Genomic DNA, 72,089 nt, shown 5'->3' on the forward strand with positions numbered 1-72,089 from the left:
GTGTTTCTTTATTGATTGTTATGTGTGGATCAGGTGGCACGCCACCACGGGTATATTATGTGGATCAGGTGGCACGCTGCCATGGGTATGTGGTGTGGATCAGGTTGCACGCTGCAACGATGTAATATTTGGATCGGATTGCATGCCGCAACAGTGTCATATTTGGATAGGGTTGCACGCTGCAACAATGAGATGTTAAGTACGATTCCTTATACTTATTTTGTGTACCTTGTTTCCTATCTCTGAGATAGGGCCATAACATCGGTTTGGCCGTTTTATTCGTTACGCGGGCTGGGTGGTTCTTTGCTAGAGTTCGTTCTTCCTTATAGGTCACATTTGAGTTATAGCTAGTTGGCGCTTTGATGGCGCTGTATGAGATTTTAGACGGTGTTTGAGGTGGCTTATTGCCAAAGCAGCTTGTACTGGGTGAGACGAGGTTATTGGACCCGAGATCAGTGCGATCGGATTTATGTAGGGTATGTTATAGAGAAAATATTGTTATTCAGTTCAGAATAAGGTAATGGCTCTTGTCAGGTGAAGGAACTCCATGATTTATTGATTTGGTTAGGTGGTTATGAGTTTCTACATATCTCTTTCGTCTTGGCAGTATTGCAAGAGTTGGAACAGGGCTTATATGTGTTATGAGGTGTATTGCGGGCATCAGATTCGTGAAATTGCAGCTATTATGGTCGGAGGATGTTATTATGGGCAAAAGACTTATGTGGTGCATGGTGTGATTTCAGCATAGGTGCATGATCATGTTTTGGTACAGCGTATAGGGATTAATGCGGTGTTCGTATGTTAGAATAGGGCCTCATGGAGAATTCTGTATGTTGGAACCTGGTTCTAAGGCTTGTTGGCTAAGAAAAAGGAAGGATCTTCAGTCTGGCCCGAGCTAATGTGCTCACGTGGGTTGTGGTGGCATGGATAGGTGTTCGAGGTGCTAAACAGTAATTTTGGACAACTCTAGAACGGTTCTTGGCACGTTTGAGGACAAACATATGTTTAATTATGGGAGAATGTAATGACCCGACCGATCGTTTTGAGCTCTAGTGCGTCGTTCGGCAGTTTGAGGTCGTGAGTAACTCCACTTTGTGTTTTATGACTTGTACGTGTGATCGGAATTGAATTTCAAGAAGTTCATAATTGATTCAGATAGAAATTTTAAATTCGAAAGCTTTAAGTTGGAAGAGTTGACTAAGGTTTGCCTTTTGAGTAAACGACCCCAGAATCGGGATTTGAAGGTTTCAATAGGTTTGTATGATGATTTTGGACTTGGGTGTGTGTTCGAGTTGAGTATCGGGTGGTCCGGGATCATTTTGGCACTCATTATGGAAAGTTAGCATTTTGATAGTTTAAGAATTCCTTAAGTTTGGTTTGAAGTGGACTTTGGTGTTATCGATGTCCGTTTGGGGTTCCGAGCCTTGGAGTAGGTTCATATCGTGATTTGTGACTTATGTGTAAAGTTTGGCATCATTCCGGGATATTTAAGTATAATTCGGACGCGTTTGGAGAAGTTTAAAGTTTGAAAGTTCAAAGAAAGATTTCAATCGGCGATTCATAATTTTGATGTTGTGTGGCATGATTTGAGGCTTCGACTAAGTTCGTATCATGTTTTAGGATGTGTTGGTATGGTTGGATGGGGTCCCGGGGGCCTTGAGTGCGAATCAGATTGGAATTTGGTTGAGTTTTGGACTTAAGGAATTGCTGAAGCTTAAGGCTTGTGGTGTGATCGAAACTGCGAGGTTTATGGCCTAAGGAGCGAGACCGCAAAAGCAGCTAAGGAATTACAGAAGCGGTTCTGGGTGAGTTTGGCAGTGGTCGCAAGTGCGAGGAGAATTTCCGCATCTGCGATCCCGCGGATGCGATGAGGCCCCGCAGATGCAGAATTGGAGAGGCGTGGTTGGCTTCGCAGAAGCGGATGGGATCACGCAGGAGCGGACCGCAGAAGCGAGGGGAGGGGCGCAGAAGCACCCTCGCACATGCGAGCCTTGGGCCGCAGGCGCGGCTGTTCGGGGCCTAAGTGACTTCCACAGGAGCGGACATTTTTACGCAGAAGCGGAGCCACAGGTGCGACGACGCCTGGGTAGAATATATGTTGCTCAATCGGGATTTTTGCTCATTTCACTCATTCCTCTCTTGCTTGGGCAATTGTGGGGCGATTTGGAGGAGCCAACTTCATCATCTACCTTGAGGTAAGGAACTTCTACACATTGTGAGCTAAGTACACGAGTTATACATGGATATTAGTAGGAATTGTGGGGGTTTGGTGGAAAACATAGAAATCGTATTTTTGAATTTTGACCACGAAATTGAATTTGGTGTTTGGAATAAATCATATATTTGAGATTGTAGTAGTATAGGTAAAGTGTATCTTCAAGAATTTTTGAAATTCGGGCACATGGGCCCGATGGTTGACTTTGTTGACTTTTCGAGAGGAGTTGAGAATTGTTATAAACTAATTCATTATGAGTGTTGGAGTATATTTTTATTGGCTTGCATATTATTTGACTAGTTTCGGATCGTTTGGCTTTGAATTGAAGAATTAGAAAGGCATTGGAGCCGGTTATTGGAACTTCGGAGCGAGGTAAGTCTCATGTCTAACCTTGTGAGGAGCAAACTACCCTCTAGGTGATGTAATTGTTGTGTGATACTAGTTGTGGGTGCTACATACGCATGAGGTGACGAGAGTCCGTACGTAGCTAAAGCATGTTTATGTCCGGGATAGACTTAGGACTTTATTATGTAATATTTGAATTGTTTGGACTCATTTTGCTAGCTTAATTAATTGAAATTATAACTGAACTTTATATATATATATATATATATATATATATATATATATATATATATATATATATATATATATATATATATATTAGACCGAGCTTTATCACCTAGAGTTGTTGCCAAGATATTTGATAAACGAAAAAGGGTGTATTCACTACTATGCACATGTATCTGTGTTGTAATCATGTGACTCGTAATTCGATAAGTTTCTTTCTTTCTTTTAGAGCGGGCCGAACGTCTCGACAATATAATAGATGCATCTATGGGTCGTGCCGCTCGACCCTCGGCAGTGCACATATTATTCTGGATTGGGTCGTATGACCTTAGCATAATCGTGGGTTATATCACTAACAATCTGAATATTCACGAGATTGGCCTTCCACTAATGTCTGGCATTTTATATGGTATTCCTTATTTATTTGTTATTGGCAATTGATATTTTTTGAGCGGTTGAGATAGAATATGATATTGAGAAATTTATATCGTTAAAAGAAATTTTGAAAGATTATGTTGGTTACCGTTTTATTCCACTATTACCGTTGTGCTTCATATCTGTTTAGGATTTAGCATACTGCTTTATTGGACCTCTAGCAAGTTGTTGATGCCAGCCACTCGTTACTACTTCTCCGGAGGTTAGGCTAGATACTTACTGGGTATGCATTGATTTACATACTCATGCTACACTTCTGCACTAAATGTGCAGGATCTGACAGGTTCATCTGGTGGATATCTGGGCACGTAGGCGCAGCTGCTGAGGAGACTTTATGGTGAGCTGCTTTCCAGGCTACGTATCGCAGCCCACAGAGTCTCCGTCGTATTATTTACTTTATCTTGTCTTATTTACATTTCAGACATATGTTGTATTATTGTTGTACTCATTAGTAAATGCTCATGCACTTGTGGCACCAGGTTTTGGGGATATTCTAGTTGATGCTTACGAATTTGCATATTGTTATCACCTTTTATTTTATGCAATACTAATTATATATGTTCCCGTGAATTTTAGAGGTGTAAATTTTCTTACTTAATAAAAGTTTATAATTCCGAAAGTAATAAAATTAACAATTTACGTGATAGTTTACCGTTGGCTTGCCTAACTGCGACATTGGGCGCCATCACGACCTATAGTGAATTTTGGATCGTGACATTAATCACGAGTTCAAGTCCTATATTTTCATTCTCCTATTAGCCCTTCCCCTACCCCACTATATCATAATGAAGGGAAAAAAAAACAATCCCGAAAACCAGTAAGATTTTTATTTTCCTTTGAAAAGAATTGAAAAAAACAATACTATTTAATGCTGATATTTTTAATTAGTATAAACAATATTAGAATATATGTGCGATAAGTTACATTATATTTGAAGGAAAATATACAAGTTCAAATTGGTGAACAGTAAACCAATTGACTAACTTGATTGTTGAACGTAAAATGATTAGACATCGTTTGAACATGTGAAGTTAAAAAATTTAGTTACTTAGGTACAATGTATGATGAAATTAATTCTGATGTTATTTGATACAAGCATGTGATATGATCGTGCCTCACCTATCTAGTACTGTTTTATAAACGATGTTGTTGGTGTATTACCATTCCGATGTTTGTCATAACCAGAACTTTTATTGTGGCCATTAATATCGCTTTTGAAAGTGAAACACAATTGTCCATGTGAGAGAACATGTTACGAAAAAATACAAGCCAACAATGCTTTCAGATGAATTTGATGAAAGAATAGCTATATTTATGAGTGGTGAAAGTTCAATTATAGGTATAAATAAACGTTAAGATGAACCATTAACTATTTACATTCAGGTTGTGAAATAAAAATATATTATCTCCAGACAATAAAGAGAAAAACAATATAATTATTCAGGTTTGAATTTAATTTGCATATTTTAAAATTTGACAATGAGTTTCATACTACAATTAATGCATGTCAAGAAATAATCTCTCGAAGCATCATATGATGGAGATAATAAAATTCGCAATTTATTATTGATTCCAAGTAGTTTTTTCAACTTTAAGAGCTACTCAGATGCATAGTTTGGAGAAATAAAATAAAAACTTAAATTTATTATGCTAAATTGAAGCCAAGCTCAATACTAACAACAGTGAAAAGAAAGAATTATCAGAAAATAATAATGGAATCAAATATGTGCAACATTGTTGCAAAATTTGCAAATCATAAATAATGTTAAACAACTCAACTTTCAAATTCTAAGGTGGAAAATACTTTTATGGATTTGATGTACAATTTCATGATAGCAAATTTCGAAAGTTCTATATGAAAAGAAGCAACTTATTACCACAACAATCGCAAAGAGCAATATAAAAAGAAATAAACTTATCTAGTTTGACACCTACAAATTGATTATGTGTTGCAGATGGTATGAGATATATCAAATAAAATGACCAATGTTCTTATATTGAAAAAAAGTTTTTCCCATTGATAATAGATTGCCAGAAAGAAGAGAAAGGGGCAAGAAATGTTACACATCATTGTAAACTTTTATAATTTGAAGCAAAGAAAGTCAAAAGACAGACATAAACAAATGTTTTACTGTTGAAAAATGTTTCAGAAAAAAAAAAGGCAAACAGATACGTATTGAGTTAAATTTGTATAGTTGATGGATGATAAGAGTCCAGGCAATACTATTATGTAGTGTAGTTAAAAGTTAATACGTTTGGCAAGGGTGATGTGGCCTCTCCCAAGCCAGCATTCTTATTTATCTTTTTTTCTCAGATTTCCACAGTTTTTCCCTCGTTTTCCCCTTCTTCTATTTAATTTTTAAGTATTTAGTTCTTTGGTAGAAAATTTAAGTTACAAAATTAATTCACACCTTTTAGAGTAAAGGCATCTTTTCTCTAAATCATATCAGTTACACCGTACGCAGATATGTTTCTCCAAAAAAATTTCAGTTGCAACTTCATAGGCCACTTCATTTGAAAGGACTCTTCAAACTTAAATTTTGAACACCACTATATAAACAAAGCATTCACAATCTCATTTTTTTTTCACGGCCCAAATTCGACTGGGCGGGGTTTAAGTTTTCATGGATATCTTTGTAAAACTTTAGGTCTGCAACTACAATATTTTTGCTACAGCAACTCTTGTGCGAATGTAGTTTTCTTTTGTTTGTCCTTTTCCTTTTTTTTTTCATTGGATCACTTTGCATTTATTCACTGCCAAAACGACCACTTTTATACTAGAAAATCTATTTTTTTTGGAGATTTTGCATAAAATTAGGAAGAGATAAAATAAGAAAATATAGTATAGGCAAAAAGAGGGGAGTAATCCATATATGGAGTAATAGGAGAAAAAGGAAAAGGAATAGAAAAATGGCTAGAAGAAGAAAGGAAATCAAAGATTCTATATCCATGTTCTGCCAAAAGTTAGGGTTTAATTAGAAACGGATTCATTAGTTTGTTCCATACCTAGAGTCAGCAAAAATGGGAGTTTTCAGCTACTTTATTTATCCTTTATTCTTTTACTACTTCTTTCTTTATTAATTTTTTTTAATATAAAAATAGTACAAAATTTACAAAAAAGAAATAACTATATACAGATACATTTTATGGAAAGTGAAGTACTTTTGATTAATTTGGCCAAGAAACAAAACTTTTTTCCCTTTGATGTGTTCTGTTTAAAAAAAGGAAAAGACTAAAAGAGTCATTCCTTTAACTCTCTTTATTAGTATGTTAAATGTGCTATGTCAAAAAAATTTAAAAGTCATTTCCATAACTCTGCTAAATAACTTTTTGTCATTAGTTGGTCTATGGTTAAAAGTGCTACAGATTTTAATATAAGAACTGGAATTGACTTACATACAACTACATTGATCTTAGTAAAAGGTCCCAGAAATCGCACGAATTATATAGCCAAAGGGAATAGGCTGCGCCTAAAATCATCCCAGATACGAGTTTCTTGCGATGCATAGAAGTAATGAACAAAAAGTCATGAAGCAAACATATATTCTGTTTTGTTGAGCCATCTACAGGTTTGTTTCTTGTAATAGAAAATATTTTGGTGTTTCATTGCTACTTGTAATTCCTCAAATGTAAGTAGTGAATTTGTATTTTATTTTCTTCATAGGATTGGATAGTAATTATTGAAAAAAAAAAAAAAAAAAAAAAAAAAAAAAAACCAACTCCATCTTTGGCTGACATGATACTAATAATCTATGGTGTCATTTGAGAGTCGATGGATGATACATAATGAAAATGGATTCGATGGATGTGTACATTGCTTTCTTTTTATTATTTCTTTCTTTACTTTTTATTTCATGTTTCTTTTATTTGAAAGGAAGAAATTTCAAAAAAGCAGAAGTTTTACTATCTAATAGAAAAAATCAGCTAAAAATGCAATTCATCTGAACTCAAATTCAAAGTAAATACTAGTAAGTTTTAATTTCATCAAATATGTAGAATTATTTTTCATATTCGTGTATATATATATTATATAAGAAATTTTATCTTTTATACATATCTACTAAATTTTGTTAAAGATCATTTTTAAATTCAATGATAATTTTATAACCGTGCTTCGCACGGAAAATTTCACATATATTAATATTAGACTAATTGAGGTAGGGGCTAGTCCTGTTTATAGAAGCGCTAAGTTTTAGGAAAAAAAGTTAAACTACTGTAGAATTCTTTTCCTTCTATGACACTTTTGTTTACTAAACATAACATTGACATTTTAATACTTTCTTATATGAAGTATGTCACACCTCCTTTTTTCCGAAGGGAATAGGAGAGTTTTTCCAATTAAAGTGACATTAATCGAAATGAGATTATTTATTTATTTCAGAGTCGCCACTTGGAATAATTTATGGTGTCCCAAGTCACCGGTTTATTTTAAAATCCCAAATCGAGGAAATTTGACTATATTTATGGTCCGCAAACACAGAAGACCGGGTAAAGAATTCTGTTAATCCGAAAGAAGGTGTGAGGCACTCCCGAGTTCCGTAATTTTAGCACGGTCGCTCAACTATTAATAATTAGCCTAATTATTTGATTTAATACACGTTTTAAAACCTAGTGTGCATTTTAGCTTTCTGGTCGCTTTTAATAGAATTTTAATTACTTTTGGGATTTATGAAATTTTGTTTGAACAAGTCGACATGCCGCGCACTCATTTGTTCTTGCACACATAGCGAATCGCGTCACGTGAACTGTACCCGCGATCTACAACATATTTACTTTTATTATTGTTTGAAGTTATGGTCGGGTCATATGAAACGCGCACCCGAATTGGAGATTAGGTATCACGACTATGTCACGGGAACCATACCCATAGCCGTGATGATTTAATTACGCGCCTAAAGCAAACTACAATGTTTGTTTATAAGTAGTTTATTTCTCTAAGTTTGAGATGTCATTGTTATCATCAACCATTTTAACAAGCACCCACAAAATTATGAATCTTTCTTTCTCTATATATAAACAAACAGCCACACTATAGATCTATCAAAAAAGAATGATAAAATGCAGTACAGATCTAACCATTAACAAGAAACCTGATTTTAAAACAAATAAATAGTTGTTCTCAACTTAACCTATGATTTTGTCTTCAATTAACCATACGGTACAGTATATCTAACTATACATTAATTTTACCAATTAGTGATTTAACTAACGTATAATAATCTTACAAAAAAAATGTGTATATTTTAGCAGGACCTGGAAAATGAGAGCGAAAGAGTGCTGTTTATAACTTTATAATGATTGGTTTGGGAATAAACTACAATTGTATATGACATAGAATAGTATACAAATCTTGAAATTAAAAAATTGGTCATTTCAGAAATCTACGTGTTGACGAATTTGCCAGCCCAGACCTTCAATACAAATGAATTTACATAAAATTCAAGCCATCTTCACAAATTCATCAGAATACCAAATGAACTTTCAAGTCTGTAAATAGCTTACCCCAACTCAAAAAATTAATCAAAATATTTAACATTACATATTCGACCAAGGACTAGACAGAATAAAACCGAAACTGAAGTTTAAACAAATAACGTATGCATCAATATGAGATCCAACAACTATTTCCGAGCTTCATGTATACAGCCAATAGAAGAACAAATGCTCAGCTACATACCTGAGGATAGCCAAAATATACAAAGAAAATAAATCTCTGAATATTGAGGAGAATATCAGCAAGATGTAGCAAAAAATAGCAAAAGCAGCAACAGTAATAGCAACAGCATCACAGAATCAATATAAACTCTGGATTTCCAAAGCGAAGTTTAACAACTTTTCTTCAATTTTATAATGGAATTCTGGACTTTCTCAGAGGATTAATCTAAAAAAAAAAACCAGTGTGTGTCCTTGAGCGTATTTTTAGAGGAATGCTGAGTCAAAATCCGCCCTTCCTCTTTTCGTCTCCGTGTGAAGGGTGTATATATAGGCTATATAAAATCAGAGAAGGTCTGTTGGGAAAGGGAATATGTCAGCGTGAATTCAGGGAAAATGGCCGAGGGGAGGGAATCTTTTTCTAACTGAAAAATGCCAGCCGCCACTTCTAGAAGCAGACTATCTGCTTAGGTCTGGGCCAAATGCTATGACCTAAATGGCCCAAGACCAAGCCCAGATCCGACCTTAAAGAAAACAGCCCACAAAGAGAATGAAACAACACATGGCATATTTGAATTCCAATTATAAAAGACTTCACTAAACACTGACTTTTAATTAAACTAAATCTACCTATAAACTATTCTAATTGATCATGCAAACAAGATTTAACACTTAGTTAATCAATCAAAGAAAAACACAATCAATCCAGAAAATAGGAAAGATGAGTAGGAATATCGATTGAACCTTAAGAAACAAAGATTGAAGAACATGGCGAACAAAACAGTGGCGAAATTCTGGACGGACTTCGGTTATATTTCGAAATGGATCAAAACTGACCCAAAACGATTGCTCTTGTCAAGAGCAATCGATTTGGGTGAGCTTCAAACCAAAAAGAACGCAAATAGTGCAGAAATCCACAAAGTGCAAAGCTGATTTTTATTTATTTATTTTCAGATTCGAAATTGAGGGAAATGGGTGAGGATTTTGGGAAAATTGATAAAGTGGGTATGATTTAGGAGGGTCTGGGGGTTGTGTGGTAAAAAATTGGGGGTGATTGGAGGTGGTCAGCCGCCGTGGGGCGATTTTCGGCGGGTGGCGAGCGGTGGTGATGGGCGGAGAGTGAGAGAGGTATTTAGTTCTGAGGGTTAGTTCTAAGGGTTTGGGGGTTAGAGGGTGTTTAGGATAGTTTTAAATGAGGGGTGTGAGGAGTTCTGGGCCGTCCGATTAAGTAAGATGAATGGTTAAGATTTAAATGGGGTAATGGGTCGGGTTGATGGATTCAGGGGTGTGTAGGTGTTGGGTTGGGCGGATTTAGGGTGCTTGTTTGGGCCCAGAAATTGTTTTGGCCCAAATTCGGGACCAAACAAAATTTTCTTTCTTTTCTTTTCTTTTTCTTGATTTTAAATCCTAATAAAATTAATTAAAAACCTAAATTAAGTCCTAAATCAATCTAATTTGTAGAAATAAACTTAGTTATCTATTTTACCATAATTAATTAATTTAAACTAATGAAAGAAAAATTACTAATTTGCAATTTAAAGCTAAAATGTAAAAATAACTCATATTTTTTTGTGATTTTCGTTTAATAATGCAATTAACTCATGCAATTAAATCCTAAATGCAATTAAACCTAAGATGCTATGCAAAGAATACTTTAAACATTTTTGGTATTTTTCATAATTTTAAATATTAAAATGCAACTAAATGCAAACAAAAATTAACCAGAAAATCCTAAAATATTCTATAAAAATTAAAATAACTAGAAAAAATCTATTTTTGTGAATTTTATAGGATTATTTTCAGTCGGGCAAAAATTACGTGCTCACAAAGTAAAATAAAAAATTTCACGAAATTCTATTTCTTCCTAACCCTACAAAATGAAAACTTACAGACTTTGACAGACGCACGAATTCATAGCCTCCATTGCTTGTCTCATTTAGGTCTGAATCTTAATTATTCAGATCTCAGACATTAAGTGTGTTTATTTTCAAAGTCTGAATCTTAATTATTCAGATCTTAATCGTTAAGTGTATTTATTTTTTTTTACTTCACAACCACTTAATGGGTCTGAATAGGTCTGTATCATTAAGATCTATAACAGAGACTTAACTTCATTAAGATGCTATCATCCATATTCATTATTAACTGCCGCCACCGCCTACCATTATCAATTACCACCATACACCCACCACCACCATCATCCTCAATCACAACTATCACCACCACCACTCGCCATTATTAAATATCACCACTCACCACCACCATCCTCAATTATAATAGCTACCACTACCTATCACCACTAGCTACTACCCTAAACTACCACCAACCACCGCTTTTAGTCGGTATTCACAAGTACTACCGTTAGCCATCACCACCATCAACTATCATATTTTAAAAAGCTATATATTTTAGTGATGTAATATTAGATTAATTAGTATTTTATTTGAATTTTATGTTTATTAATTTTCAAATAAACGTAAATTTTATACATTCAGATGTTAAAAATTAAACAGTCTTAATCATTTAGTATTCAGTTCTTAATACAGATTCGGATGACTTAATCTTAATACACATTTTGATATTCAGACGTGTATCAAGAATCAGACGTTTTAATCTTAAAAAAACAAATGAGGCCGAGTCTCCCTCTTTGCCAAGCCACAATAGTGATGGGTTATTTTCCTTATTACCAGATGATGTCCTCCACCAAATCCTTTGTTTTCTCACTCTAAGACAGACAACAATAACTTCTCTTGTTTCCAAATAATGGATTCGACGGCAAATTTGTGAAAACACATTCCACAAATATATACTGTGGAAATTGCTATGGAAAGAACTGTGGAAACTGCTCTTGCCTCCGCCATGTTATCAAACTTGGTGGGGACAACAATTTCACGGAATTCTATTTGTTTTGTAGCGCTTTCTTCAAATTGTCCCCAGTTATTTTAGAGTCAAGATTATTAACCGTTCTGCATTTAGACCGCTGCACCCTTGACGAGAAAAAGTTTGGTGATATTAAGGAGTTGCCTCTATTAAAAGAGATATATTTTAATCCCGTTCGGATCTCTCCCATAACTTTCTACATGCTTATCAACAATTGCCCTTCTTTGGTTGAGTTGAGGTTGAAAGATTGTCCTGACCTATATTCCATCTTTGTGCCTCCTCATCTGAATGAACTTAAAAAGGTTCATGTGAAACGCGTTTTAATTCATGCAATAGAAATAGGAGCTCGAAATCTGCGGGAGTTTCACTTGTTGGGTTCATCATCATCACTGGAACTTGATTTGCGGGCATGTACTAAACTACAAGTCCTGAATATTGATTGTGAGTTCATGCCCGCCGGAATTCCTGAGGAGATTTTCTTGGCATTTCCGCATCTTAAATCCTTGTCTCTTCGTTTATCTAGAAGATTGAACAAAATCAAACTTTTGAGTCCTGAATTGGAGAATTTGAACTTAAGTGAAATGGTTGACTTACACGATGCTACCATTGTTACTCCCAATTTACGTTCCGCTCAAGCTAATAGATACAAACGATAAAGTCCCAAGCTCGTCTCCAGTGGTTGGTTCAAGGCAAAGAGAAGCTGAGATTGAGTTGAAGTATGTTTATGCAACCAATAGTTTGCCTGACTTGAGGACTTTTGGTGAAAATTTGACCTTTTCCTTGGAAACTAACGCAACTGAATCAAAGGTATGTACATGACTAAGTAAGTTTATGAGCTTTGAGTTAATGACCTTCTCCTTGGAATTGTGTTGCGTTCTTGAGTGATTCAAAATTTAATGAGCTTATTGTTGAAAAGATACAACATTTCTGAAAAGATGTATCCAATCTTTCAACACGTACATCTCATTAACTTAAGATATGTATTGAATCTGTGTAGGATGGCACAACTCATGAGTCATGTTCAAGGAATCATAAGTTGAGTTTCCATAACTTCATCCTTTGAGTCTTTATCATTTCACCCTCCTCCAAAGTCTCTTTCCTACTCACTCTAAATTCATGCAAAGAGTTCCTTAAAATTTCTATTGAGTGCACACCTTAGAAGATTCATGAGTTGTTTGTGTATGTTCGGAGACGGCTCAACAAATTTGGGTGCCTAAAGCGCAAAATTCTATGAGAGGCCTCGAGTTCTTTTTAGGGATATTTATACAATTAATCAGACATAATCGTTGTCTACTTTTCCTAACCGATATATATAAATTATATGCTGGTTGTATGTGTTTATACATATTATGGATGGATTATAACTCGGCCGGTTATTCAGGTTAGTTCTTCCTTTTTGAAAATCACAAATTCTATATAATCTTATTTAAAGTTAACTTTTTAGATTTTAGAGATGCAAGGTTATTAAAAAAATTACAATCAACTTCTTCAAATAAGTCTTTTTCAATCTTCATAATATATCTAACTCATTTAATTTTTCTCGATACATAATGATCTAGATAAGAGTTTAATAATTTTAATTTTAAAATGTTTTTCTCCACTAAACCAATTATTACAGGAATTGTTAAATTTATTCTATAAGCAATATATGTAGGCATTTAAAAAAGAAACAATCCTTTTTCTCAAGATTAGATAATGTATCTTTTAAGAAATCTTGACATATACAAATACTAACTATTAAGAAATTTGGGGCCTTTACGATTGTGGGGTCTAAAGTAGTTGCTCGCGCTTTACTTGTAAGTTGTCCTGCTTCAGAGTACGACGTCACTTTGCTATTTAGAAATTTATAATGGAAGTCAACACTTTCCATCACGTCTAAAACTTTATCTCTTCTTTTATTAGATGTTCTTCTAGTTAGTACTTTCATCTTTGTTATTTTTTCAATAATTTCATATTAAATAATATTTCCATTCAATCTTCGTCTAATTTTGACAATTTGCGTTGGATATTATATTTCTTTGTCTATGTAGGAGGTAAAATTTCATTCGAGCAATCGTGGAAGCTATATTCAACCACTTTGTATCGAGCATATAAATTTGGTAATACAGTTTTCATGGGATCCACCGAGATATGAGAGTAAATTCAGATGCCCTAAAGCATAACTTTAAACAGCTAATTTCCAATGTTATGGCTTCATTCTTCACCTTAATGTTTTCCTAATCCTTGTTTACTCCGGTCATTACCTACAGCAAGAACTATAGTGCTATACATCACGTAACTGCTTGGTGAAGGAATTGGACTTTTGCTTCTTAGTTATTAAACATACCAAGGCGACTCAAATGGTCTTTCTGGATACTAGTTTCTGTTAGAGGCGGATCCAAGATTAATGAGTTTAATTTTTAAGATTCTCACCATTGAACTCTTTGTACTGGTAAAATTATTGATTAAGATCTAATATTTGTTAAGATTTAACCTGTTTTTTACATATAAAACTATTTGGATGTCAAAAATTACGGGTTCAAATGAACATATAGCCAAAAGGTTACATGCGCACTTGTATCTGGTAGAACTAATATAGTGTTTGTTGTCCCGGACTCTGCTTGTGTTTTTCGAGTCGTGTAATCAGCCACTGATACTTGCATCAGAATAGACTGCCTATATGACATCCTCTTGAGATGCGGCCCTTCCTCGGACCTTGCGTGTACACGGGATGCGCCCTTTTTTTAATACTTAGGAAGCCTCTTCATGCTTTATTTTTCAGGCACCTCCATTAGTTCTGGACTATTACAATTTGAGCTACTGTGTTGGAGATTTCTTGGGGAGTACTTTGGCAATCGCAAACATCTTGGGAAGCCTTTGCGATAAGCAGCACTAATTCTTCGAGTGGGCTAAATGTGGTTATTCTGAATTTATGATCTTATCTCTCAGCTTCAAGTGGCGGAAAGAATAACTTTTGACCAAAAGCTTTATTTGAACAATTTATAGGCAGATTGTTTCTTCTGACTTTGTGAGTAATTCATAGTCTTCTAGTTGTGTTTTCACGTCAAATTAATTTTCTTGATTCATCGGCCCTGAGCATTTATGTTTAATAGTATCTTCTCTTTGGGAGCCAGTGATCTCCTTGTCCTCTGTTTTGGCTCCACCTAATCCGATAGTCGTTTACAAAGTGGATCATTGTTTGGGCTACATCGCTAGGAGAGATTCTATTGACCAACAGAGCAAACAAAAATGATCTATTAACCTACTTCATATTGCATTCTCGATTCTGATTAATAGGAAACATTTGATTTAAAGAGCAAGGGACAACTCAAATGCCACCATAGAAATATAAAAAGTCTGTAAATTCTTCTAAGATCCATTGCTCGATTTTGCTGCATGCTCTGCACCCAAAATGCATCTCGGTTCATTCTTTGCATCTTTTTCTTGATAAATTTAAGACTTCTTTCGTATGATCTATTTCTTTTATGATGAAAAAACAAAAGCAGAATGTAGCCTTGACAGACTTAATTTCAAAAACAAGGTTATTGCGGACGATGTAAGAATCACATTTTCTTTATTGGGTGATGGTAACGACACTATATAGCCGATCTCAAAATAGTAAATATATATATTTTTTTTGTATATATACATCATGTATATAATTTATAAAAATTATACAAATTTTATATATTTGTTTTGACTAACGAACGTAAATAGTTTATGGCGGGTGATAATACCTGGTTTGCAAATAGAATGGAGATGGCGGCAATTCTTTTTAAGAAACCCAAAAAATCTCCAATAGTTATGACCTAAGTAAAATGAAATAATTATGGCCATATAATGGATATGTAAGGGCAGAGGCGGAGCTAGGGATTTAAGTGTGTGTTCTAAATTTTAAAATAAAATATTACTTCCAAGGGGAATTGAACCCCCATCTTTTCCAACGAATCTACAACCCTTACCGTTGAATCAAGACCCCTTTTATTATTTGGTTCGGCAGTATATATTTATATAGATTTAGTAAATATTTCAATACAAATAAAGGGTTCCGGAAAAAGTCATTGGGTTCGCCCGAACCCGCACCCACTACCGTAGCTCCGCCCCTGTGTAAGGGGTAGGAATTAATACGAATTTTTGTGGAAAGCCATCTGTGCATTTTGCACTTTTTTTTTTATACAAATTAAACTCGGGTTAATATCTTTGATGACCTATCAACAGTTAACCAGTTTTCTATGAAATGATTCTTTTATTGCAAGCACTCGAAGGGAGAGGAGGCGCTAGAGTAAAAATAGGTCATGTAGTAAGAAGAAAGGGTTCCAACTTTCAGTAACAGTAATCCAAGTTACAATAAAATTTCTTTTCTTTTTTCTAGTAAACTTTGCTTTACTAAACCTTATATAACCACATAAGGAATGGAGTAAGAAATTATTTTTTCTAGGAAACGTTGCTTTACTAAACCTTATATAACCACATAAGGAATGGAGTAAGAAATGTTTTTAGTTGGAGAGAGCTTATAAGGCGAACCCCACAAATCAAAGAAAACTCACAAAGTTTACGACACAAAATTCATGGATTCCGTCTCGGCGTTACCAGATGACCTACTCCACCACATAATCCTGTATCCTCTAACTCTGAAACAGAGAGCGATAGCATCTCTTGTTTCCAGAAGTTGGCGTCGCACGATAACATCGTTCAATGACCGCAACTTTGCACAAACACGTTCTACAAACAGATACTGTGCATTCTGCTATCGTAATTTCAGTCTTGTATGCTGTGAGATCTGCTTTGGCCTCCACCCTGTTTTCAAACTTGCTGCTGACGACAGTTTCATTGAATTCTATTTGTTCGTACCTCGTACTCACGCTTCTTTCAATTTGTCTCCTGCTATTTTAGAGTCAAGATTATTAACTGTCCTGCATTTAAAAGGTTACGTATTTGAGGAGAAAAACTTTGAGGAGTTGCCTTCATTGAAAGAGATATATTTTGATTATGTTTCTATCTCTCCTACTAATTTGTTCAAGCTTATCAGCGGGTGCCCTTCTATTGTTGAGTTAACTTTGAAAGATTGCTACAATGACAAATATTGCCTATCTCCCATCTCACTGCCGGATATGAATGAACTTAAAAAAGTTCATGTGAGTGGCACTGACATTGAGTCAATCCAAATAAAAGCTCGAAATCTGGTGGAGTTTCACTTGTTTAGTTCATCTGAATCAGCACTAAAACTTGATTTGCACGCTTGTAGTAAGCTACAGGTCCTGAAAATAGATTGTGAATTCATTCCCATTGGATTTCCTAAAGAGATTTCCTCAGCATTCCCGTGTCTTAAATGCTTGTTTCTTCGTTTATGCAAAAGATTGAAAAACATCAAACTTTTGAGTCCTGAATTGGAGAATTTGAACTTAAGTAACATGGTTGACTTGGATGATGCTATCATTGTTACTCCCAATTTACGTTCGTTCAAGCTAATAAATATTGAAAAAGTCGTAAGCTCGTGTCCCGTGGTTGGTTCAAGCCTAATGGAAGTTGAGATAGTATTAAAGCATGTTCATCCAATCAATAGGTTTCTTCAGATGAGAAATTTTGCTGAAAATTTGGGTGAAAATTTGACATTCTCTTTGGCAACTAATGCAACGGAATCAAAGGTATGGACATGGCTAAATGATAAACCGATTGCTAAACTAAATATTCAATTTCCTTTTAGGTTTGACAATTCTTGTTGAATATAATTTGTCGTTGTCTATGAAGGAGGTGAGATTTGATTCGGGCAATCACGGAAGCAACATTCGACCACTTCGTATCAAGCATGTAAATTTGAAGATACTCTTTTCCCGGGTACCAAGATATGGAACTCTAATTGATGAATTTTTTAGTTACTTTCATCCGCAGACTTTACTAGTAGGAGTAAGTTCAGAGGCCCACATTAAATATAACTTTATACAGGTATGATTTAATGTTATGACTTCATTCTTCACCTTAATATTTTCCTATCTTCTTTTTTCCAATGTATGTATGAACTTGAAATAGGTCCTATTGGATGAACTGAAAGGCCGGGAAAAGGGATGCCACAAGTGTTATAAATGTAGTAACATATGTTGGCGCTATTGCTTGAAATGCTTTAAAATCCTCGGATCAACTACAATTACAAGACAAGGCGCTGAAATTAGCTTGGAGTTCCAATGGTAGATGCTTCATAAGATTAGTTCTATGTATGTACTCAAATACATACTTTGGTGGAACAAGGCATATTTAAGCTGTGCAAATAGTAAACTGAGTCAAATTTGGGTGTTTATGTATTATCTCTTAAAATATTATTACAATAGGCTTAATATCTAAAATGACACTTCAACAACTTGTATTGTTTTGCAAAGTCTGCCCCTTAACTTTAAATTTTCCCATTTACCGTGCATGTGAGCGTCATTATTTCTATCCGCTCAAATACACATTTTGGTGCAATAACATTAGTTTAGGAAGTTTTATATATTGTGTGTTATTATTAATATGCTTCTTAAACGAGAGTAAGAAATGATTAAGCCTTTCGTACACTTCTCTTTTCCTGATTCTTGAATCAGTATGATTTTATAGTCCTTGAATATCTGAAATTAACGATTTCTTCTTAAATGAATCTTACTCTGTCATAGCATATATGTATATTTTAACTATGGTATGCTAGTTATTGTCCCATCAATAGTGAAAACTGAAAACTAAAGTGATGCATTTTATTGTGGCTTTGAGCAAAGAGAGCAATGCATTCTTTCCTTTGGATGGTTGAGTGTTAATTAGTTCGAACATTGATATTAAGATTGAGAAAGTACGGAAAGTACAAGCAAATCCTTTCAGGATACAATAAAGCCACCATATATTCTGAAGGTTAATATTTTTTCCTTCTCATTTGGACTTATTTTATTCGTTTTCTCTATTTTTATTTTTGGTAGATGTAAAAGAAAAAATATAGGAAAGCTTGAGAAAGTGTGTCTAGCTTGCTATTTTTTGAACACGTTACTCATGCATGGTGATGACGAAATCTTTTCATATCGTCTTAACCTTTCTTTGTTAATGCTCAAATAGCTGAAGAGTCAACCACTTTATTAACCTTGTCTCATTAGAGGTCAGAAACATCATCTTTTTAAAATTACCAGTTAGCTAGGAGCATATCCAACAAGAACTAGGTAAAAACTTATTCGGTGTGGGTAAATTCTTGCTCAAGAACTATGCTCCGAGAAGTCAACAAGAATTATGTACTATTTTTTCTTATTTTCTTCTTTCATTTTCAATTTACTTTATTTTTAAATTATCAAAGGTCTCTAAAATAGAAGATGAACGTCAGACCAAAGTTCTCTAATAAATATTATTAGTTATAATGATTAATGTTATTATGATCTACATTTACTTCTAAATACAATCACTAATAAAATATGGAGTACTATCTATAATAACGCGAAAAGAGGCCAGAGGAGTTACGTTACATTTTATAAGTGATCATTTGAATCTCTTCTCCAATTGAGAGGATATTTAAGCATCGATCATTATAAAACTTAAAAAAGTGCCATGCTTTTATTGCATTTGTTTCTGTTAATCTTTTCATACGTAGTTTTTTTTCCTTATATTTTTTTAAAATTTTAAAATTAAAGGGAATAGAAACAGGAGATACATATTCTCATGGTTACTTATGTGCCACAAATATCAAGATTTTTCTGTGCGTTCCCTTAGTTGGATATTTCATATTCTTGCTCGATTCAAACTTTAAGTTCTTTACCAGAATCAAATATTGAGAGCTCAATTAGTAGCTTGATGCAGCACTTTGGAAGAATAAGGAAGGTGAGAGTGCTCTCTAGCCTTCTATTTTAAGTAAAAGCCTATATTCACTTCCTCTTTCATAACTTAAATTTGATTGAGGCATTTATCTTTTGGTATGGAACCTTACTGAGCACGCCCAACTCTAGTCCTAAAAAGGATAAGCGGTCGCTGCAAATATAATCCGGTCTAAAAGTTCGAAGTCGAATCTCACAGAGAACTAAGGTTTAGCTACAACTGTTGACTATCACTAAGAAGACAAGCTCGAACAATTCCTAAGTTATAAATATTAAGATTCTTATATCTAATTAACTAATAAATTAAACTAGTAAATTAACAACTAAAGATAATCAAGATTGAAGAATAAATTAAGGAGGTCTAGAGTTATGATTTTCCCAATTGTCGGAATTCTTCCCGCTACATCTTCTATAATTTCGCCTAAGTATTCTCTACCGATCGTGAGTACTTCGGGTGTCGTAATTCTCTCTCGAGCAACTACCATAATTTATTAGACATATTCTCTCGAACTACACTAGCTGGCTCTAACTCACCGCTCACTACGATCGCACCAAGGTTTTGTTATCTCTAATCCCGCCTTTAAACCCTCCGTATTGATCTCTCACATACGTTAGGAGTGATGTTATTCAACGACTACCTAAATGTGTACTCTCTCTCTCTCGAGAAATATACACACTAAATAGGCACAGTCAATTGATGGCCATTCAATCAACAATAATAAATACGTAGTTGAACAAGTAGAGAAATCCAAATACTCAATTATATAAAAACGTAATAAGAATTCATCCTACAAAAGGTTACATCAAAACCCTAAATAACAAATTAGCTATTCATAATAGTATGCAAAAGCACAATACTATAATTTATAACCAATAATAAAAATAGGATGAAGGAAATGAAAAACTCGTAGAAGAATTCTTCGCCTTACTCCTAGCGTGTTCTTGCCTCCTTAAATCGAATCATCTCTCCAAAAACGTCTTCTTTAGGTCGAATTTGCTCTAAAAAGTCCTCCCCCTCTCTTAGACATGTTTAGGGAGTATTTATAGGTTAGGGTTAAAGTCCTTGAGTCCAAATTCGGGTTGGAGACTTTTAACCCGTGACTTTTAATTACCGGTCTATAGACCTCGCGAAGTCAGGCTTATTGCGCAGTCAACCTGGCTATAGACCTCGCGAAGCCTGGTCTGTAGCACGGTCAAGCTGGCTATAGACCTCGCAAAGCCTGGTCTGTAGCACGGTTTGGGTACTTGGCATTTTTGTGCTCTTTTCTTGCATTTTTATCCTCTTTTTGTGCAACCTTCATTCGTCTTTGTCTTCCGATGCTCCTATACATAAAATAATATAACTTAGCTCAAACATTGCATAATAAACCACTAAACTAACAACATGTAAGGCGAGTAATGTACTAAAAGTATTGTATTTTGGCCTAACATCACCACCCCACACTTAAACGTTGCTCGTCCTCGAGTCAACCACCAATTCCTAAAGCACCTTATTTTTGTTTAGCACATCCGAAGCACACCATACCTATGACTATGGTTGATAGCAATAATTAAACTTTAGCATATGCCTTCAACACACACTTCCCTTTACTCTATGTCATACTTCAAAAATTTATTTAACAACAAGACAACATGCTTAAAACAATCTTAGCCTCACAAACCGACTCAATATCACAATGCATTCATGGCTTAAACACTTAGCATCATAGAGACATCTAATAACATCAACTATCCCTTGCGAAATCATATGCCCTCACAACAAGAACAAAAGAGTAAGTTGAATCCACACATTCGAATCAAATGCTCAAATATATTTTTAGGACTCACATATATCAAAGAAATTCATCACTCTCATAAAGAAGTCACATGCATGCACAAAGTACCATAGGCTTGCCCATTATGTAAATCTCTACTAATGTAGGCTTGCTCAATCTAAAATCAATTAGAACTTTTTCATAGTTGTAATGTGGGTTAAAGGACGAGTAGGATAAATTTAGGAATAGTGACTAACCCTCCTAAGCACTTTAACACATCACAAACTTAACTTTAAGCGCATTTTTCTTCAACACAATTTCAATTTCACAAACAATATCACCTCCATAAATATTTTCTCTTTCTTTAAGCACTACTTTAATTGATACCCACTATCAAGGACAAGATATTCTTATTTTCTTTTGCTACACATTTTTTATCTTTTCAACAATACTTTTTTTTTTCTTTTCTTTTTTACCATTCCTGCTAGTGGTGTATTCCTTACAATACAAGTGCACATTTCTTTCTTTCATTGGTTCCACTCAAAAGCCACCTAAGTTTCCTCCTTACTTCTTCTAGCGCTCATTTTACAATTAAAATGCTTTAAGAGGTAAAACGATCAAAACAATGACAATTAAGAACAAAGAGGTATAGACTTGTAATGTGGTTGCCAAATAAAAGTTTATAGGCTCAAAAGGGTTGACTAGGAATAATTTTTATTTGTGGTAAGCATTAAGCTCAAACAAATCAAATAAAGCCTAAAATCATTTTTCAAACCGAGCAAAATCTAAAATTTCGCTTCAACTCACATGCCGGGCAAGTTCTCGACTCTAATGCAATGACACGGACTATACAATTTCTCGCCACACATGGCACATGACTCACTAAGGACGGTTCCATTCCGATTCTCAAATAATTACAAGTATTCACGGAGCCACAAAATATTAAGCATCAAGCAAAGTGACACAAGCCAAGAAAATGAGATATAGGCATCAATAACATATTATCTACTCAACAAGGCATCATAAGCATTTTCAAACCATAGGGAATGTACTACACATGCTAGAGCTTAAATATGTTACTATCAAACAAGTCAAAAGGCGCATAGAAATCTCATCTTCCTTCTTTTTATTTTCTAAATCTTAATCTACTCTAAAAATAAATAAAACTATGGCCCGATTTAAACTACATCCCATGAAAAAGAACCGAGGTACAAAGAAAAACCACGAGGGATTATTACTACCTACAAAAATAATAGAAATATTTTTTTATTTTTTTAATTTTTTTTGTGTTTTTGGTTACATTTTAAACCCTCAAGAAAACTGTCTAATAGATCCATCATCGAGAAAAGTCCAATCTTTTCTATTTTTCTAAAAAAGAAATTATTCAATTAAACTAACACAACTAAAATAACATAGAAAGTTACCCAGACAATCTCCTCACCCCACACTTAAAATTGTGCATTGTCCCCAATGCACACCCATAAATATAAGAGAGTAAAAGAAACTCCCTGGTAGGCCAAAGGCTGAAGCATTAGCAGCTCATGGGTACTCTAACTTCTCCCATATTTAGTTCTTTGTGCGGGCACTCCACACTTAGTTCTAACCATCTCACTTGCTTTTGCTTTCTTCCAATGGCCTTGTTCCCATGCTCCTATAGAAATAAAAAATAACACTACAAGAATAATACAATAATAAAAAATAAAGAATAAAAAAATAAATAAAAAAAGAAGTAAAGCTGAGTTGCCTCCCAACAAGCGCTTGATTTAACGTCGTGGCATGACGCGAATCACTTTTTGCCTCCACTTCAAACTTATTAATTGGACCCCAAGTTTTGATTCTGCTCTATGATCATGCTCTTGGATCATGCTCTTGGGGCGATACAAATTGTTGTGAGCCAAAAATTAAGTGATTCTTTATGCACTTTTTGGCTTTCAACCGAGGAGTGTCATCTTGCCTAGACGGCCTTGAAAATTTCAGAATATAGGGCTCATCCACCTCTTCCGTTGACTCTTGCATTGGCTCATACAGATCAATTTCCATACCTCCTTCCTAACACAACGTCGAAAAAAGATTGGAGTGAGGACCAATGCGCTCAAACTGAAAATTCAACTTGTTATCGACCTCCTCTTCTTGCCACAAACTAGAATCAATTAAAATTGTATCTGTAAGGTCCTCAGTTGATTCCAGTACCACTTCTTCAATATTGATATCATCAAATTCTAGTTGGTTGATTTGGTCATATTCTATTCTCAACTCCTCCATTATAATGGCAATTTCTGCAGCCAATTCATGCTCGCTTGAGCCTCCAAGTTGTGAATAGTTGCCTCTTGCCTTTGTATCTGCAGTGGTTTCTCATCATATTGTTCCACAAGGCACTTCAACTTATATTTGATCTCTTTGAGGTTAGCTTCCCTAGGTTCTTTGTTCCTATTTACTTCACATGAAAATGTAGAACCATCATAATGAGGGGTTGGGGGAGGATAAGAAATACAAGCACAATCATAAAAGTGACCATCTTGGCCACCACAAACATCATTTATATTCCACACATAAGATTGAGTTGGTGCACATAACTCGTTCTCGAAAATATTTTGATAAGTTTGCCACGAATGATTTCCTTCACAATATATATGAGGATCAATAGTAGAATTATCAATACCTAAACTCCCATACTTCCAAGATGTCATGTTTCTCAAATCAACAAGTAGAATAAAATAAAATAAAAAAATAAAACAAAATAAAATAAAGTTCAAACTTGAAACCTAGCAATATGTACACCTATAACTAAACTGTTAGTTCTCCAGTAACGATGCCAAAATTTGATCACGCCCAACACTAGTCCTAAAAAGGATAAGCGGTCGCTGTAAATATAATCCGGTCTAAAAGTTCGAAGTCGAATCCCACAGAGAACTAAGGTTTAGCTACAACTGTTGACTATCACTAAGAAGACAAGCTCGAATAATTCCTAAGTTATAAATATTAAGATTCTTATATCTAATTAACTAATAAATTAAATTAGTAGATTAACAACTAAAGATAATCAGGGTTGAAGAATAGATTAAGGAGGTCTAGAGTTATGATTTCTTCAATTGTCGGAATCCTTCCCGCTACGTCTTCTATAATTTCACCTAAGTATTCTCTACCGATCGTGAGTACTTCGGGTGTCATAATTCTCTCTCGAGCAACTACCACAATTTACTAGACATATTCTCTCTAACTACGCTAGCTGACACTAACTCACCGCTCACTACGATCGCACCAAGATTTCGTTATCTCTAATCCCGCCTTTAAACCCTCCGTATTGATCTCTCACATACGTTAGAAGTGATGTTGTTCAACGACTACCTAAATATGTACTCTTTCTCGAGAAATATACACACTAAATAGGCACAGTCAATTGATGGTCATTCAATCAACATCAATAAACACGTAGTTGAACAAGTAAAGAAATCCAAATACTCAAATATATAAAAAAAATATAATGACCCAACCGGTCATTTTAACTTTTAAAAATCCGTTCCCTAAAATAAAACTCCTCGAGCATGCTTTTATTAATTTATGACTTGCGGGGATGGTTGGTTCGGGATTTGGAAGTGTGTGGGTTGAAATCGGAACACTTGGTTCCTTAAGTTAGCTTTAAAAGACCAAGTTTGACTTCGGTCAACATTTTGAGAAAACGACCCCGGAATCAGGATTTGATGGTTCCAATAAGTTCGTATGATGATTTCGGACTTGGGCGTATATTCGAATCAGGTTTTGGATAACCCGGGAGTATTTTGGCGCTTAATAGTAAAAATCAACTATTTGAAGATTTAAAGTTCTTTAAATTTGGTTTGGAGTAGGTTTTTGTGAAATTGAAGTCCGTTTGGAATTCCGAGCTTGGGAATAGTTCCGTATAATGATTTAAGACTTGCAAGCAAATATTCGTGTCATTCCGGGTAGTTTAAGTATGTTTCGGCGTATTGGAAGTAAATTGAAGAACTTAAAGTTCTTAAGTTTGATTCAATTTGGTTTGGGGTGTAATTCTTAGATTTGATGTTGTTTTACACGTTCCGAGAGTTCGAGCGAGTTCGTTTTATGATTTCAAACCTGTTGGTATGTTCGGGCGGGACCTCGGGGGTCCCGAGTGTTAACCGGACAAGGCTCGGCCTCGACTTAGTGTTAAGGAAGGTCACACTAAGAACTCGAAATCCAAACAAAGGGAGGATGGGGCCGAACTAGGAAGGTCCGTATCAAATTATTGAGATCACCAGAAAAGGATCATACAAACTCGAGGCAATTAACGGTGAGCGATTACCGAACAACTGGAACATAACTCACTTTAAGAGATACTACTGCTAAGGTATGATCCAACTCATTACTTTTATTTATTTACATTCTGGACTAACATTTGCAGGTGACCGGTATGATACTACTGCAAAGAACGATACAATTTTTAGGCCTGAAAGCACGTGTTGTACTCTTTTTCCCTTGAACCGGTTTTGTCCCAAATGGATTTTTCGATAAGGTTTTTAATGAGGCAACAGTAAATCGTGCTAACTTAGAATTGAAGACCGGCTACAAAACTGTGTCAAAGATCACGACAATAGTATTCGAGGCTTCTCTATGATCGACCTCAAACACTGGGGGGCATCACCATCGGAGAATGATTTTAGCAAGGAAAGAAACTTTGTGCTTGAATAGTCCAGGCCCGATCAATATGATCTACTATAAGAGACAAATGGTCGAATGAACCGTGCCCACCTAGACTACCCGAGCCCGGGCACAAAGCTTGAACACATGTATAACTTTGTATATACGCACAAAATTGAAAGGAAGTTTCTACCTTGCGGATAAATATTTTGCCCCTTGAAAATTTTTCTTTCAATGTTTTGATCCTCCAAAGAGATCGAGCCCAAGGGCCACCTCACTAGGGGACTGCCGCCTAAGGCTAATTCGGATAACCTGGGATAATGAAGCACCGGGGGCACAAAGTTTATTTGAAAGTGCCCAAACTTTAAAGGCTACGACCACCCACATTCGAGAACGGTTATCTCGGTTAAGCCCGGATGACTCGGGGTAACAAGCCCACTAGGCAGCACCCAAACTTGAAAGACTATGGCCGTATTGAAATGGCTCGAAGATGTCCGAGACCCGTAACTAAAAACAAGGCCTTCAAAATTTCTAAATTCGGTTCGAAAGGCTACCCTCAGCAAATTATAATCTAAAACGTTCTAAGTATTTTGGAGAAAGTTCTAGTCATATCGAGACCCCACGAATCGTAAACAAAATAATATTGAAAGAAAGGCTTGTTCGAACCTCCAGGCAAGACCTAAATATTACATGCTAAGGCATTTCGATATCTTTGCAATCATAAAGAACAAAGCGAAAAGAAACAAGCATAAAAACTGTTGAAGGGAAAAATGAGCTATATATATATATGAAAAGATCTTTACAAAGGCCAAACGGCCTTGACAAAAAGTACAAAAGTACAAAAATACAAAAAACAAAGAAAAATATACAAGGCACTTGAACGGCCTGGTCTCTACCGAAGCCTGCCTCGTCACCGATGCCATCAGAGTCTTCTCCACCCCTGGATCCATCCAAACCCTCGGAGTCTTCTTCATCTTCGGGATATGCCATTTTCTTGGCCTCGGCTTCGAACCCCTTAGCACTTTCGACCTCGGCCGATAAATCAAAACCCCTCGCATGAATTTCTTCGAAGGCCTCCCTTCGGGACTGCCACTTTACGTATTCGATGATATCTTTCAGCCGGTCCCGGGCTGCCTCGGTATCTTCCTTATACTGGGCCACCATCTCGTCGGCATCAGCTTTGGTTACTTCTACCAACGACTTGGCCGCCTTAAGCTCATTGGCAAGGGGTTCTCAATCAGAAACAACCTAGCTTAGCTGAGACTGGAGCTCCTCGATCTTTTGGGACTGTGCCTCAGCCTTCTCCCTTGTCGCTCGAAGCTGGACCTCCATCGAGGTCAACTGTGCCCAAGCAGTCTCCTTTTCCGAGGCCAGGCGGTCCACCCTGCCTTTTCACTCTTCGGCCTCGACCTTGACTGCATCCATCTCTGCTCGGAGCTGGTCTAACCGATCAATCTTCTGTTGAACCTGCAGGTTCCGACCATTAGACACCGTATCTAGCTCATCGTCACTAACTTCAAAAAAATTTACATGTTCAACCATGTCGGCGTGTTCTTTCCGAGCTGCTTCCAACTCAGCTCGAAGGCTCTTAGCCTCTCCTTTATGCTGCTCACTGAGAAGTTTGTACGTGTTTTTCTTCTCAGTAAGCTCTCTGACTTCGGCTTCGAGCTGGTTCAGCTCATCTCGGTACCGGAGGAAATTTCATGGTGAAGAATTGAGGCCTATAAATACGAAGAAAAATATTAGGTTTATCAATGAATTAATTCAAGTATAAAAGGAGAAATTGAAATCATCGAGAGTTATCTAAAGTTACCTGGTTCAGCGCCTGTTGTGCTTCGTTGAACAGGTAGGGCGCGTCTACCTCGTTCATTTTGGCCTCGTCTTCTTCGGTCACCAGGCACCGAAGGTAACTAGCCACCCCTACGGGGGCGAAAAGAACCCGGGAATCCTCGGGAACGGTAATGACAATAGACCGCTTCCGATCAAGATCCACACTCGGAGCAGGGAACCGGTTGACCAATTTCAGGCTCGAGTTAGGCCCGCTTTCCCTCGAGGTCGGACTCTTCCTCGGTACCTCTATGTCACCCAATACGGTGACATCTTCCGTGGCGGTGGAATCCACGCCATCAAAAAAGCAGTGGAGGGGGTCGTTTGCTCCATGGGCCCCCTCATTGGGGTGCTCATTCACCATTTGAGCCTCATTGTACATGGACTCGGTGAACGAGGGTGACTCGGTGATGTCTCTAACACCGAGTGCCTCCTTCAGAGCATTGCCCGCATCCCAGGAAGCCTCGGCCCCGGTCTCCTCATCGACCTCTTTAGCTTGAGGCAGATCAGCCTCGCGGTTCTTTGGTTCTGAGGCCCCCTTCCCTTCATGCTGCGATGACACGCGGGCCACCATAACAAAAGGTTCTTCTTCTTCTTCGGATTCATTTCTCAACCGATAGAGCGAATCTGAAGATGGTGCTCAGGCACTGGCGCTTTCTTTTGACTTGCGAACCAGCCTTCTTCTTGTTTTCTTTTTCTCCGAGCTCGGGGAACTCGGAGCCATTTTTCTTTTCTTCTCTTCGGCCTGCCTCGGATCAGGAGACTCGGCAGGTAAGTCCTCGCTACCAGCTGGAGGCCTCAGCTCGACTTCCTTAGATAAGTGATAAGTAGGGTATTTTGGCTACTTATTAGCGCCCTTTAGCTTCCGTTTTAGTCCAAAAGCGCTTAATTGTGTTCCCGAAAACTGATGAAATGTGCTTAGTTGCAGGAATATTAGAAGATGAGCTCCAGAAATGAAATCCCACTCAAGAAGGAGTAATCTAAACTCAAGGACAAAAACATGCATAAAAGCTTAGAAGTGCGGACCGCAGAATATCTTCCACGGCCGCAGGTTATGAAGAATCTTCCATCAGAGAATGTTGCAAAGTGCGGTCCGCACATGAAGTGTGAAGCTACAGAAGCTGGGTCAGAGCAAAAGTTCAGAGAACCTGCATCTCAAGTCCACCAAAAGTGCGGACCGCACAATTAATGTGCGGCCGCCAAAGAAGAGGTGCGCGGCCGCAGTCACATTTGTGCGGACCGCAGAAGAATAAGGTGCGGCCGCACTTACAATTTTGTGGACCGCAGAAAGAGTGCAGTGCGGACGCATATCAAAATTATGTAGCCGCATATTTCCAATCCTGTCAAGCTGAAAAAAAGTGCGGACCGCACATGGAATTGTGCGGCCGCAGAACCTCCGAAAGGGCATTTTAGTCCAAAAATTTTAGCCCTGTATAAATAGATAAGTTTCACCTTTTTAGGTTAACTTTTGATATCAACTGCTACGTTAGACGGTTCCTTTTACTCTTTTTAGTAGTTTTTGCTATTTTGAGCTTTTTCAACATAGAGTTTATCAATTTAATTAGCAATATGGGTTTAATTATCATTTTTTCTTCTTTTTCTTTCAATTTAAGCATGAGTAGCTAGATTTTTACTATGGTTGTGACCCAACCCTAGTCTGTAAACTTAATGGGTGTTTGATTTATTGCTTGTTTATGGTTGAGTGTTTAATATTTAGCCTTGTTCTTGCTTTTATTTGAAGAATTAATGGTTGCAAACATTAGTTCATGCCTATTTGACTTGGTCTCTACCTGAGAAAGAGAGACTTAGTCTAGGAAAACTTGGCTAACAAGAAATTGGGTCAATCGAGAGATTGATAAGCCCAATTAAAGGGTTGAACTTAGAGATAGTAAAACCCAAGTTGAGGTTTTATTCAACCGTTTTTTTCAATATCCATTTGGACTTGAGAAAGCTAAATTGGGAAAAATCACTCTCTGATCAAGAGGTATTGAGTGGGTAACCGAGTGTTGATAGCTATAATAAACCCCGACCAATAAAACAAGCTTTAAAGTTTACAACCCATTAGGCAAACACCTAGGTGAAGGTCATAGCCCTAGGCCTTTTATCTCATTTGAAAAATAACAAAAACAATTTCCTAGTTTCAGTCTTTAAATTGCAATCGTAGTGAAATTTTGGTTTTTAAGCAACCAAACTTTGCGAAAGTGTAAATTTAGATATACAAACTCACATGCTAAGATATATACTACTAACTCCCATTCATATAGCTCCATGCGGAATTCGACCCCGACTGTTGTTGGGTATTACTATTGCATCGACCGTTTTAATAACCTCGAATAGATGAGTGAACTTGGACGAGAGGAAAGAGGTTAAGAAAATGAGAAAGCGGCAGGCATCTAAGAAGTTAGTGGACGAGCTTCGTAGCCAGGTTACAAAGCTTGCAGCAGTCGGAGATATTCTATTTGACATGTTGATAAACCCGCACCACCCAGGCCCAGCTCCTACGGCACCTATAGCACTAGCTGGCCAGTCTGAGGAGCTGACACTACTGAGGCAGTCTGTCATATGTTCACCAACCCAGCCACTCCCGGACTTGAGGATGATGAGATCCAATTGGATGACGCTGAGGTCAGTTCCACTGCTGGGGACACAGAGATAGCCACAGAGCCATAGGGAGTTTTCTTCACTCTCACCCTTCTCTTACTCTTATATTGTTAAGCATTGTGGACAATGCTTATCTTTATTCGGGGGGGAGGGTGGAGTTTCTTTGACACATTATGATGATTCTATATTTTGATAACTATGAGACATTTGGCATGTAATTAACTTATTACTATCTTCTTCCTCTTTCTCATTATATTCCCTCTTATTTCTCATTATGTATATTCGTTTAGCTTTCAATAGTTCTTTTGTTTTAAAGCTTATTTATCTTTATGTTTGTCTTCTATTTAAATTAGTAGCTTTTTTTGATTTAATAGCTTCTTTTTATGTCTTAGTGGATAATAAGACTTTGACTTTTTTAATGCAACGGTTCTTTCCAAAGGTGATTTTTGTGTGAACTGGGTGGCTCTTCCCAACGATGGATGGCGTGACAACCTTCTTAAGGGATTGAGTCCGTTTTTGGTGTTTAGGTAATAATAGTAGTAATAATGAATAAAAATACCTAATTGAGTCATGCTCGAAGAGTCAAACATGTTTCACTTGGTACCAACACACTTAACTATGTGCTTATGGTTAAAAACAAGGTTTTTGGAAAGAAATAGCTCTAGTTAGTGACCTTTTGAGTCTTGTGTCGACTTAGGCAATCATCGAGTGGTTTAGTCAAACCATAGTAATTTTCAATCTTGAATATGGTCATTGTGGGCCCTTGACTTTATCCTCTTTAACAATCCAGCTGCGTGAGAGGTGAGATGTTGTTGTTGCAAGTCCAAGTACCCGAGCGAATGGTCTAGAACTTGCCCTGAATGTGTTTCTAGGCAAAATTTTAAGTTTTGCTTGGCTTGAGAAGTGATTGTAGGCTCTCCTTGACCCGCTTGAAATTTTTCGTTGCCCACCAATGTTGTTATCTCTAGTCAACCCATTCGAGCCTAAGACCTTTCTCATTTGATAACCATGTAACAAGCCTTTATCCGTTTTGTCGTGACCCTCTCTTGGCACCCGAGATTTCTTTAACACTCTTGTGAAATAATTGGCTAAAAACATAAGTTTGGGGGAGGGATGAGAAGTTTGAAAAAGGTATCAAGGCAAGACAAAGAAAGAACAAAAAAACGAAAAAGAAAAATGCAAATAGAAAGTTAATAAGTTGAAGAGTTGAAGGGATTCAAAGAAAAGTAATGATGCAAAGCATGGAGAAATCAAAGAAGGAGAAAATGAATATCATGACCAAGAAAGAGTGATGTTAAGTCTCTCTAGTTCCCCTAAGAAAAAGAAAATGCCTCAAAGAGTTGGCAAAGCATGAGCCTACAAAAGAAAATGGAGTGCTTAAGGAAAGATGAACCCGTTCTATCATAGCATTTCCAACCTTAGTCCAAAAGCCTTCATTGCATTCCGAAAAAGCCCTACGTGATTTCAAGTAGAGCGAGCTTACATTAGTGGTAATTTACATAAGGGGCAAGCCTATGGTACTTAAAGCCGTACTTACGACATTCTTTTGAGAGAGATGAGCGAACCTTTCACAAATCTTTGGATTGATTGCTATATTTTTAAGTGAGATAGGCAAACGGAGAGTAGAGGAGGAGGATTTTGGAATCCACAATGACCTACATGAAAGAGTGAGCTTCCTTTATGAACAAAGTCAATTCTTGATGCTCAAGTGTCACACTAGAACTATTTGTGCTTAAAAGTTTAACTTGTTGCCTTGTTGATAATTCATAAATGGTATGGATAATTGTTGGTCCCAACTGACGTGTGATTGATTCACTGTTGATTAGATGGAATGGCTCCTAGCTTGTGGAGGTGGGAACTACTTTATTTGCTTGAGGACAAGCAAAAACTTAAGTTTGGGGGAGTTAATAAGTGGAAATTTTGGCTACTTATTAGCGCCCTTTAGCTTTTGTTTTAGTCCAAAAGCGCTTAATTGTGTTTTCGAAAACTGATGAAATGTGCTTAATTGCAGGAATATTTGAAAATGAGCTCCCAAGATGAAATCCAACTCAAGAAGGAGTATTTTGAACTCAAGGACAAAAACAGGCACAAAAGCTTAGAAGTGCCGACCGTAGAATATCATTTGCGGCCGCAGGTTGTGAAGAATCTTCCATCAGAGAATGTTGCAAAGTACGGTCCGCACATGAAGTGTGCGGCCGCAGAAGCTGGGTCAGAGCAAAAGTTCAGAGAACCTGCATCTCAAGTCCACCAAAAGTGTGGACCGCACAATTATTGTGCGGCCGCCGAAGAAGAGCTGCGTGGCCGCAGTCACATTTGTGCGAACCACAAAAGAACAAGGTGCGGCCATACTTATAATTGTGCGGACCGCAGAAAGAGTGCAGCGCGGCCGCAGATCAGAATTATATGGCCGCAGATTTCTAATCCTGTCAAGCTGAAGAAAAGTGTGGACCGCACATAGAATTGTGCGGTCGCAGAACCTCCAAAAGGGCATTTTTGTCCGAAAATTCCAGTCCTGTATAAATAGAAGAGTTTCACTTTTTTAGGTTAATTTTTGATATCAGCTACTACAGTAGATGGTTTTTTTTTACTCTCTTTAGTAGTTTTTGCTATTTTGAATTTTTTTAACATAAATGTTATCAATTTAATTAGTAATATGGGTTTAATTATTATTTCTTCTTCTTTTTCTTCCAATTTAAGCATGAGTAGCTAGATTTTTACTAGGGCTGTGACCCAATCCTAGTGTGTAAACTTAATGAGTGTTTGATTTATTGCTTGTTTATAGTTGGGTATTTAATTTTTAGCCTTGGTCTTGCTTTTGAAGAATTAATGGTTGCAAACATTAGTTCATGCTTATTTGACTTGGTCTGTACTTGAGAAAGAGAGACTTAGTTTAGGAAAACTTGGCTACCAAGAAATTGGGTCAATCAAGAGATTGATAATCCCAAATAAAGGGTTGAACCTAGAGATAGCAAAACCCGACTTGAGCTTTTATTCAACCGTTTTGTTCAATACCCATTTGGACTTGAGAAAACTAAATTGGGCAAACTGACTGAGAGGTATTGAGTGAGTAACCGAATGTTGATAGCTATAATACACCCAGACTAATAAAACAAGCTTTAAAGTTTACAACCCATTAGGCAAACACCTAGGTCAAGGTCATAGTCCTAGGCCTTTTATCTCATTTGAAAAACAACAAAAACAATTTCCTAGTTTCAGTCTTTAAATTGCAATCGTAGTGAAATTTTGGTTTTTAAACAACCAAACTTTGCGGAAGTGCAAATTTAGATATACAAACTCACATGCTAAGATATATACTACTAACTCCCATTCGTATAGCTCCATGCGGAATTCGACCCCGACTCTTGTTGGGTATTACTATTGCATCGACCGTTTTCATAACCTCTAATAGAGGAGTGAACTCGGACGAGATCAATTAGCCTGCAAAAAGAAGTAAAGGGAGTAAAGGCTTAATATTAAAAGAGAAATCCTAATACTACCTACTCGAGAAAGAAGTCTCACCATGGGAACGGGCCTCCCAGCGGCCCTTCGAGAGCTTGCACCACGAGCGATCAGAATATGGCATCTGTAATTTGATACCCACGACCCACTCCTTGAGTCGAGGGACGGCGTTCGGGACCCGAGCAACGACTGCACCACCACAAAGTATCGGTAAGAAATAAGAGAAGTGTAAAATCGACATTCGAAAGTAAGTCATACTCACGTGAGGTATTCCACTTCTCGTGGAATGGCCTGCACTCGGCTGGGATTAAGTCCGAAGTCCTCACTCGGACAAAACGGCATTGCCAGCCCCGATCCCAGTCCTCATCAATACTCGAGAACAGGGCTTTACTGGCCCGACGTACAAGCTTTATCAGTCCCCCCCACCCCAGAAGATTCGGGGACCGTATAAGCGAAAAAGATGGTCGATGGTGAACGAGCACCCATCGACTTTGTTTACGAAGAACCAGAAGAGGATCACGATCCTCCAGAGTGAAGGATGAATCTGACCGAGGCATACCTCTTACAGAAATCTATGATGACCGGGTCCACCAGGCCGAATGTAAAGGGATAAGTGTAAACACTTAGGTATCCCTTAACATAAGTGGTAATGGCTCCATCGGGGTCGGGGATCATTATTTCCTTATCAGCCCAGTTGTAGTCTTTTCAGACCGTAAAGAGGACTTCTTCAGTGATCGAGCAGATGTATCTCGAGACCTCCTCTCACCAACCTTGTACGGAGGAAGGTTTTTCAACCTTGAAATCAACGTTGATAGAGCATCCTACAGGGATGAACATTTTCAAAGGGGGTTCAGGTACTGACTCATCGATGGCAGCGCGCGAAACGGTCTCCTCGGTCTCAGTAGCCGGCCGCGAAGTAGAAGGGTTTTCTTTCTGGGGAACGGTTTTTGAAGTCTTTGTCATTTCTTTAAAAATGGAGGAAAATCTAAGAAAGGTGGAGAAAGACAGGAAGTTGAAAGATTGGGCTTGATGGCTTAAGATGAAGACGGGTAAAAATTCTTGCAAAGGATCTCGAAAAACCGGAGTAAAAGTGCTAGAAAGTGTTGAAATCTTAAAGGTACAAGGGTAGAAGATTTGGATGTAAAGTTAAAATGAACAAAGGAGGGGGTATTTATAGTAGTTTAGCGGCATTTGGCATCCAGGGACGGCTGACCGTCGGCTGAAATACATTTAATGCCATTAAGACTTGACTGACGAGACGTTTCAGTTGTTTTGTCGTTTCTGTCACGGTGTATCGAAGTAAGAATCGGAAGCTCATATCCTTTCTCGTCATTTACTCTCCGAAAAACGAGGAGACTATCTGTATACGGGTAAAATCGAGCTCATGGTGCATCCTAGCCTCCGATAAGATAAGGCGGGCTCGAGATATGACAATAAGGGACCGAAACCGAGCCAAAGTCCCACCGGGCTAGAACCCGGGGGCATGACACCTGCCTTCAAGGATATCGAGGCCATGATCCCCGAATCGGTCCTAGCCTCGAATGACTTCGAAGAATATTGTCAGACCATCCAGCATAGCCAACAGAAGGCCGAAATATCCGTGACCGGCCGAATGTCATGGAGGGAATCTCGGCACTTATCGATTAGGAACCAACAATCAGCGAATCAAAAGCTTTTTTTACCTTTTATAGAGTTGTACCTAAAATAGGACTCCCCTACTATATAAAGGGGGTCTAACAATTCATTTGACACACTATAACACGCACTCAAAAGCAATACATTATTATTTTCTCTGTCTTGAAGCTCTTGTTCTTTTTGATCGACACCGGTTGTGGTGAGCCCGGCTCGAAAGCGATTATTCCATCAAAGCTGAAGCTATCCAACTTGTGTGGTTTGAATATATTTTATATTTATTTATCTAATAGCAACTAAATTTATTGCTTTGTATCAAGTTAATTCGTATTTCCTTTAAACCACTTACAAATGCAATTGTTATCAGATTTTGTGGGTAAACAGCACTATCGAAGAAATTTTGAAACGAGACACTCTTCACTAGGTACGTCTTAGATCTGATCTTTGACATGTAAATAAATTTTAAACACGAAAAGACCTTCCTAGGATTGTTATTGTCTTCCGCTGCATGTTATGAACATCTACATGCCATCCAACAGTAGCATTAAAGTGACAGATCCAATTAAACTTACAACTTTCAATGCGGAGCATAAATATATGTGTAAAAATATATTACAATAAATAAATAGTAGATATGAACCCATAACTTTAAAAATATAATGAGTTTAATGCTAAAAATCTTAAAGGTTAAACCCGTAGAATTTATCCGCCTTTAAATGCATGAATTTATCACTTAACCATCTATATCTATAAATATAGGGGGAAAATAAAAAATAGCCAGATTTACAACTGGTAATTGAAAAATAGTTGGAGTTTCAAAAGTAAAAGATAAAATATGAACAAAAATATCTTTAAAAATCCGAAAAACTTCCAACATAATATGATGGAGTTTGAATTATTTACATATGAGATTTCAGCATAATGTGCTGGACTCCCAACATAATATCTTGGAAGTTTGTATGCAAGAGCTCCATAATCTAACATATTATGTTGGAACTTTCCACGTGATGGAGTTCCAACATAATATGTTGGAAGTTTATACGCAAGGGCTCTATAATCCAGTGTATTATGTTGAAACTTTCCTTGTTTTAACAAAAACAGTGGTTACTTTTTAATAATTTTACAAACGTCGACTATTTGTCAATTATCAGTCCAAAAACTGGCTAGCCTATACTATTAGTGGGTGAAATTGACGCATTTTCCCGGCCCAATTTTATTTTTTATGTGTGCGAACCCAATCATTTTTTCTTGCTCTTTAGTGGCTCACTAGAAGGACAATTTTTTATAAAGTGAAAAAAGGGGTGAAGTACTCAATTAGCCTTCAAAGTGAATGGTCTTGAATTTTTGTCACCGTTTGCCTCATAGGCAGAAATTTATGTTTAACAAGTGTTGCCCCTTCTTTGTCCCATGGGCAGCACTTTAACTTTTGACCTTCAAATTCTGCTCATAGGGTAAACGGGAGTCAAAAGTTGACCACCTCAAAAAAATATTACTCACTCCGTTTCGTATTTATGTGAACTCTTTTGACTAGGCACGGAGTTTAAGAAAACAGAGAAGACTTTTGAACTTCTAGTGTAAAATAAAGCATATATATTTTGTGTGGCTATAAATTATTGCATAAAAGTAAATTGTTTCCCAATAGGGAAATGAGACATTCTTTTTAGCACGGAATAAAAAGGAAATAAGTTTACATAAATTAAAACGGTGGAAGTATATTTCTGCTATTTGTTTTTGGAAAAAAGGAGTTATTCCTAATAAAGGAAAGACACTTTCCAACGGTGAAATCGAGTTCTATTGGACGATCAAAACACAATCACGATAACGTCGCTCAAGAGCGAATAACTCAGTTAAGGAGGTTAGAGCTAGACCATAGTTGAAAGATACAGCTCTCGGACGGACATTTATACTAATCTTTTCTGATTGAGGAGGAATAAGAGCAGAACTCAGGGTAACTGTCGTGGAACATTCTCCCCCGTACATAACTTGCCAAGAACAAAATCACCACGTAATGTCTGCTCAAAGTTAATTACCAATTCTCACAAATAGAGAATGCATATACTTGAATTTATCAAATCAACAACAATAATAATATATTCAGTACAATTTCACAAGTGTGATCTAAAAGAATAGTGTATACGTTGACTTTATTCCTATCTAATAAAGTAAAAATTGTTATTTCTGATATAATAATCAAATCATACAACTAAAATAATATCACACCAAAATTCAAAGCAATGCCAAGAAGAATCCAATAATCAACGAAAACCAATGAACCAAAAGTGGAAGCTCCACTGATATCATTCTCTTGACTTGGTGTGAAAACAGTACTTGACCCATTATTATTCGGGTTTGACCCATATAACATGTGAACCCCCTTAATATCATCACTCGACAATTCCACTTTCCTTACACCAGCACCAAGAGTAGGAAACATAATCGCTTCTTTTTTGGATGAATGATCCAAACCCAATAATTGACCGATTTCATGAACCGCAACCGATTCAAGATCCACACCCGATATTTCCAACACCGGTTCTTTCAAAAACCCGCCGTCTACGACCCAATTCTCCTCCCCGTCTAAGTGGAAAAATCCCGTAGGCGGTGAAAATGCATGGGCCAAAATCTTCATTGGCCCATCAAACGGGTTACCATCTCCATGATCCCCAACTAAAAACCCGATCCGAATATCCGCGGTTCTATAAGAACCCGTCTCTGTGAAACTTAACGGCGTTACCTCCGACCATTTATCAAACGCCCGTCCAAACGCTGCCTTAACGGAATCCGTTAACTGATTCTCCGGTAGAAATGCATAATTTAAATTAGTTTTACTCGGTGGCCAACGTCGCCGGCCTTCGAAGAACGAGAAATGGGCCATCGTATGCATGGCCGGAGAATTCGCCGGAGAATTGCCGGAGTTCATACTAGTAGTGCCATTTACTATATCTGGATTTCCGCATCTGGGTTTTATCATATGTTGAAGAGTGACCGCGTCGAATTCTCCGGTGGTATTAAGGTTAAAGTTTAGCTGATAAGTTTTAACTGCTGAAAAAAGAACGTCATCAAATTCATCACTGAAATTTTTGCTCAAAGAATTTATATACCCAAAATGTTGAAAATACTGCTTGATTTTAGCTAAGCCTTCGACTTTTTGGCCAACATGGCAACCCAAATACTTGTTGAAATGGTTCCATGCAGAGTTATTGGGAATTATAAAACGAGGGATTGAAGAAATGTTACGGAAAAAACGAGCAGAAACTGGAGAAGAAGCATTAAAGATTATAACCGCAACAGCAAAGAAGCTAAAAAAGGGAATTCTCATTTTGTCGATGTTACTTTGTGGAAAAGGAAAAGGTCTTCTTTCATGTCTTTGCCTTAAAGCTCAATTCGAAGGTTTTTCAATACATATATCTATAAATTTATTTTAAAATAAGAAAACAAGAAATGCCGGCTGTGGAAACGTTTGAGTAAGACGTCTGGAAATGTACAAGAAATTTATGTTTTTTTTTTTTGAAAACTTTGTAGAATCAGTTTGAATGGTTCTTGGACAGTTTACTTTTTTAAAAAAAATTTAATCATTCAATATTTGAAGTTCAATGATTTTGACTAGTTTGAATTCGTGTTGCATAGTAAACTAAAAAGGTAAAATGCATCATATCAAGAAAATCTTCATTCTTCAGAATAAAGAGTTGTGTCTTCCATCGGACTCTTCCTTTTGCATCATTTTAGAAAAACAAATTCCAGACATGGTGTGATATTATGTTTTGGGATTCCCGTAAGTATAAGGGTGCATTTGATTAACCCGTAATTATGTATTTTTCTTAAGATAAACAGAGAAATACTTCAACTGCAAAATAACTATTTTTCTGAAATACTAACATGCATATATAGCATCCAGCAAGAAACATCAGAGTAAAGGAGAAAACTAAGACACCTTCATTGAGCACCCATGATTGTAAAAGCGATGCAAGAAACAAACTGAAGCAGAAAATTCACCAAAATTAACGGAAGCAAAGAGGCGAGAAAATAACTAACACCAACAACAGAGAAATTACATGGAAATCGGAAGGTGTTTGCCTGTAAAATGGCACAATTGAATTTATACGTGATTTATAGAAAAATAAATTGATTTGATCCTAAAATGATAAATGAATAAAACAAAAATGTAAGACTTAGCGTTAAAATCGAGATAAGATGATAGAGGTCTTGAACCCGGAAACAAAGCTTCCGGATGCGGTAAGAATAATCCAATTAAGCAAGAAAGTAAAATATTATTGAACATTGAACAAAGTGTAGTGTATGCTCGTCAAAATGTTCCCTCCCCTTACAATGATGGTAGAGCTCACTATTTATAATTGTATCTAGGGAATAAGGTACTAGGATCAATCCCCTCTTAAATGACAATTATGAGGGTCATTGAAGAGTGTGTAACGGTAGGCAGTAAATGCCTTATTCTCTACAATGGACCGTGCACTTAATACTATAGAATATTCTTAATTAAATAATACCAGGTGGTAGGCATTTATTTTGCCTTTATGAATATCATTCTCTCCGATAACAAGCGAGATCATTGTCCTTGAGCTCGACTGTCTTCTGTTTTCGGCTCCACGTGTCACCTTCTCATGCAAACATTAAATATGAACATATTTTTCCTAATACAGATAGTCCCCCTGCTTTCCGGTGGTAGAACTTTATGTCATCGGGAAGTTGGTAGAGATACCTTTTTTGGCGGAAAATTCTATGACTCCCTCTGAAAAGTTTATGACGGTTGATTAGATGCACGTTTCTCCGCATTTAATGTCCCAAACACGCGTCATCCCACGATTTAGCATCACTTTTACCGGTTATCAAGGTAATTATGGTCCGATTTTAGCCGCCTATTCCTTCCTTATACGCATCAAACTTCTTCATTTACACTTCATAATTCTCCAAACTTTCTCAAACTCTCTTTACTCGACTCGTACTTTGTCTTCAACCTCTCTTTATCCTTCTTCTTCAGAGAAACCCTTCCTTCCTTTCTGAGAAAAATGGCCTCTTCTTCCAAAAACTCTAGTTCTTCAAAAAATAAAGGTAAAGCTGATGATGCTGCTCCTCCTACGGTGAGCACCATCATCCTAAGAAGTCTTATCACAACTAAAGACTTCGAAGAGAAGTATCCTTCCGCTAACCCTCGTACGTAGGCCATTGGCGTGTACCCTTCTTCCATCTGTCCTTCGAGTATTCATGTTGTGAAGGAAGGATGCCATTGCTAAGATTTAGATATTATCGCTCCTGATCTGGCGGAGCGGATAACCTTACCCAAGAAGGGTTTCACGTATTTTTATATGTATCCCTTCACTTTGGGGCCATTCTCTTTGAGTGGGGAGCTTGACTCCGTCATCGTGGAGTTCTGCATCCGCAACCAGGTATGCCTGGCATAAGTCCTTCTGTGTGGAGGACAATTGCTTGTCTTCGGCAGCTATGCTAGAAGATGGGAGAGGAGCTAACCCTTACTAAATTAATAAACCTTTATTCCCCCAAGATTTTCCACGGGGGAATGATAAACTTCAGCAAACGTGGCCATCATGCTCTGTTAACATGCATGGATGATGACAACGATCGTGGATGGATGGAACGGTTCATTGCAGTTGCCACCAGGGACATCATTCCGGCCACGGCTTCATCTTTTACAGAATTGTGGAACCATACTTGTAAGTTCATCGTTTGCATTTTCTTCTAGTTACAGATTATCCCATGTTGTTACTGAACCCTTTTACATATTTCAGCAACTCGGTGGACTCCATCAGGGGTCAAAGGCTTGGACCAGTAGGTCCAGAAGATTTTGGATGTCACTACGCCCAAGACCCGTACGTGGAAAGAACTAGCCCTTACATATAGGTGGAAGGCCAAAAATCATGGTAGGTTGGACTAATCTTGTTTTTACCATTCGTATAGGGAAGTTGATTAACCTTTCTCTCTTGTTGAATTCAGGTTTACTCCAGGGCTCAGTTGTCGTCCCCGAGGAGGATGTTTTGGCTAGTCCTGCTGACACGACGATGCTGATACGGGAGGCTACTATCTGAATAGGTGTATCTCGGCCTGCTTCTGGCGCAACTGCTTCTTCTCAGAGTCCTCGGCTGGAGAATAAGCAACCAAAAAGAACCGTTCCTCCACGTCCGGGGAAAAAAATAAAAGAGCAAAGAATGCCGCATCCGAGTCGTCTTCGGATGTTGTGGTTATGAGCCCCGCGCCCTAGCCAGCCATAGACATCATGGTAATCGACGATGATGGAGAAGCCAGTGAGGAGGGGGCTTCTCTACATAGAAGACGATGACCTTTTTCAGCTCAACAGAATGCTCAATTTGTTGAGTTAATTGCACCAACCGAGGATGATACCTCGACACTCTGGGGGGAGTATGATATGGTGGAAAATGCTAACTCCCGTTTTTGAATCCCAGTCGCCGTACCTAGTACCGTGAGGCTGAGTAATGGGTCCCTGCCTTCTTCGATTTATGAGCAACCAACAAACAGCACTGCATTTGCCGCAGCTGCTTCGCCATCAGCTTCATCTCCTTCTTCACCAGTTGTGCCTTTGCCACTAGCAACTGCTACATCATCTCCAACGATTGCAGTTGCCCTAGAGGATGATGTCCCTCTTCTCCTGTCCCTAGTTCATAGGAATATGGGACAAAATTATGTTGCCCCATTAGAAGATCCCCAAAGGAGGAGGAGCGTTACCCTTTCGATTTCTACCAGATACCATCTACTGTCCCGTCTAGTAGAACTGGCAAACTATCTGAAACCTTTGGCTTCAGAAAGAGATAGGGATAAAATACAATCTCTCTCGGAAGAGTGCTTGTTGAACAATTCCATGCACAACGCAGCGGCAGTATAGTCTTTATTTCCTCTGTCGTTTCTTCTATCTTTGTTATGGCATGGTTTTGAATTTGTTTCTTTTGTTTTGCAGGCCAACTTCCTTACTTCCGAGGGCCTTCAAAAGCTGATTCGTGATAAGGAGGCACTTACCTCCAAGCGGGATCAACTTTTGGCCGAGCGAGACCAAACTGCTGCTCGCCTCTTAGAGCTGGAAGCACGAGCTGTTGAGGTCGTCGAGTTGGAGGCTCAATTGCAGAAAAGAGAGCAAGAAGTAGTGACTCTTAGCCAGGAGGTCGCCCCATTAAGGGCATAATTTGAAGAAACTAAGGCCAATTGGATTGAGGTCCATAATGTCGTTCTTGTTGCATCCGATCACGATGCTGCCGCTGCAAAAAGATTGAATAATTTCGAGGCAGCCTTAAACTCCAAAACTGAAGAAGTTACTGTTGTCGAGGCGAAGTATGTCCTATTAGAGGAGAAGCATAAGAAGAACATCGTGCACAATAGAGTTTTCAGCTCCATTGTCTGCAAGCTTGACGTCGGCCTCCAGTCCACCAGATCCACACATGATAACCTTTTTGTCGAGGTCAGCCGACTTAAAGAAGAACTCCAGCGTCGAGAGGCTTCCCTCGTTGTTGAAAAAACATATGCTATGTATAACATGAGGAGAAAAAACTTGGAAGAGGCCAAAGCGGGTGTCATTGACTTTGATGCCGAAATCACTGAGGCATGTGAGTTGGAGTCAACTACCAAAAGGGGTCTTCCGACCCGAGCTAATGCCACCGACTCTTATGGTTCCAATTCTAAGTTTTCGGGAACTGAAGAAGAACCGGAAGGTGATGATGCTGAAGGCCAAAATAATGAAGGCCAAGGTATTGAGCCGGCGTTGGATCCTCCCACTTCCCCTAGGGGTGCAAATGCTTCTCTTCCTCCGGGTTCCAGAGATGCAGTAACTTAGATTTTGTTTTCTTTTCTTTCTCATATTTTTGTACTTATGGTTTTTGGAACATTTATTGTGAATAGAAACACTTTTTCGTTCACGCATCGGGCAAGTTTTTCTCTTTGTGTACTTTTCGTTTAAGTATTTGTGCAAGTTTAGCTTTTTGTGTCTTTTTCGTTTAAGTATTCTCGTCAGTTTTCCGCGCTGAGATATGCAAGGCTTCGGGTGTATTTTTTCCCGGTAGTATTTGGATTACGGGCATAGTTTCTTCTGAAATCAACCCTTTAACGTGAAGATTTCATAAGAGAGGGTCCCCTTATGTTTACGGTGTTCTTGAAGAGGACGTCTCATGTTCATTACGACACTAGCATTTGAAGTACTTGTTTAACTTTCAAATGATCAAATCAATTCATCGTTCAGAAAAGAAACATTATAGAAATAAAAGGCCTTTACTTTATTCCTTCCGTTTTCAAAAGTACATAAGCATTCATTGTGCTAAAAGAAATTTTCATTTCTTGTGGCCAACTTATACAACTTGTTTCTACGGGGCTGGTCGTGCAGTCCCCGATCCCGATGATACAACTATATTTTTGGGTATCGTATTTTGGTCGATGTGGCATCATTGTTTTCGTATCCTCATATCATCCCCCCTAGTGTTCGAATGCGTAAAATGCGAATTGGAACACTGGAAGTTTTATACCTTCGAGAATTCCACTAATGAATTGCTAGATAATCTTCAGTTCGATAGTAAACTTCACTTCCGCTTAGGAATTTATGCTATCGAGCCAAAGATTATCTAACAATCCCCCAGTGGCTTGAACTTGTGAACGGTCGGGTAATCTCTATTCGACAGCAAAATTTACTTCCCAGTAGGAACTTTTCTATCGAGCAAAAGACTATCTAACCGCTCCATAGTGGTTCTTTAATTGTGTGCCTTGTCATTTAGAGGCCTTATTACTGCTGCTGAAGCTTCCTTCGTAGTATGCTTTTTATTGTTGCCTCGTTAAAAACTTTGCTAGAAAAACCCAATTGGGACAAAAACTAGACGAAGGGAAAAAGAGTGTAGCACATACTTTCATTACAGGCGAGGCTCATCAGCAATAGTATCTCTTGAGGTATGCCACATTCCAGTTGCTTGGAAATTTTTCTCCATCTCAATTTTCTAAATTGTATGACCCTTTCCCGGTGATAGCTGAAACCCAGTAGGGGCCTTCCCATGTTGGACCTAGCTTCCCCACATTGAGCTCCTGGGTGTTCTGAGTTACTTTCTTTAAAACCAAGTCTCCTACTTTGAAATAATGGAGGTTGGCTCTTCAATTGTAATATCTCTCTATTCTCTGCTTTCGGGCTGCCATCCTTATATGCGCCAAGTCCCTGCGTTCATCGAGCAACTCCAAATTGACTAACATTGCTTCACTGTTTGCTTCTTCACTTGCCCGGAAATACCTCAGGGTAGGCTCTCCTACTTCCACAGGGATCAGGGCTTCTGCCCCGTACACAAGAGAGAAAGGAGTCTCTCCCATGGTTGATTTGACCATTGTTCGGTGCGCCCATAGTACACTTGTCAGCTCTTCGGGCCATTTGCCTTTAGCTTCTTCCAATCTCTTTTTGAGATTTTGTATAATCACCTTATTTGTTGATTCTGCTTAACCGTTTGCGCTCGAATAATAGGGTGATGATGTGATCCTTTTGATTTTCAAGTCTTCAAGGAATTTTGTTACCTTTGCGCATATAAACGGTGGACCGTTGTCGCATGCTATCTTTTTTGGTGTTCCAAATCTGCAAATTATATTCTCCCAAAAGAAATATACCACTTCACGTTCGCCGATCTTCTAATAAGGACCTGCTTCAACTCACTTAGAAAAATAGTTAGTTAAAATCAAAAGAAATCTTACCTTACCGGGGGCCGACGGCAGTGGTCCGACGATATCCATCCCCCACTTCATGAACGGCCATGGTGACAAAACCGAGTGCAATGATTCTGTCGGTTGATGTACCAACGGTGCATAGCATTGACATTTATCACGTTTTTGAACATAAGCTTTGGCGTCTTGTTCCATCTGGGGCCAATAGTATCCTGCCCTAATTAATTTTAATACTAAGGAATCCGCGCCTGAGTGATTTCCACAGATCCCTTCGAGGACTTCTCGCATAACATAATTAGCTTCGGAAGCTCCCAAACATCGGGCCAAAGGGCTTAGAAATATCTTTTGTATAATTGACCCCCCTTGAAACTGTATCGAGCTACTTTAGTGCGCCGTGCCCGAGATGCCTTAGGATCTTCAGGCAGTTTTACGGGCTCGAGATAGTCAATGATCTCATTTCTCCAGTCCCAGACCAAATTGGCCGCGTTTACCTCATAATAGCTATCCGCATCCAATACTGAATGCATAAGTTGTACTACCGTATCGGAGTCTGATCCCTTCATCTTTGTGGATGATCCAAGGTTGGCTAGTGCATCTTCTTCTGCATTCTCTTCCCTTGGGATATATGTAATTAACCATTCCCGGAACCTAGCGAGCAGAGCTATGACTTTCATTATGTATTATTGCATGCGTTGCTCTTTGGCTTCGAAGATCCCGTAGACCTGATTTACTATCAATTGGGAGTTGTATTTGATTTCTATGACCTCGGAGTCCAGTCCCCAGGACAATTTGAGCCCTGCAATCAAAGCTTCATATTCTGCTTCATTGTTAGTCAGGGGAACAGTTCTTATAGCCTGCCTTAGGGTTTTTCCCGAGGGCGTGGTTAACACTATGTAGAGCCCGGACCCTTTCATAATGGAAGCTTCGTCCGTGAACAAGGTCCAAACTCCTGATGTCGATTCTGACACCATTACTGCTTCTTTGGTAGCCAAAGGTAAAAGTCCCGGACTGAAATTGGCCACAAAGTCGGCCAAAACTTATGACTTAATTGCAGTCCTGGTTTTATATTCTATGTCAAATTCGCTCATTTCGACGGCCTACTTGGCCAGCCTACCTGAGATTTCAGGCTTATGAAGAATATTCTGTAGGGGAAAAGTGGTCACCACACCTATCAGGTGACATTAGAAATAAGGCCTTAGATTTCGAGCGGTGACTACGAGGGCTAAGGTTAATTTTTTCAGATGTGGGTAGCAAGTTTCTGCTCCCGTCAAATTTTTACTTACATAATAAATAGGAGATTGCTTACCTTCATCCTCGCGGACTATAACAGCACTTACCGTTACCTACGAGACCACTAAGTAGATTAGTAGTTGTTTGCTTTCCTCTAGTTTTGACAGTAACGGAGGACATGACAAATACCTTTTAAATCCTTCAAAACATGTTGACATTCCGGTGTCCATTCAAAGTTATTCCTCTTTTTGAGAAGTGAGAAGAAATGATGGCATTTTTTCGAAGACCGAAAAATGAATCTGCTCAAAACGGTCAGTCTCCCCGTTAGCCTTTAAACCTCTTTTACGCTTGATAGCCAGTATGGGATGTCTTCGATGGCTTTAATTTTATCGGGGTTAACCTCTATTCCCCTTTGCGACACAAGGAAATCCAGGAACTTACCGGAGCTGACCCCGAATGCATATTTCTCGGGGTTAAGCTTCATGTTGTGTTTCCTTAAGATGTCAAAGGTCTCTTGCAGGTGTTTCAGGTGGTCACATGCGTTCAAAGACTTAACCAGCATATCATCTATGTAATAGTTTTCCCTATTTGTTTTTAAAACATTTTGTTTATGAGTTGTTGATAAGTGGCTCCGGCGTTCTTTAGCCCGAAAGGCATCACATTGTAACAATATGTGCCAAATTTTGTTATGAACGAGGTTTTTTCCTGATCCTCCGGGTTCATCTTGATTTCGTTGTACCCGAAATAAGCATCGAGAAAATTTATTAACTCGTGTCCATCTGCCGCATCAATTATTTAATCAATGTTTGGTAATGGGAATGAGTCTTTTGGGCACGCCTTATTTAAATCCTTATAATCTACGACATGCAAAACTTATTATTCTTCTTTGGTACTACTACTACGTTAGCTAGCCAGTCAGAATACTGTACCTCTCGGATTGAACCATTATCAAGCAAAGGAGTTACCTCTTCTTAGACGAATTTATTCCTGACCTCGGCAATAAGACATTTTTTCTGTCTTACCGGAAGGATGTTGGGATCCAGGCTTAGTTTGTGCACGGCCACTTCTGACGGGATACCTGTCATATCAGCATGTGACCACACAAAGCAATCGACATTAAGTTTAAGAAATTCAATAAATCCAGACCTAAGTTTGGGGTGTAGTTCTGTCCCCAAATGGAACTTCCTCTCCAAGAATTTTTCGAACAACGCGACTTGTTCAAGTTATTTCGCCGTAAATTTTATTACGTCTGTTTCTTCTGGTACCTAAAAATATCTGGTTACCTGATAGGATTCCAATGACTCCTCCCCCTGGCTGACTTCGCTTGGCTCGGGAGCAGGCGCCGGTTCCTGTAATTCCTATGTTGCATGCTCCTTCCCTTTGCTACTGGAAACTGATATCACATTCATCTTCCTTGCTGCCGGTTGGTCACCTCTAATTTGTTTAATTTCCTTAGGAGTTGGGAATTTCAGCAACTGGTGATATGTTGATGGCATAGCCTTCATTTCGTGCAACCACGGTCTCCCCAAGATAATATTATAGCCCATATCTCAGTCCACCACCCTGAAAAGGGTCATCTTCATCACCCCCTCAACATTCGTGGGCAGCAAGATCTCTCCTCGGGTTGTCACACTTGCTAGGTTCCAACACTCTCCATTGGATGATGTTGGCCGAACTTCCTGGATCTACCAAAACACTTTTAATTTTAAAATCTAAGAGATTTAAAGAGATTACCAATGCATCATTATGCGGAAGCAATTATGCGGAAGCAGCAATCCATCCGTGTCTTCCTCTATGAAAGTGATGTCATCCTTAGAGACTTCCCGGAGTCTCTTACTGTGAGTCACTGACACCTTCGTCTTTTTTGTCGCTGAAAATGTCACCCCATTAATCTCATTTTCCCTGAAAATCATGTTGATCGTCAAGCGTGGGGGATCTTCTCCTGCTTATGAAGGTTATACATCATCATGATTGCAGCCATAGTTATTTTTAGCTCAGTCACTTAAAAATTCTCTGAGATGATCATTTTTCAGTAATGTCGCCACCTCCTCGCGCAAATGCCGATAGTCCCCTGTCCGGTGATCGTTGGTCCTATGATATACGCATCACAAATTAGGATCCCTTTGGCTAGTATCGGATCTCATTGGCTTCCGGAACTGTGCCTATTTGATGTTCTTCATAGCTGACACCAATTCCATCATGCTGACACTAAAGTTGTACTCGGAAAGCCTGGGATAGGAGGAATCTCGAGAACCCGTTATCTCCTTATCCTGTAATGACCAATTATTCTAGCCGCGATCGATTCTCCTATCGGTAGCGAATCTATCCGCCGACTGGAAACCTCTGTCGCATCCTTCGGTCCGTTCATTGGGCAAATATCGGCCCCTTGAAGACCATCGATTTGAGTCAAAATCATCTCTCAACTTCTCTTTATTCTTCTCCCTGTCTCGACCATTGGTTGATGACGGAAACTGAGCTGATCATCCTCAATTCTTATCTTTGATTCATACCGGTTGTGAACATCTACCCATGTTGTTGCCTGGAACTCGAGCAGACTTTCCTTCAATTTTTGAGAAGCATCGGAACTCCTCGGATTCAGACCTTTAATAAATGCTTTAACTGCCCATTTTCGGTACAACCGGTAGCAGTATCCTTTCCTTCTGAAATTTGGTCACGAACTCTCGCAGTAATTCAGACTATCCTTGTGCAATCTTGAATATGTCGGTCTGTCGGGTATGTACCATCCTGGCTCCGGCATGGGCCTTAATGAAAGAGTCCGCGAGCATCTCGAAGAAGTCTATAAAATTCTCGGGCAAGAGTGAATACTATGTCAGAGCCCCCTTCGTGAGGGTCTCCTCGAATTTCTTCAATAAAACTGACTCAATCTTGTGCGAAGCCAAATCGTTTCCCTTCTCTGTCATTGTATAGGTGGTAATATGTTCCTGGGGATCTGAAGTCCCATTATACTTCGTCACATCTGGCATTTTGAACCACTTAGGGATGAACTCTGATGCCGCGCTCGATTTGAACGGCAGCTGGGTGTACTTTGTTAAATTTGGTCCTTTCAGTACTGGTGGCGCGCCTGGAATTTGATCCATTCGGATGTTTATTTCTCTCGGAAACTGCTTGAGTTCGGTTTTAAAGGGATTATTTTCATTATTGTTGTCGGAACCACTACCGTTCCCCCCGGCCCTGTAAAAGCTGACTTCGCCTCTCAGGGTGTTGTTATCGACCCTTTGGGTTGTTTGATTTGCGGGATCACCGGAAGGAATTAGACCTCGTCCATTCACGTTGTTGGAAGCACCCGACAATACCTGCCTTAATTCCGTCATGACCTGATCCTGTCGCGAGAGATGGACCATAATGGCTTGTTTTGCTCCCTCAAGATCCTTAATGTTTTGACGACATGCTCGTCTTCAGTATCATCAAGAGTTGCCTCTCGAACATGTCGTGGATATTGCCCGTCATGAACCGGCGTGGCCTCGTCCCCCTCTTTGTGGGTATCACTGATGGAATCTTCATGCTGAGGCCGATTTCCTTGGGCCTCAACGTTGTGTGTGATGTTGACATCGTTATCTACCATTTTTAATGATTTTGCTAAGAACAAAGAATGAAACACGTTAGTAATTGATGCAAGGATCAACTTAATTACACAATTGTCTAGGCCCCACGGTGGGCGCCAAACTGTTTACCCGTAAAATGGTACAGTTGAATTTATATGTGGTTTCTAGACAAGTGAATTGATATGATCCTTAAATGATAAATGAATTAGATAAAAACTTAGCGTTAAAATCGAGAAAAAACGATAGAGGTCTTGAGCCCGGGAACAGAGCTTCCGGAGGCAGTAAGAATAATCTAAATAAGCAAGAAAGTAAAATATTATTGAGCTTTGAACAAAGTATAGTGTATGCTCATCAGAAAGTTCCCTTCCCCTTGCAATGATGGTAGAACTCACTATTTGTAATTGTACTCAGAGAACAAGGTCCTAGGATCAAGCCCTCTTAAATGACAATTATAAAGGCCATTGAAGAGTGTGTAACGGTAGGCAGTAAATACCTTATTCTCTGCAACGGACCGTACACACTTAAAACTATAGAATATTCTTCATTAAATGCTACCGCCTTTATGAATATTATTTTCTCCGATAACAAGCAAGATCATTGTCCTTGGGCCCGACTGTCTTGTGTATTCGGCTCCACGTGCCACCTTCTCATGCGAACATTAAATATGAACATATTTTACCTCATACATAAGGCATGACCATCAGCGCATCAGTGTGTATTGTTCCGTTGCACCATTAAACGATAGCTAGCCACTGGCAAAAACTATAATGCTCTCAAGTTCGAGGGCGGAGCTAGAGTGCTGCGAACGGGTTCGGTACCCAGTAGCTTTGGTTCGAATCATGTATTTGTTTAGAAAAATTCATTGAATATGTATAAATTATTAATTTAGAACTCAGTAACTTAAAAAAATTAGAATCCCGAACCCATAAGCTTAAAATCCTGGCTCAAGTCGAAATTATTGGCAACACAGACATGTCGAAACATCATCTTTCCTTCAATCTTATATATAGTAGAAACATATATAGTAACAGTAAGGAATAATATATTAAGAAACTCATAAATTTGTATCGGTTTGTGACTTGCACACCTATATTGTGTTCCGCCAACATATGTATTTGAGATTGAGCAGATAGACCGAAGTACCCTTGCATAGTTGCGATTCTGATTCATTTAAACCTGCATTACGATTACAAGCTTATTGATCACTCCACCTATATGAAAATGTGGCCAACCTATATCTTTTTATGAAAAAATTACTAAGTTGAGTTTAATTTCAATAGCGTTGCTGTTAAACAGAAATAAAATTATCGGATGTGTGTTCTGAGGCAATTATCATTGTAACGCCAACCTAAATTGATGAGTTCCACATCCAGTAGTTGTAGTTGATTCGAGGATATCATAGCCTTTCAAGACATAGCACCAACATATGTAATTGTTGGAACTAAAACACTTTAAGATGAACACCATCATCTTTTACCCAAAGCATATCATGTCAAATCATCAAAAATAAATACTAGATGCGGAAGCGTACCTGAATCCATGTGAATGGATGAAACTCGTTATCTTGCAGTTAGTAGTCTTCCAAATCAAGACGTAAGTTGTAATCGCCTTCCTAACGATGGGATGCTAGAAAGAAAACCCTACGCCTGATTTGGGGACCATAACCCTATTAATAGGTGCACAACTTTATGTATTTCTAATTTAGCCCATTATCAAATTAGAAACTACATCCGGGTATCTACACATAAGACTCCTTACTTTACAAGGTATCTAGTAGACCCATTTAACTTTAAAATCTTAACAGATCACTTGTAATTTGGGTCAATCTTTTAATGATAACAACCAACATACAATTATTCTTAATACCATATATGTACAAGTCCATAAAAAGTTCTAACAATCTCCCACTTGGACTACACATGTAACTCTATAATTGTATGTCACCTTATGAGCCCAAAATATTTTCTATCATAAACCAAAGTACCTTCGAACAATCTCGTCCATCAATCATATCAATATTGAACCAAGGTGACTTTCGTTACATTTACCATAACTAAACTTTCCTTGATCACGAATACCAACATAAGCAAATGACATAGATCAAGTATGGATGTGTAGTATGAAAATTACATGCAACGTTACCCAAGCATGCATATTTTTAACTGGTCCAACTGAAAAAATAAGTCAGAGTGAAAAAATAAACTGAATACTTTATTTCTGCAGAAATAATTTCAAATATCCTTAGACTGAAATCATTACCCGAAACCTTAAACTGAAACCGAATTGTGTCCATAAAAAATATTTAAGAGGATACAAACTCCCACTGAAACTGAATATCCTTAAATTCCATGACACCTATATGAGCAATATGCTCATGAAAACCTTGGGTAGTAGTCCCTTAGTAAGTAGATCCATAACCACGGAGTTTGTACCAATATTCTCTATAGATACCTAACAACTCTGAACTCTTTCTTTAACAACCAGAAACTTTTTGTCAATGTGCTTTGACTTTTACCGAACTCTTGTTGTTATTGGAATACAAGATTACTAACTTATTATCATAAAATAACTCAAGTGTACTTTCAACTTTATCTAGTGGCAAAATTCTGCAATCATATTCCATAATCAGATGCTACATAATGTGTTATAAATTAACTGCCATGGTGAAACGATCTATGAGTGTTCGTTTAACACTCTTCCTTATATAACTCATCAACCAAGTATGTCATATTATATCAATATCTAGTGAAGTTGATATCTGAATACCTGATTATCTTTAACTTTTTCGACTTTCTTTTTGTGAGCATAAAATATTTGTTCTTTGTAATTATCTTTTGAACCTTTAAACTACTTTCAAAAGATAAGTTTATAAATTATTAAACATTTTCCCGACATCCCTAAATTAAATGAGATATGAAGAGGCAAACAAAGTTGATTATACATCAAACGATAAAAAATATACTTACTCCCGCTAAACTTGTGGTATACAAAATAATTAACAAGATTTATCTTGAAACCAAATGAGACAATAATTTGATGAAATCAGTTATACTATTAATAAGACACTTTATTAAGTACATAGATGATTTTCTTTATTGAAATCTATTCTTGAGGTTGTAGAGTTTGTTCTTTAGGACTACTTCTTGAAGGACGAGTTGAATAATATTGTCTTTGATCCTAATTTGCTTCTTGAATAATGTCAGGTATAGAAACCTGTTCCTGAGCATTGACAATAGCAATTAGAGGAATATAATTATGTTCCTTTTCAAAGACAAAGTCCTTTACTCTTTCTCTCCCCCCGCAAACTCAAAGAATCTCATATTGTTGGAAAACTTAGCCTTAGCAGTCGGATAACAATTCTAAAAAATTAAGGGGATCGAAAATATTATTGGACAGAAGTCTCTTAATTCACCTTTAGAGATATGATCTAATATCTCGTGCCATAAAGAAGCCGACTACATGATGGTTAATTTACCCTTATTACCAGTTATGTTAGCATATAAGGTTCATTGAACGAAGCAATCATATCAAGTAAGTATAGATTATTGTAACCTGATAAAGCACCGGGACTAACTAATTTTGAATAATGAAAGAGACTAATTTTTTTTATTTCCAAATAAATAAACATAACCAATTTTCTAATACAGAAACAGAAATCAAATCCCATCAAAAATATGGTGCAACATAAGTCTCGTTTAAATTCAAATATAACTGGTTCTTAACAATAATCTAAAATTTCCAATTGCTTCGACTTCCACCAACTTGCCGTCACCATCGTAGATGTATCTTTCACTATCATTAGGCTTTCGATAGTTCAGGCAACCCTGCATAGATACAGTGATGTGAGTTATTATACCGAAATCTCTCCACCATCCGTGTCTTGGTACTGAAATCAAATTAACCTTAGAACAAACAAAATTAAAAGGTGTACCTTTCTTTGCACGCCATGCGTGATAGTTGGTACAATCCTTCTTCTTATGACCTTCAGCTTTACAAAAGAAACAACCATCTGTAGTTGGTTCCTGATGCTGTTGTTTCTTTTGTGTTGCTGTATCTGCAGCTTCCTTATTCTTTGTCTTCTCGTCCTTCCTTTTGTCCTTAGGCACATCGGCTAAGTGAGCACTTTTTATCTTTTCCTGCTTCAGTCTATCCTCTTCCTGAACACAGTGTGAGATGAGATCATTTAGAGACCAATTCTCTTTTTGACAATTATCACTCATATTAAACTGGCTAAACTGTGGTGGAAGGGATATCAAAATCAAATGCACTAGCAAGTCCTCAGAGAGGTCCAACTTAAGTGCTTTCAACTTAGAAGCAAGAAGAGACATTTGCATGATGTACTCCATGATGTTACCTTTCCCTTGATACCTCATTGAAATCAGACTAGTAAAGAGTGTACCAATCTCAGCGTTTTCACTCTTGACAAATACTTCTTCAATTTCAGCCATAAATCCTTTAGCCGTCTTAACCTTGTCGGACATAGTGCCCCTGAATATTTCTGGAATTGCTTTCTTCATTATCATCATACACATGCGATTTGATCTCTCCCACCTTTTTATCTCCCTCTTTTCATTAGAGGTACTCTTATCTGTAAGAGGTGGTGGAGAATTATCACGACCCAAAATCTCACCTGTCGTGATGACGCCTATCTAAATACTAGACAAGCCGACAATCTCAATAAACCACCATATCTTTTAAATTTGAAAACATAATTATTAAATTCAGCGGAAGAAAAACCTCACAAACACAAATATAAATACTCCTAAAACCCAGTGTCACTGAGTACATGATCATCTAATATAAATACAGAGTCTGACTGATAAAACACTGTCTGAAAGTATAGAACAATATAATAACTGAAAGAAAGAGAGACAAGGTCAGCGGACTTCGGGCAACTACCTTGCTAGTCTCTAACTGATAGCACTCTGAGATCTAACAGTCGCTGTATCCGAAAGTACCTGGATCTGCACACGAGGTGTAGAGTGTAGTATGAGTACAACCAACTCAATAAGTAACAAGACTAACCACTGGGCTGAAAGTAGTGACGAGCTTCGCAGGTACAGTCAAGTATAAATAATGGTACAAAAATGTAGGCATGCTTTCAAGTTCAATAGTTAAACCCAATATAAGTGAAATAGATTAATACTGCATGATATGAGGAATATGACATCTCAGTAGAAAAGACCTCATGTAAATACTGGTCACAAATTATTCGGTCACTCAGTACTGTTTACGTCCAATCCAGCCCAGGGATATTCCATCCCGTACATATACATATCGACTGACAGTCAGTCACTCAGTACCGTATAAGGCTAATCCAGCTCTGGGTAATGTATCCCCAAATGTAAATGATACGGATAAGATCCATGTCCAGGGAAATTTATATCAGAATATATATAAATAAGTAAGGGAAGTCCATCCCGAATATATAATCATCAACGCTCATTGGGGGTGTGTACAGACTCCAGAGGGGCTCCTTCAACCCAAGCATAATATAAAGTCGATATGTCCTACTACAGGCGGGGCAGTCCCGATCCGTATAATAAATAAGCCTATAAGGCCTGCTGCAAGCGGGCAGCCCCGATCCATATAATAATAAAGCCAACAAGGCCTGCTGCAGGAGGGCATCCCCAATCCATATAATAAAAAAGCCAGCAAGGCCTGCTGCAGGCGGGCAGCCCCGATCCATATAATAGTAAAGCCTATAAGCCCCGATCCATATAATAATAAATCCAATGAGGCATGCTGCGGCGTGCAACCCGATCCCAAAATAATAATAATATATATAAAGTCGATATGGTCTGCTGCAAGCGAGCATCCCCGATCCCATACATATCCTCACAATGGATGAGCATGACTGAGTATGAAATATATATTTTAAAATAATTAATTTAACAGCAACACGACCCCATGGGTCCCAAAATATCGGCACGTAGCCTAAAACATGATCTTTAATAAGAGCCTCAGCTCAATTTCTCTAACACATGGGAAATGTTCAGATAATAACATGATTCTTTAATTTATAAAACTTCACAGATGTCACGACCCAAAATTCCGCCACAGGCGTCGTGATGGCACCTAGTCTCTAAGACTAGGTAAGTCGATTTCAATTAAGCTTTTTTTTAAAATTAAATAAGTAATCAAAACTAAGAGTGTAACGAATATGAATATACAACCTCCCAAGACTGGTAGTACTGAGTCACGAACTCTAACTGAATACATGGAATGATTAAGGGGACCGAATATACAATATTGTTTGATTACAATTTAATAGTACAATGAAATGAAAGACTCCAAGGGACTGTGACGATCAAGCAGCTCTACCTTGAATCCTTACAATCCCGCTTTAACTATGCTCAAGTCCGATATCTCCAATACCTGGCTCTACACAAAAATATGCAGAAGTTTAGTATGAGTACACCACGGTCGGTACCCAGTAAGTATCAAGATTAACCTCAGTGGAGTAGAGATGAGGTACAGTCAAGACACTCACTAGTCTAATAACCTGTGCAATATAATATACAAAATAATAAGAAATAGATAACAATAAGAGCAACATAAACCAACCAGTGATATGCACAGTAACACACAAGAACACCATCAATATCGCTCAATAATTAATAATTACAATTACACCCAATTAAATTAAGTTTCCCAAATAAATATCTTTCACATAAAATTCTTCCAAATAACTCTCTTTCAAATATAATTTTCTCAAATAATTATTTTTCAAATATAATTCTTTCAATAAATCTTTTCAAACATAAATTTCCTCAAATAAATATTTTAAATATAATTCTTTCAATTAAAAAGTCACCATGGGACACCTCATTTCATAATTATAAAAATACGAGTCTCAGTCCATTTTTATATTTTTTTGTAAATACGGGTCTCAGCTCATTTCATGTGCCAATATTATTATCATTAAATCACAGTACCTCGTGTCCACATTTCATATCACAATTGCCCGGACAATTCACGTGCCAATATCTTCATTGTTTACTCACAGCACCTCGTGCCCACATTTTATTTTATAATCCGCCTGGCAATAGTCACATGCTCTCAATTTCAACATAATTCAGATTATTATCAATTTACCAACAACAAGACACATTGCACAAGGTATAAAAATAAACACAAGAAAATTACAATATCACATGAAAATCACCAACACCACAACTCCACATCATCACATATCGTCCCTGACAATAGCCACCCTTATCGCTCCTATTGCCACCCTTATCGCTCCTATAACCACTCTTATCGTTGCGCCCAGACAATATCAATAGCCATCCTTATTGCTCCTATTGCCACCCTTATCGCTCCTATAGCCGCTCTTATCACTCCGCCCAAACAATATTCCAACAAACCCAACAACAGTGAAATACCACCCTTATACCCACATAATACCAACGGTGGAATGCCCCCCTTATCTCCTCAAAATAATAACTCACACAACACAACAATTTACACGGGAAATTATCACGACAATATATCAAAATCAATTCATATCACAAATTGCCCAATGGCCACAACCAAAATTCCAAAGACACAACCAAATCAATTAATTTCATAACAGATAGCCGAAGGCTCCACAAAATGTGTATAACACCCCAAAAATAATCAGCAGAGATAGAAATTACTCAGCATAAAGCAAAACCTTCATTAATCTAAATTTAGACAATTAGATTAACTCTTCTTTTAAACTTGCTTAATTAATAATTTACATAGGAAAAATTCATATTGAAATTAATTTCCAAGAAATATTAAACCAACAATACTCACGGAATTTCATAAATATTTCAAGTAACAATCACATCAAATTGTCATATAATAACAGATTCAACAACAAGGATTTAGGCACGACAAATAGATGATTAAATATATGCAAACAATTATCCAATTTACTACACAATATGCCTAAGATTTTAACTCAATAAATTTTGCACATTTAAGTTCGAATGGCACATAAGACTCGATGCCTAAGGGGTAATTCTCCCACTCGAGGTTAGGCAAGACACTTACCTTTTTGAAATTAGGCCGATATTCCAAAATAGCCTTCTTGCTTGAATTGACCTCCGGACAGCTCAAATCTATCCAAATTAATTGTATAACTTTATTAAAATTCATCGGAAATAAATTCCGGATAATAATACGTCGACTTAAAATTTTATTCTAAAAAGTCAAAAAACGTCAACGTGGGGCCCGCTCCTCGGAACCCGACATAATTTTCATAAAATTCGAACACCCATTCTGATACGAGTTCAACCATACCTATTTGATAGAATTCCAATAACAACTCGACCTTCAAATCTTAAATTTTTGTTTTTGGAAGATTTTGTAAAAATCTTGATTTCTTCCATTTAAATCCGAATTAAACGATGAATATAATCATAGATTCATGAAATATAATCACTTTAGGATATAGAACACTTACCCCAACCAAGCTTGTGAAGAATCCCTCCAGAATCGCTCAAATCTGAGCTCCAAAAATTTCAAAACGAAATGCCAAAAATGGCCAAGTTCCATCCTTATGTTTCTGCCCAGTTTCGCACCTGCGGACTAATTTTCGCACCTGCGTGCTCGCTTTTGCGAGCAAAGACTCTCTTCTGCAAAGACCACTGCCAACCAAAACATTGCACATGCGGACTCCTTTCTGCTTCTGCGCATTCGCAGGTGCGATGCAACATGTGCATCTGCGCAAACTGCCGCTTCTGCGCCATCCTTTCCCGCTTATGCGGTTCCGCTGGTGCGGGAATTGCTTCGCACCTGCGACCACTGCCATGCCCTACCATCTTCGCTTTTGCGATGGTTCCCTTGCTTCTGCGTGGTCGCACCTGCCCCCAAAATTCCGCAGGTGCGATGCCAACAACTTCTGCCCAGAAACAACAGAAAATCCCAGCATTTTCAACAAGTGCAAATTCGATCCGAACCTCGTCCGAAACTCATCCGAAACTCATCCGAGCTACCCGGGGCCTCGTCCGAATTTACCAATAAGTCTCGTAACACAACACGGACCTATTCGGGGTTTCAAATTGCATCAAACAACACCAAATTTACGAATCGCGCACCGAATCGAATTATAAATTTTCAAATCTTCCAACTTCTATATTTTGCGCCGAAACGTATCAAATCAATCCGGAATAACTTTAAATTTTGCACACAAGTCATAATTGACATAACGAAGCTATTCAAATTTCCAGAATTGGATTCTGGACCCAATATCAAAAAGTCAACCCCCGGTCAAACTTCCCAAAAATTCAACTTTCGGCATTTCAAGCCTAATTCCACTACGGACCTCCAAATAATTTTTTGGACACGCTCCTAAGTCCAAAATCACCTTACAAAGCTATTGACATCATCAAAATTCTATTCCGAAGTTGTTTGCTCAAAAGTAAACTCTCCAGTCAATTCTTTCCATTTAAGCTTCTAATTAAGGATTGTTTCTTTTAATTAATTCTGAATCTTTCGAAAAATCAAACTCGACCATACCCGCGGGTCATAATACATATCACAAAACTGCTCGAGACCTTAAGCCACTGAACGGGGCGTTAATTCTTAAAATGACAAGTCGGGTCGTTACATTCTCCACCTCTTAAATAAACGTTCGCCCTCGAACTTTGTAAGAATTATTCTGAGGTTACCAAATTGATGATTTTTACTTTTACACATATACTCACGGTTGAGCTCACGTTACCGCAATTGAGATAAACCCGACAACACCGTCTCATTTGAGATTATTTTTTTTATCCATATTCGTAAACTTTAAGACTAATTTCTTACACTCTAAACCTTTTCAAAAGGCTTGATTTTCACAACAACCCACGGTATTAGTTCCAACTGGCTATAGAAACTCGTGCCTACGCACACATCAACTTTTTTGATAGTGTTGAAGTACTTCAAAAAATTTCTAGGGTATTACATTCTCCCCCTGTTTAGGATCATTCGCCCTCAAATACATAACATAACTTATCTCTTCCTTTGCAAATCTCAATCCTCCAAATTTTTACTAACTCCCAAATTTTTCAGAAATTTCAGCAGAGTCTCCCCTGTAAACAGGCCTATCCACCTGCCAGAGTAACACTAATACAACTCCTAACAACACATCCACAACCCAACACAATACCACAAGGTATATATCAATAACACCAATCTTAGCATTACAAGCACTGCATTATCATTATGATATCAGGACATGAAGCACATCATATGTATGCTCATCACCACATCTCAGGTCTTAAAAGTTATTCATAATTAATTCCAGCATCATCAATTAATCTCATATTAACCACCACCTCATTTTAAATTTTTTTCACAATGCTGACAATAGAATATGAGGCATGAAGACCTCATGATTATCTACTCAGATTAATGAGTCACATTTAACGCCACTTGGGCACTTATCTCATAGGTTAAAACTCAATGTTTACAGCACAAAAATGGCTGAATATGCACAGAAAATATACAAAAATTATCAAATAAGCCTAACAGGCATGACTCCCTATTAATATTATTATACAAATTAATTTTCACAAAGGGAGAATTTTAAACTCATAAATATTTTATCATAAGGACCTCGTCCTTATATAACTTTCACCGTAGCTTGTAGCCCGGTTTAAATATTTCACATCATATAAAAATGCGAGGATCTCGTCCTCAACTCTGAATCACAAGTATTTTGTACATTGTGCCAACTGAAATTTCAATTTCCTTTCTTTCTTCTTTTCTATATATTTCATAAACCGTTTTCACAACACATAATGAACCATCATACCGGTAGGGCATATAATTCATAAATAATTAGAATCAATTATTCCAAAACACATTAAACCCAGTGTAATGAATAATAAAAATTATTTTTCGACTTATAGCCCTCAATGGTGTACAAAAATAAATAACAGACACGTGCTCACATCTTCAAATCTTCCAACAGGGATAAACACATAAGTCTACCCAGTAGCTAATTTATTAATAGTAAAAGAAAAACCATAAAGGAAGAGTACAAGTAAGGGGGCAAAAGCTACACTAGTGTTGCCTCTAATAGCAAACACATACTAAGCTAGACCTTACCTTACAATTCCTATTAAGGCATGAACAACCTCATCTTTTAGCAAGCATGTAAAAAATAAGAACTAGAAAGTAGTAAATACTCTATGATCGTCATAGAGTTTATAACACACTCTATGATGATATTACATATGATAATGCTTAGACAAAGATAAAATAAAACAAGGTAGAAATTGGATTCTTGCCCCTCATTTATCACACTTGTGAGTTCTTCAAAATGTAACTCCTTAAAATCCTCTTCAGCTATCTTAAAAAAAATTTCAAAATTCTTCATTTCTTCTCTGATCGATTGGATCTTGTAGATGTGGAAGGGGCAGCCACTTTTTTCTTTGCAGCTCTCATTGGGAGTTGCCTAAGTGCTATTCCTTGATTGACCTTTTTTCCTCTATGCATAGGAGATAAATCTCCACTTTTAGCCGCCTCTTTCGGACAGTAATCAAGCAATTCATCTTCCTCACCTTCGTCGTAAATGGCAACACGTAAGTTGGCCTCTAGTTGTTGATTAGCTAATTCTTGTACAACCATCTGTAATGGTTGATGCCTCTTCGTGTCATTATGCTTCGTTGCAGAAGCTTTAAATTCAGCTTTTTTGGTGAGGTTGTTACCCGACTGTACACTACCTGGTTCATGTCTCTTTGCCACTGAAACTTTCAGCACTTGTGAAGTCGTTTTTGAGCCAGCTAAATATGCACATTTATAAGGTTTTGGACTGTCCAAAGCATCCTGCTCAATAACAGCTACTGCCATTTCCGATGATATATCACTTTGTCGTGGTGTAGACACTGTTATTTGAGTGCTTAGCTGCTGGTTATCAATAACGTTTTCTTCACCTTGTTCATACTCTTCTACTTGGTCAGCCCATGTTTTACAACCAACCAAGACAGCACTGGTAGCACCTTGTTGCTCCTTAGAACAACTTCTTTCATTTGTGGATGCTTGAGAGAATGAAGTCATACCTGTATTTGTTTGTTGATTGTTACATGTTGACAGGAGTCGCTGTCCAGAATCAACTGCTCTCTCACCATACGACTCGATCGATTGCGAAGGGACCTCATGAACAGAGGTATTCAAGGTAACCAATGGGGCGTTAATATTTTTAATGTGGTATGTAGCAACATAGCTGCGTTTGAGTCCTTTATCATTTTATCCAAATCTGGATTGCAGATATGTACTGTTGGTACTGATGTTACTGCATTTGGATTGTCACCAAGAATAATGTCTTTTGAGATATTAGTTGGAGCTGCTGTATTTTTTTAGATCTGGTTCTGTTTTGCACTGCCTGTTGCCTTTGAATGACTGTTTCTTGATGCTGCCTCAACCCCTGCAGCAGATGCATTAGCCAAAGCACAAGAACCTTCAAGCTCCTTCTCCTGCAAAATCCCAACTGTATTTTCCTGCTCATTGTTCAAATTTTCAAACATGTTTAAGCATATGATTTTCTTCAAATCATCACATAGTTCAACTGCTGAACTTGCTTCAGTAATTTGATTTCTGTTCCCTTGTGTTTTTGCTGTGTTAGGTGGTATATGAGCTCGATTAACTACTGTCCAATCTAGACTGTTACCTTGTTGCACAGGTTGGGACTTTGATGCTACTATATCAGCTGCAGTAATGTTAGCTGCAACAGACCTCCCTGAAGATCGATTTACCACTGCTTGTTTCTGTTCAATCTGCTGCACCTTATGTACACTTGCCTTCAATGAACCAATTGTTGAAGCCTTCAAGCTAGCATTGTTTGCACCAGCAATAACCTGATCAGCTACAGATATTTCAACTGATTCAATCACTTCTACAGTAGGATGATCTACCCCAATTTCCTCCTCCTGCACAGCTATTGACATCTGTATTTGAAAACCAGTATGTTTATTAACATCAAGTTGTTGTTGCACCCCAGCTGTTTTGCTAGTTATATTATCATGTTCACCAATTCCATCCAACGTAGAAGAAACTGGACTAGCAGGATCATTAGCAGCGCACAAATCATGAGAATGATAGGTTGCTGCTTGTTGCACGACAACAAAAAACGGGGCTGCTACTTCACTTGATTTCCCAGATTTGTCATGAGCATCAATCACATATTTTGCGCCTGTAACATCACCATCTGCAAACTGTCCACCCATAGAATTTCCAACAGCAGCAACTTCAGTTGTTCCAACATTTTGAGTACCGTTAGGATTAGATCGTTGAGCTGAGTTCAACTTCGGCAAAGCTGTGGCAGCATGTTGTTCCACAGTCTTTGTTGTTACATCCAACTGAACCAAACCCTTAAGAACAACATTATTAATCAGTGCATTATTTCCTGTTTCCACCTGAACCTTACAATGTCCAGCATGAATATTTACGTTCACAATAGCATTCTGTTGCACAATAGTACTTTGCTGAGTTTTACCAGTTTGCAATTGCAAAAACATCTGCTGCCCAATTGTTTGATCAGGAAGTGAAGCTTCTATCACTTGTTGGCCAGCTCTCTTTGCATTCAAATAATCCCTAAGCATCCCCTTTTAATTGTTGTACACTAGTCATCTCGACAGTAGGCACCAATCCATGCACTGCCCATGTTTCCTTGTCACTGCGACCACCATCCTTAACCTTAGCTATCATCAATCGACATGCACTTTCTTCATGTCCTTGATATTTACAGTAGGTGCAATATTTTGTGAGATTGTCATAGACAACCTCCTGATAATACTCTACAGTTTTTCCAGAAACTCTGTCCATAAAGTGTAACCTAATTCGCTTAGGGTGTTTTCCAGTAGGTCTACCTAGACTTTAACTCTAGAGATACTTGGTCTTGTACGGTCTTGTGTCGCTTTGTCCATCGTAAGTGGGTTTTCCTATAGCTGTGGCGATTGACAGTAACGATTTTTTGGCAAAGAAATTGGGTGGCAGCTCCGAAAATGAAATCCAAAAAATTGCCTTGGATGTCTCTTCTCTAGGATTGAATCCTAGAGTCCATGGATTAAAAGATATCCAGCATATCGTGATAAGAACTGAACATAATCTTCAAAGAGGTCAAATCTAATTAAAAGATGGCGAAATTCGAGTTAACCAATATTGCAATTGCCTTTCACTTCGAATTGTTTTGGAATAACTTTGCGTAGCTCCTATAATTCCGGTTTTTCGTAAGAAAACTTGACCATGCATGCTTGATGTAATCCTTCTTCGATTGTAAATGCATTAACCTCCTCCATAGTGAATTCAATTGTTGGTTCTCCATGAAGTAACTTAGTTGGAATTAAATCAATTTTGGGCACAAGCGTGGCAGATTTGTTGGTATGCAACCGTGTAGCATAAGAGTCCTGAAGATTTTTGCTAGTAACTGGATCCTTATTGTATTGAATTGACTCTCCCATAGACAAGGGTTGGCGAGTGACGTTGTCATTGGCATTTGGACGAACAGTTGGTGAACGAATTTCTACCGTAAAACTATTTTGCATTAATGGAGCGATTGGTTCTACGAAGATCTGTTTTGGCCTAGTATTCTCACTGTCCTTATCAGCAGTAACAAATAGGCATTGACCTTGATACATATGTTCCTCCGCAGCTCTGTTTCCGGCCATCTATTGCACATCGGAGGGCTGTGCTTGTTCGTGGAAGCCATTTTTGATGTTGGAATGTTCCAATTTTTTAGGAGAAGATAGATAATGTCCTAGAGATGAATCTTCAGTAACTGTAGAAGCTCGACTTGTCTGAAGTTTGCTAATGGAGTTATACGAAGTGATTTCAATTACATTTTGATTTTTTTTTAATTAAATAAGTAATCAAAACTAACAGCGGAACGAATATGAATATACAACCTCTCAAGACTGATAGTACTGAGTCACGAACTCTAACTGAATACATGAAATGATCACGAGCATCGAATATACGGTATTGTTTGATTATAAATTAACAGTATAATGAAATGAAAGACTCCAAGGGACTGCGACGATCAAGCAGCTCTACCTTGAATCCTTACGATCCTGCTATAACTCTGCTCAAGTCCGATATCTCCAATATCTGGCTCTCCACAAAAATATGCAGAAGTGTAGTATGAGTACACCACGGTCGGTACCCAATAAGTTTCAAGACTAACCTCAGTGGAGTAGAGACGAGGTACAGTCAAGTCACTCACTAGTCTAATAACATGTGCAATATAATATACAAAATAATAGAAAACAGATAACAATAAAGGCAACATAAAACAACCAGTGATATGCACAGTAACACACAAGAACACCATCAATATCGCTCAATAATTAATAATTACAATTACACCCAATTAAATTAAGTTCTCCATATAAATATCTTTCACATAAAATTCTTCCAAATAACTCACTTTCAAATATAATTTTCTCAAATAATTATTTTTCAAATATAATTCTTTCAATAAATCTTTTCAAACATAAATTTCCTCAAATAAATATTTTGAATATAATTCTTTAAATTAAAAAGTTACCATGGGACACCTAATTTCATAATCATAAAAATACGAGTCTCAGCCCATTTTTATATTTTTTTGTAAATACGGGTCTCAGCTCATTTCACGTCCCAATATTATTATCATTAAATCACAGCACCTCGTGCCCACATTTCATATCACAACTGTAGTGACAATTCACGTGTCAATATCTTCATTATTTACTCACAGCACCTCGTGCCCACATTTTATTTTCTAATCCGCCTGGCAATAGTAACATGCTCTCAATTTTAATATAATTCAGATTATTATCAATTTACTAACAACAAGACAAATTGCACAAGGTATAAAAATAAACACAGTAAAATCACAACATCACATGAAAATCACCAACACTATAACTACACATCATCACATATCGTCCCTAACAATATCCACCATTATCGCTCATATTGCCACCCTTATCGCTCCTATAACCACCCTTATCGCTCCGCCCAGACAATATCAATAGCCACCCTTATCGCTCCTATTGCCACCCTTATCGCTCCTATTGCCACCCTTATCACTCTGCCCAGACAATATTCCAACAAACCCAACAACAGTGAAATGCCACCCTTATACCCACATAATACCAACGGTGGAATGCCCCCCTTATCTCCTCAAAATAATAACTCACACAACACAATAATTTACATGGAAAATTATCACGACAACATAACAAAATTAATTCATATCACAAACTTCCCAATGGCCACAACCAAATCAATTAATTTCATAACAAATAGCCGAAGGCTCCACAAAATATGTATAACACCCCAAAAATAATCAGCAGAGATAGAAATTACTCAGCATAAAGCAAAACCTTCATTAATCCAAATTTAGATAATTATATTAACCCTTCTTTTTTAAACGTGCTTAATTAATTATTTACATAGGGAAAGTTCATATTGAAATTAATTTCCAAGAAATATTAAACCAAAAATACTCACGGAATTTCATAAATATTTCAAGTAACAATCACATCAAATTATCATATAACAACAGATTCAACAATAATGATTTAGGCACGACAAATAGATGATTAAATATATGCCAACAATTATTATATTTACTACACAATATGCCTAAGACTTTAACTCAATAAATTTTGCACATATAAGTCCGAGAACGTACTCGTCACCTCGCGTACACGGCTTTTCACATTTCACAAATGGCACATAAGACTCGATGCTTAAGGGGAAATTCCCCCACTCAAGGTTAGACAAGAAACTTACTTTTTTGAAGTTAGGCTGATATTCCAAAATAGCCTTCGTACTTGAATTGACCTCTGTACAGCTCAAATATATCCAAATTAATTGTATAACTTCATTAAATTTCATCAGAAACAAATTCCAGATAATAATACGTCGACTTAAAATTTTATTCCAAAAAGTCAACAAAAGTCAACGTAGGGCAGGGCCCCTCGGAACCCGACATAATTTTCATGAAATGGGAACACCCATTTCGATACGAGTTCAACCATACCAATTTTATTGAATTCCAATAACAACTCGACCTCCAAATCTTAAATTTTTGTTTTTGGAAGATTTTGTAAAACTCTTGATTTCTTCCATTTAAATCTGAATTAAACGATGAATATAATCATAGATTCTTGAAATATAATCACTTTAGGATATAGAACACTTACCCCAACCAAGCTTGTGAAGAATCCCTCCAGAATCGCCCAAATTCGAGCTCCAAAAATTACAAAACGAAATGCCAAAAATGGCCAAGTTCCATCCTTATGTTTCTGCCCAATTTCGCACCTGGAGACTAATTTTCGCATCTGCGTGCTCGCTTTTGCGAGCAAAGACTCGCTTCTGCAAAGTCCACTCCCAACCATAAACATCACACCTGCAGACTCCTTTCCACTTATGCGCATTCGCAGGTGCGATGCAACATGAGCATCTGCGCAAACAGCCATTTTTGCGCCTTCCTTTCCCGCTTCTGCGGTTTCGCAGGTGCCGGAATTTCTTCGCACCTGCGACCACTGCCATGCCCTTCCATCTTCGCTTCTGCGATGGTTCCCTCACTTCTGCGTGGTCACACCTGCGCCCAAAATTCAGCAGGTGCGATGCCAACAGCTTCTGCCCCAAAAAAAACAGAAAATCCCAGCATTTTCAACAAGTGCAAATTCGATTCGGACCTCGTCCTAAACTCATCCGAGCTACCCGGGACCTTGTCCGAATTTACCAATAAGTCTCGTAACACAACACGGACCTATCTGGGATTTCAAATTGCATCAAACAACACCGAAATTATGAATCGCGCACCGAATCGAATTATAAGTTTTCAAATCTTCCAACTTCTATATTTTGCGCCGAAACGTATCAAATCAATCCGAAATGACTTCAATTTTTGCACACAAGTCATAAATGACATAACAAAGCTATTCAAATTTTTAGAATCGGATTCCGGACCCGATATCCAAAAGTCAACCCCCCCGGTCAAACTTTCCAAAAATTAAACTTTCGGCATTTCAAGTCTAATTCCACTACGGACCTCCAAATAATTTTTTGGATATGCTCCTAAGTCCAAAATCACCATACAGAGCTATTGACATCATCAAAAATCCATTCCGGAGTTGTTTGCTCAAAAGTCTAACTCTCCGGTCAACTCTTTCCATTTAAGCTTCTAATTAAGGAGTGTTTCTTTTAATTAATTCCGAATCTTTCAAAAAAATCAAATTCGACCACACCCGCGGGTCATAATACATATCACGAAGCTGCTAGAAACCTTAAGCCACTTAATGGAGAGTTAATTCTTAAAACGACAAGTCGGGTCGTTACAACAGAATTTATTCAAGTCACAATTATAATGGTGCACGTCCACACGCTCATCAACTATCGTGTGTGTTACCTCCAGACAATTTATATAACACCAACTCGGGGATTCATACCCTCAGAAACAAAGTTTAGAAGTGTTACTTACCTTAAACCGTGAAATTCTTTACTCTGCTATGTCTTTGCCTCGCAAATCGGCCTCTGAATGCCTCGAATCTAGTAACAATTAATTTGATTCAGTCCACACAATTATAGGAATTAATTTCGTATCAAAATATTAATATTTCCCCACAAAATTCGAAATTACACTCCAAAAATAGCTCGTGGGGACCATGTCTCGGAATCCGATAAAAGTTACAAAATCCGATAACCCATTCAATTACGAGTTCAACCATACTAATTTTACTCAAATCTGACTCTGAATCAGTGTTCAAATCCCAAAAATTCGTTTTATGAAATTTCCACAGTTTCCCCCAAATTTCCATCTCAAAATACTGATTAAATGATGAAAATAATGATATATTCATGTATGTTAACCAAATCCGAGTTAGAATCACTTACCCTGATGAATTTCTTGAAAAATCCATGAAAAATCGTCACAAACCGAGCTCTCTAAGTCCAAAAATGAAATAATACCCTAGGCCTCGGTTATATAGTACACCCTCTGACCTCCCAATGTGCGGTCCGCACATTTCCAAGTTCTGCGGCCGCACTCCACAGCCTCTCCACTACTAGACTTTGGTAAATTGGCTATAACTTTCTCTACATATGTCCAAATTATGATTTCTTTACCTTTCTGAAAACTAGACAAGAAGGGCTACAACTTTTGTTTTGAATCATCTCCAAATTCCTTGTGGAGCAAAAGATATAAGCTTTCGAAGTCGGACCATCGAAAATTCAATTTTCGTCATTTCAAGCCAAATTCCACCACGGACTTCCAAATAATTTTTCGGGCATGCTCCTAATTCCAAATTACCATACGGAGCTATTAGAATCATCAAAACTCCATTCCGGGGTCGTTTACACATAAGTCGACATCCGGTCACTATTTTAATTTAAGCTTTAAACATTGGAACTAAGTGTTCCAATTCATTCCAAAACCTCACCGGACCCGAACCAATTAACCCGGTAAGTTATAAAACAACTGTAAAGCATAAATTGAGCAGTAAATGGGGAAATAAGGTTGTAATACTCAAAACGACCGACCGGGTCGTTACATTCTCCCCCACTTAAACATGCGTTCGTCCTCGAACGTGCCAAGAGTTGTTTCCAAGCCATCACATCACTATTCTATCTTACCACACATATACCCGGGGGTGATCCCACGCCACCCTATTCCATATAGGCCTGACAATACCATGTAATTGAAGATCATTACTTCAATCTTAGCTCATAAACCTTGGAGTTCAATTCCCAACATTCTGAATTTCTTACAAGACCCGAATCTCATATTTATACACTGTATAAGTCTGAACAAGCTGCATCAAGCCATAACTATAACCCAAGATATAATCACGTAACATACTACACAACTCGCATGCTCGCAGCACCATTCTCGATCACAGTAACTACTCCAAACTAACCCGGTAATAGTATTAAACCCCATATCAAGCCAAACCTCATTATAAAACCTTCGTACACTGCTGATATTTAAAGAAACACATGGAATCTCATAACCAATTATTAGATCAACAAGTCATGGAGCTCTCTCGCCCCAACCCGAACCATAATCACTTTCTAAGCCGACTTTCAATATTATCCTTCCGAATATACTGTAATCAAACCTGATAGTACCCATTCTAGGTCTAATGACCTTACATTATTAAACACAACTATCCCACTGACATGCCACACCAATACAACTCAAGCCACAACTGCGCAACTTGTACCCAAAATGGAAGATGTCTCAAAGTAGAGAACCGTATTGCAAGTTCAACAAGCACCACAACAACTGCAATGCAATAAGCTCATTATATATAGTAGAACTAAGACACACGAATTTAATAAGAGTAACTAGCTCTTCTAAAGCTCACATTATCATCACTCACATGGACAACTCACGTGCTATAGTATCAATATCTGGACCCGCACGGATAACTCACGTGTCAATAATATCAGTATATGAATCTGTACAGACAACTTACGTGCCAATAATATAATCCGCCTGGCATGGTCACATGCCTCCAGTCCAAGCATATCATACATGAGCAATCAAATAAGTACACATGTATATGATAAATGAAGTAGAATTCGTATGCTCTTGTACTGGTATAAATAACACGTCATAGAGTAGGCATGTGCAAAAGGGCGCTATCATAACTCAAATCGGCAATTAACGCAAAAATAGTAACTACCCAGCTTATTCAGGGAATTAGCCTCTTTGTAACCTCAAGTATAACTCAGATAGTTCTCAATAAATGTACGAATTAGAGAAACGTCATAACTTTACGCTTAACCGTCAACTCTAGGCATATCATAGCCTAAACATTTTCCCGAATCTGAATACTTGCCCCGACACACACACACACACACACACACACACACACACACACACACACACACACACACACACACACACACACACACACACACACATATATATATATATATATATATATATATATATATATATATATATATATATATATATATATATATATAAATAATTAACACAACTAATACCTCTACTGAGTTTAAATAAAATACTCACCTCAAATAAGCCGCAACCCTGAAATAATATGCTTCTGAGAACTCCCAGTTCCCCAAATTCATAGAACACATGAATAATCGTAACTGATCACAACTCCAGCACTCGAATGACTATCACACCCTTCATGCACGATCATCCCACTAGGAATATTTTCATAATTCTTCTGTGCCACATATCAATAATTTTAATATCAGTAGTCTATTAACTAGGTGAATATCGCAATACCGATGACATCCAAACGTCAAAACACAATGTGCCTTTTTGAAATACGCACCCTTCTCAGGGATTACTGAGCAATTATAACATTCATCAAAATATATAAAGCAAGCCATTTTGTCCATAATTCGTAACCTTCCCTTCAAGAATGAACTGCCACCTTGTACATGTAAATCTTAATCCCGCACAACACACTCCATCTATCATGCCATGTGACAAGCACAAGAATCTCATTATCAACCTTGAGTCACCAGTAATTTACATACCCGATTAGTTAGAAACCTTCCTCTTGCTTCCTTCCAGGAGGAAATCACAATACACAATATGCTCCCCACACTGGTAGAAAATATCTGGTTCAAACCATGGTAGAAACCATAAAAAACACTTTGAAATCCATTTGCACATAACCATACAATCATAACTGAATTCCTCGAACTTGACCAAGTCACGCAGGTCACCAAACCCAAGAATATTGCCACCAAAACATCTGTAAAATCTCACCACATCATAATTACCCAAAAGAACCTAGCATGCCATTATCATACTAGTCTAACCTACTACCCAATTGTCCTATTTACTTCGAGTTTCTTTAGAATTACCCTCAAGTCGACACTTCTCCTTGTCAGAACACTACGATCCTTACCCAAAGCTCGCTACAAGACATCCTAACATAAAACCATACAGTCCTAAGGCCCATAAGCCACTGTATTCTTCTTAAGCACCACAAAAGTACCACAACCGAGACCCCCACACTGAAAAGACCTTATGAGGACTTAAAATTATTCCCTTTTACCTTTCTTGCACTGAAATGTAGAATCCATAGTCATACAGAATTACCGCAAGTCCCGACACTATCCAGTGTAAATAATTGATTCTGGCAATATACAAATTTCAAAAAAATTTCAATTGACACATATACATTTGGAATCTATTAGAACCCTTTCGAAAGTCACCCCACTATGCTCAAATCTAAATCGC

General features: G+C 37.7%; 1 protein-coding gene across 1 annotated transcript; it reads right to left on the reverse strand.

Moving 5' to 3' along the window:
* Positions 1 to 37,545: 37,545 nt before the first annotated feature.
* On the reverse strand, positions 37,546 to 38,836 carry LOC107775682 (metalloendoproteinase 3-MMP-like). Its single transcript, XM_016595434.2, has one exon. The coding sequence runs from the start codon at positions 38,764 to 38,766 to the stop codon at positions 37,651 to 37,653; it is 1,116 nt and encodes a 371-aa protein (XP_016450920.1). The 5' UTR covers positions 38,767 to 38,836; the 3' UTR covers positions 37,546 to 37,650.
* Positions 38,837 to 72,089: the final 33,253 nt, after the last annotated feature.

The sequence above is a fragment of the Nicotiana tabacum genome, chromosome 24 (assembly GCF_000715075.1).
Source record: "Nicotiana tabacum cultivar K326 chromosome 24, ASM71507v2, whole genome shotgun sequence".
In the NCBI taxonomy this organism is placed as follows: Eukaryota; Viridiplantae; Streptophyta; class Magnoliopsida; order Solanales; family Solanaceae; genus Nicotiana; species Nicotiana tabacum.

Excerpts from the sequence above, each read along its gene's own strand:
- LOC107775682 (XM_016595434.2), bottom strand. The coding sequence starts at position 38,766 with ATGAGAATTCCCTTTTTTAGCTTCTTTGCTGTTGCGGTTATAATCTTT.